At 40.7% G+C, this 72,089-nt stretch overlaps 1 protein-coding gene across 1 annotated transcript; it reads left to right on the top strand.

Annotated features, from left to right (window-relative positions):
• Positions 1 to 28,090: 28,090 nt before the first annotated feature.
• On the top strand, positions 28,091 to 64,898 carry KCNK5 (potassium two pore domain channel subfamily K member 5). The gene is made up of 5 exons (XM_037405384.1): positions 28,091 to 28,463; positions 55,794 to 55,905; positions 57,332 to 57,498; positions 58,623 to 58,791; positions 59,643 to 64,898. The coding sequence occupies exons 1-5, from the start codon at positions 28,278 to 28,280 to the stop codon at positions 60,461 to 60,463; spliced, it is 1,455 nt and encodes a 484-aa protein (XP_037261281.1). The 5' UTR covers positions 28,091 to 28,277; the 3' UTR covers positions 60,464 to 64,898.
• The last annotated feature ends 7,191 nt before the right edge of the window (positions 64,899 to 72,089 follow it).

Below are 72,089 nucleotides of genomic sequence, written 5' to 3'. Positions count from 1 at the left end.
CAATTATGATTTCCTATCTCTTTTCAAATATTAGTAATTTGTTTGGCTGGCATAGACGTGATGTGAATATGAGTTGGTGTAAGTGTGAAATGAGAATGCCATTGGGCAGGATAAAAAAGTGAACACATGGCACAGGATGCTCTGTTGGTAGTCAACCTGTGAAAAAACTTGGGCATCTGTATTCAAGACCACATACTTTGAGGCCTAGTCCATACACATGTTTCCTGGAAACTTTGCCAAATGTTTACAAATAAAATCAGCCTTGGTTATAATGACACCTCAGATAGACATATAGACACTAGTGAAGCAAAAGCAGTTTCTTTTTCTTTTCACAATACCTTTTTCTGTTCTGTGATACTGTCATAGTCAGCATAGCCACTTAGAAGTGCTTATTAGAAAAAGGGAATGATTAAAAAAAACGGTATGAATGCAACTAGGGTTCTTAATCCTTATTTAGTCACTAAGTTCTGCTTCTTGGAACTAGTGAAATCTCATACCTGAAGATGTCCTGGACATTTAACTTACTTGGTGTCTAACTATGAGTTTAGGCATCCATTTTTAAAAGCAGGTGAAGCTTTTCTTTATATTTGTGTCCAGCTTGAATGCCTGTTGCATAGCGTGCAGGTGAAAGGGTGGCGATAGCGAGGTGAAGGCACTGGCTCAGGTATCAGGAGATCTGGATTCTGTGCCTGGCTCTGCCAAGCCTTCTTTCAACGAGTTGCATCATCTTTGTGCTTCATTCTTTCCCATCTGCAGAACAAGGAAAACAAATCCCAATTTACATTGGCATTGAGAGCATTAATTCATTACCGTCTGTAAAGGAGATCAATCCTCTGATAAAAGGTGTTAGAGGAATGCAAAGTGGTTCTATAATATAAATACAAAAGGGGGACACTGTCAAGGTCTGCCTTGGCTAAGTGCCTTGGCTAAGGCTCCAGTACCAACTGCAGTCCCTTTAAGAACTGAAAACTAGCTGGTCTTTGGGTATGTGGCAGGATTTATGAAATCTGATGAGGGCAGGAATAATATTTAGTGCTAGTGAAGATTTTCTTTAAAAGTAAAGTTGCTGTTTCTCAGTGACACAGAGCACTTTACTGTCCAGCTTGTTATGGTTGTGTGATGCAGAGAATGTGCCTCATCTCTGCTAGATATTGCTGCTGGCTTCTGTCAGTGGAAAGTACACCAAGGTACTCAAGTGATCCATCACAGTTCAATGGCCCCTTTTACTTCTGACTATTCGAGTCCCATAAAGTTCTAGTGACAACCATTAAGTTTTTATGACACATTATGGAAGCATCATAAAAGAAACATTTAAGAAGAGAGGTGTGAGGCAAATGAGATTTCTATTCAATACCCACCTCAAGTGAGGGTCAACCTAGGATACACAAGTGCGCAAGCCAAGTATGACTAATAATAAAGGGGTTGTTTTATAAAAATAGGATTTTTGGGCTGTGGCTGGAGTCAGCTATACCTCAAACATATGTGATTCTTGGTGTACTCTTGTTACATATTAAACATAACCTTTATGAAGTTTGCAAATATTAGCAAATGCTTTTTTTCGCCTGTATTTGCAAGAATGCAAATTTAGAGGCAAAATTTCTCAAGTGTTTTAGTCCCATGAGTAAAAACAGCTAGTAATGAGAATATGAAGAACAGTAACTCCTTATTCAGTGGAGTATCATTAGCAGGGTAGGTTTCTGTACATTGTCCATGTCTAGCCTTTGAGTCCTACCACCCTCTACCTCACCAGTTAGCCCTTCAACATCACAGACCGTATTTCCAGTGTGTACCTCCCATTTGGCAGCAATATTTTGTAATGATTCCAGGCCTCAGGCAACAGAGACTGTTTAAGCACCACAGACAGAATTGCTTCTTGACCTGGTCACAATTTTTCCACCAAAACACATTTTCCAGAAAATAACTCTTTTTCACTGGTAACTTCTTAACTTTTTTTAATTACTTGTTTTGTTTTGTTTTGTTTTCTGGAGACACAATGGCACTTTGAAAGCTTTTGGCAGAAGCCAGGCAAGTTGGCTGCTTGGCTAAAGGTGTGACTGCTTGATGGGCTCACAATCTGGCTAGCTTCTTAGGGAACCAGCCAACTTGCTTGCTTGTAGCTGAGCAGGTATTTTGGCTGGCTGGTGGACTGAGTTGTTCCTATTTGCTGGAATCTTGACCACTGGTGTTTTGTCCTAAGTACAATGTTAGCAGCCTGGAGTTTAACACAAAGCAGAAGCTGGTTTGGCTGGGATTGTTCTTCCTGCCACCACTAGTCACTAGGAATACACAACACTGAGTTATGCCCCATTTATAAGCTGTTGCATCCAAGTACAAACATCTTGGTATGACTTTTGACCAAGGTTTGTGACCTTTGTCTAAGGATGGTGGCAGTAGACTGCAGTCATTTCTGGTGTGGTCTAAAATATGATTTATTTTCATCAACTGATTGATTTTTACAGAAGTAAAAAAGATGAAAGCCACTCCGTGCCATGCTTTTTCCTCCTCATCTTGTGATCTATCAATGTATTTCAAAAAGTCTCCTGGCTTAGATTCTTAACATTAAGAAAATAGTAGAATTTTTCCTCATTCCCGCTACATGTGAATGCATGTGATGATCTCGTCTATTTTTGTCTGTCTAATGAAACATCAGTGCCCCAAAGGCATTGGTCATTCATCTACTTATGCCAGCATTCTTGACACTGTCTTAGCTTCTTCCAGGCGTTGTTTTTTTTTTTTTTGTACACCAGCAGCAACACATGAGACAGCATGCCTTCTTAGATCTTTTTCAGGTGACCCCTTAAATATGTCTTCTATTTGTCTTCTCTACACAGTTTCTTGAATTTAAATGTCACTAACTGACAACCATTTTGATAAGGAGTACAGATGTCATATTTTAGAGGCTAGGATCACTATACTTCCATTGAATTTGTGTGTAAAATATTTTTTTCAGGAGGCATGACCCTGTACATCTGAAGTGTAAAACTGTTTAATGGCAATCAGTTTAATACACATGTTGCATTCAATTTTCTTGCCCAGCCCAGGAATGTATTTTATATCTAATTAATGTAACTCATATATTCATGCAGACTATTACATACTGCACACATTCAATGTAATTGCAACTAAAACTTTTTGACCACAATCCACCTCCTTTGATCCTCTGACCTTTCCCATGTCAAACAATATATATAACATGCACTCCTTCCTCAGGAGCTTGCAAAGAAATTACTGGAGCTAGGCAAACTTTCAGCAAAGTGTATTTGGATTATTTATCCTAATGTTATTTACAAATTCAGTTTGAATTCCTTAGATATCTTTGACTAGAACCTGGTCCTCCTCCTCTTTTACTGCAAAGATAAAGGAGGATGTGACAGATACTGGATTTATCTGACAGCCTGGGAGTGCTTACCTGGGCTGTGAGAAACCTGGGCACCACAAGTCCACTTTGCATAAAATGTTTAAATATTACAAAAGAAAGACCACAGAAAAGTGTCCGGAAATGAGCCTCCACCTGATGTGTGATAAACTCCCTGATAGGCTGGAGCTGCAAATGCTTATCCAAAGTGAAAATGTATCAGCAGATAACTGAAGAACAGGTCTTTAACCACATGTGATGATTATGCCAGTTTTCTGGGAGGTGAGCAATGGCGACAGAGGATGGAGTTGAATTAGATAGCTCGTGTCCTGTGTAAGTGCTACAGCCCCTGAGATACCAAATAAAGGGGCAACCATCTCCCCAGCAGCCGTTCTGAGAACCACTCCCTCTATATATTTATATTTCTGCTTCTGTGAAAATTCTTCAAATGAAATATTTCATGTTAGCTAGAACATGACATGTCAAATTAATTCAATTTCTATTTTTTGTTTGGCAAGGAGATTCAAATTCTGAATTTTCCCCCAAATTTGTATTTGACTGTCAAGCCACAAAATCAATTATTTGGACCATCTGGTAGATGTGTCTGATGAAGTTGCTCAGAACAAATTTTACTGAAATTTCACACTTTTTCTGTGTTTATGTAAATAGAAAACCTTATTGACAAACAAACATTTTTAGCTATTTACCTTTCTTTTGGTTCCCACATTTCTGTAAAGTCTCAAGGACAACCAAAATATCCAAACATAGCTTGTCCTTTTCTGCTGGGATTTCCATGCTCAATGTGGTACCCTCACAAGACCTGGACAACATCTGTTTTTCCATGGATGTTTTTGAAATACATGTGTATTTTCTCATTATGTTGCATGCACCACTGAGGAGCCAGATACGTGTTATCACTTTCTTGTTTAAACACAGAAAATGTGACATAGGTAGGTAGATTGTCGCTTGACTCTACTCAGGCAGAGCCTGCAGAAGTAATAAGTGTGTAGAGTCAGATGTTCTCATATCTTTGGTAAATGTAAGAAGTTAGCACTCAGAGGCTAGTTTCATCCCACTTCAGCTAAGATACAGTAACCAATCACAGCCATAGTAACCGTCATAGCAGTGCAAACTAAGAAGACAAGTCCTCTAGAAGGGGTCTGATGCTGTTCACATTCAAATAGTTGTGCTTTTTCAGCTGTATGAGCTACCCCAGTGCTAGTTGTGGGGTGATAGTTGGAAACTGAGCAATGAAACTACTGTATAAATGCATATATGCTAATGTTTGGTCCCGGATGCTAGACCTTACTAGCAGCATGAAGTAATATGGTTTATGTTACCAGAAGCAATGCCTGGGAACTGATGCAAGAGCTTTAACGATCCAATAACTGCAAGAAAAGTGGGTAATTCAAGCTTATATTGGAATTATATCTGCTTCCTTAAGCCTGTAGTGCTCCACCTGCATTGCAATGCTGACCATCAGTCCAATGCCTTTGTTTAAAAGACCTGACCTCAGGAGTTGTTTCAGATAGTTATACAGATTACCTGAGCAGATGGTTTTAAATAAACATCCACCCAGCAGAGCTAATAGTCTGAGTATCTTTTCTCATCCAGAGTGGCCAGAAGTCTGTTCCTCTGTGGTGCAACTTCTGCAGTTCCCAAAACAGGTACCAACATAAACTCTGGTTTAACAAGGCATTTAAACATATGTTTCAGTATAACTGCTGCAATCATATTTGAACCTTGAATGAAAAGTCTTGTTCAATTAGAATACAGGAATTTCCATGAGAAATCTGAATATCCAGCTAGTCCAAACCCACCTGAGACTGGTTAGACCAAAGGTTTACAAGGCAGGCAGAAGAAGCCTGCAACAGGCAGATGGAAATCCATCGGCTCCGGAGCGGTTTAAGTACTGAGCTATAAGATCAAAGATACTCTCCTGTTCTCAGTCTCCCTTTTCCAGACCACTTGTCATACTATATACTTTTCTCATGTAGCTCTTACTTGCCTCCGTTCTATGAAAATATCAGTCTCTCTTCCTGCGAGAGGTTTTGATCATTTATCATACTTTCCCATTCTCCATTCTGGATTCACAGCAGCCTTTGCAATGTGGCTTGCCATGGCCCTATGGCAGTCCCTGGGCATCCTGCCTGGTGCCTGGCACAGCAGGGTGCCGCTCCACTTTGATTCCCACTGGTAAGCAGATGGGTCAGGGAGAGGGATGGATTCCTGCACCTTTCTATCACCATGTGTGTCTTATGGCTGCAGCTTTGATCCTGAAACCATAAGGGATTTTGAGTAAAGTGTTGCATTAACGATAGATGTAATTTGAAGGGAACTGGGACCCTGGGAAATAAATGAGGTTTGACTTCTCTGATATAACTATTAAATTGCAGATAGCTCAGCTTAATAAGCACATACAGTTCAGTTCATTTGTATTGGTCTCAAAGCAAATGCATGTGAGACCTTGAAAGCATATGCTGAAACTCTGAGGTAGGGTTCCAGGCACCCTGAGCTGATTTAAGTTTGGGTAGCCTTAGTCTTAACTTCTCCATTCTTTCCTTTCCAGCCTCATATTCCTTCTCTTCCTTGTGCTAGAAACTAATATTCGCATGTCTGCAATATGAACTGGTTTGTGAGATGATCTGGTTTAAAGAAAAACTTTTTTATGTTATTTTTTTGGAAATTGCCAAGGCGATTTGCCAGGCCTATGGACCATTTACATCTTTTTTCCAATGGTAAATGGGATGTAAAAGCTTTGTAGGCTTTGAATTCACCAGCCACAGAAGGACACGTCATCCATGTCTTCCACTCAGGTGGGAAGATTTAACCTTCTAAAATTCCCTCTTCTACCTAGTGGTATGTCTAATTAATTTTCTGTTAATATTTGGATCTGCACTGCATAGGCGAGCACTGTATCTGCAGAGCAAACTCTTAAAGCCAGATTCAGACCATACTTTTGGCTAGAGGCCACTAAGAGCCAGAGAAGCAACTAACCTATTTATAATAGGCATTTTGTCCATCAGAAGAATGTCAACAGACAAATTACCGTAACCTGCCTGAACCAGCTCAGCTCTCCTGCAAATGAAAGCCCGGATTGTATTGGGAGTGTTTGTTTTGTCATTTTTTAAATAAATGAAGAAATCAGTGGTGTATTCACAGCAGCCAGTAGAGCAAGTAGTCATTTTAGATGGACAGCCCCAGAACCCTTACTGCTGCCACTAAGTGACTGCAGTTCTGGCTGGTATCAGCATTAATCCTACCTGGGTAAACACAGATTTGCCCGAGTCACAAATTTAAGCTGTATCAGCTGCCATGCTTTCATCTACTAGTTTCAGGAATGTGGTTTCTGCACTGGATCCATCTGGAAATTACCCCCCCAAGACAGATTGCTTGTCAGTATCTCCTTAGGGCTTGTCTTCAGTGCTAAATGCTTCTTTTTCTATCTTTTTTTTTCTTTTTCTTTTTTTTTTTTAACCTTGAGGGAACAGTTGCAGTGGGACGGGGGAGAGATGCTGGCTATGGAGTAGAGTGTCAATACAGTATGATTTTGTAATCATAAGGACATCTGGAAACTGTCTACCATGTCATCTCATTCATGCTGGCACAAGTGCTGGGCAAATGAGATTGGGGGTAAAGGCTGTACAGTGTTCACAAGAAACAGAATTTTTTTTCATCATCATTTTAGAGGCCTGACTTTTTCATTCTGAACTGAAAAAACCCATCAGTTATGTACTTCTCACACTGATTCACACTCAGATTAGTCTTTGTTTTCAACTACATTAAGGCCCTTCTGTACCTTCATCTCGGTCATTTTATTGTATTATAGCCCTTTCAATTGACAGGGAAGTATCTTGTTGCTATTAATATTTTCAAGGCAGTGCACTGGAGGGGAACATTGACTGGAACAGCATTGCTCAGCTGTCCCAGAGCCTCAAACAGAATCCTGAAACTTCATGGTGCAAATATAAAAGGCTGGCATGGTCAGGCCACCAGGTCTGTCATTTGGCCATGTTCCACCAGCAAGACACAGAAAAAGGATATCCTATGAGTCTCTTATGTAGGTATTTTGATATTTTTCTGTTTAAATCACCTTTCCTCCTGATGGAAAATACTTGCCTTCAGAAAGCTAAGATTAATGTTAAAATTGTTGTTACTCACATTACAAGGTGAGGTCTTTAAGTTTAGTCAAGAATATATGAAGATGACGTACCTTTTTGTCTCAGATTTTGAATTGATACCACCATGTCCAAGGGAGGCAGAAGATGAAAGTTGGTTATATTAAATTAATCAAATTAAAGTATAAGGCAGGGAAGAAAAATTAATTTAATGAAGCTGTCTTGAGCCATGCTAACATTTTGCTTTCTTAGTATATTGACACTGCCAGAAGACATGCCCCATTCCTAACTTTTCCTGAGTCTCCCTATTATAGGATAGCTTAGCAGCTGGCTTTTCAGCCTGCGTGTTTGCAGATCTCTCTTTGACTTCAGTTTCACTTTGCATGCCATGCTTCCCACTTCCACGCCCTGCTCTTTCCCCTCAACACGAGATGCAAATACCAGATAACTGACAGTTTAAGAACTTGTGATCACCACTGGCTTTCATGGTTGGAGATGGTTATTAAATGAGACGTGAGAAATCCCCAGGTATGGAAAATGTGTAGTTAGCTTGGAGTTCAGGAGTCTTTACAGATCTTGTGCCTGGAGATCTGAGATTGCTTAAATGTTGAAGCTCCTGTCGCTTCTGACTGTGAAGGTGACCTCGAAGTGGTCACTGCTCCTAACCTGCAGCCAGGCAAGTTTAAACATTCCTAGTCAGATTCGTGGAGTTCTCCTTTGATCTCTCTGAACTGTTAGTTGTTTATCCTCAATTAAATATTTACTCTGGACTTGTTTTCTAATCTAGGGCTTTATGCTGCACAACACAGTGCAGGCTCTTGCCATTTTAAGACCGCCAATATTATTTTCAAGATAAGCTTAAGTTTTAGTGTCTTGCAAAAAGACTGAGGCTCCTAGACATGCAAGTAATTTCTAAAAGGAGTCTTAGGCTTTTAAATCACTGAAGTGCATTTGAAGACTTAACCTTTTTACAGGAAAGAAAACTATAATGATTAGACAGAATACACCTTGATATATAGGAAGTTATGAGTGGCTTTAAGGATTTAGCTTAAGCCAGTAGGCAATTAACTGAAGCTAAATCAACACAGAGAATGCTGTGTCCACTCAGATTACATCAGTTAATATCAGTTTCTGTACAAATATAAGACTTACTTGCCTAACACCACCTTTATAGCAGTGTGAGTGTAACTTTACATAAGGAACTGCTCTGAGAAACGTGAACACCTCTTTTGGTGACATCAGGCCCTAGATCATCATTGCTGAAATGTCACACTGCACCCTAAATTCAATAACTCCTTAGTATTGCATACATTTAGAATGAGAATACGGTTGTGGCATATGATCACCCACCACCTCGGGGAGTCCTGAAGTTCTTTCCAGCTGAGAGAGACCTCATTTTACATAGACTCCCACATTCCCAGCACGGGCACTCAGAGACAGCCCTTGAGCAGAGCTGGCTGTCAATACTTACAGTGCTTGACCTGGAAGACAGGAAGCAAGGAAACTTAGACCACTGGTTTTGAAGCAACCTATATGGCCAGGCAGGGCTGATAGCAGGGGAGCTGGGAGCCTTGGAGGCTAAATCTGAGCCACCAAATCAGCATCGTGGCACTGACAGAGCTATGGACCTGGAAGCTCAAGTTCTTGGTTACTTTCCAGACCTATTGGCTGGGCTCTGAGCAAGCTGCATGTTGTCAGTGGATGCAGCCTGCATTTCATCAGAAATTCACTGAAAATACTTCTGCAAAATATTTTGGGGTTTGTAAGTACATATTTTCTAATAAAATCCTTTTACACAGTGAATTCCTCACTACTCTCAACAGTTAAATTTTCACAATCACCTTTTGTCATATCTACACAGTCTGTCCCAACATATTCGATTCATTTGGCTCTGCTAGTGCTTGTAGATCACCCAAAAAGTCATTTTCAAGGAAGAAGGACAATAGAAAAATAAAGATAGCCTTCACAAAGATTTTCATCTTTCTCTGCCTTTGAGGTCTGAGTAGATAAAATTATCTTATATATGTTAATGACACTCTTTTCTTCAGCATCACATCACCTCCCAAAGATTTTAAGGTTAATCCATATATACTATTTCCCTCCCCAAAATTCTAATTAAGTTTTCTATCTGTCTTTACACCATTGCCTTCCCAGAAAAAGCGTACTCTTTTTCTGAATTCTGTCCATCTAGCATATTGTGGGGGATACTATATTAACAGCATAAAATATCATTAATATAATAAATGGTTTAAAACAGGTGCTGTTTTATGTGTATGGTATCATTTAACATCTTTCCTGGTAAAAAACAACTATAATAATTATTGCGCTGAATCATCAGTAGTTCCTGAGCCTGTGAATGTGTAATCTAAAACCTAAAAGAACTTAAAAAAAGCATGTAGATATTCATTTACCCACTGGGTTCTGATTCAGCTGAACTCTTAAGCACTTACCTAAATTCCTGTGCAGCAAAGCACTTAATCTTAGATTAAGTCAAGGTTTAAAATACATTTATTTTCAAGAAAACACTTAAAGTAAATACATCTGTAACCAAACCAAATTACAATTCCACATTGACCATGATAGCCAACTGGGTTTAAAAGGAATGAAAGTCATTTGGGCCGTGCTTCCACCCAGAAATTGTACTGCTCCAAGCACCTTCTAAAGTGTGGATGAAGATATATCAACAGTGAAGTGTTTATATCAGAGCAGTTCACTACCATATGAAAAGCAGAAAATTCTATCTGTTTTTTTCAGCTGCATTTTTCCTATAGGTTTCAGCTATTTAGTTGTGCTGGCAGAAGTCATGCCTCAGACTAAAATATTATACTAATACTAAATAGTCCATACTGGAAATGAAAGAGAAACAGATAACCTCATCTGTCAAAGACATCATGAGGTTGTGAAGATAGAGCTGGATGGAAAAACACTTGTTGTGCCTGAAAAAAATGTTCCTACTTCTTAGTTAACCAAAGGCTTCCCAAATGATTGGCCTTTTTCTGGGTAAACACAAATGCGGTCTATCACTGTAACAAAATAAAATAAATATGAGGATAGTAAAGACAGAAGTAGGGGACTAAAAGAAGATACAGAGTAATAGCTTTATCTATATTGTCAATGTCTTTCATCCCTGGTTTCTGTTTCCATTCATATACTGCAAATGACATAAACATTAGACAGTAACTGAAGAAATGAAGCAGGAGCACACCAGTAGGAAGCAGCACTATAACACAGCAACCTCATATGATAAAGCTATATTCCAGCAGTAGGTAAAAACAAGGGCAGCTAGCAGCAGCCAAAAACCAGCAAAGGACAGAGAGTACCCGTAACAGCACGTCTTCTGCAATAATCAGTGGACAGGATTAATATTCTTTTTGACACTTTCTTTTTTAAGGGTTGAAATTTTCAAGTAGACTAACATACCCTGACCTTAAAGTGATTTACAAAGGGAAAATAATAGTTTTTCTAGTTCTTGTGAGTTCTGGAACTGAGATGAATTGTCAGTGCTGGTTTTTTAGGACTGGTTTGGCTACAGGACTTTCTGGGGATCTTGGATGTTTTACAGTGAACCCTTTGGTTTTGTTTATTTGCATTACTGGCATCAGTCTCTGATTAAATAATGTGAGAGAATAGGAAGGAAGGAAACATAAAGTTTTTAGCAAAGACTTTTTTGCCTTCTAACTCTTTTTAGGGCATTAGAATTGGAAATTTGCAAACTAGAAACTAAGTTTTAAGCATGCAGAAAAGAGTCTACATCACCTTATTTAATTAGCATTCATTTTTCTAGTTGGCTAATGCCTTATATCAGTGTCTGCTCACTGGTATAATACTTTTTCTAAATTTTATCATTCTTAAAATAGCTATTATTATTTTTTCCTAAAAAATAAACCAAGAAGGTAGAGAATATATGAATTCAGAGGTATCATTTTGCTCTTTTTTCTAAAAGGAAAAAGTACTGAAATATTATTTTTTTTATGACTGAAGAAAAGAGGGTTTTTTATGACTGAAGAAGAAAATATGCTGGGAATCTTTGAGATTAAGATTTTAAAGGCCATGTGGTAACAGAATTTGAGGTAAATACATTTCATTTAATCCAAAAACAGCTCAGTATGAGGGAGATGCCCCTGGAGAATTAGTCAAGTGGTTTGATCAATTCCTAACATCTTACATTGATTAATGTTCTTTTATTTGACAGGGTATATTCAAATATATAAAACTATAAGCCCATAATATAAACCTATGCCTATAGGCATATAGGCAAAGCCACATTCATGGCTCCTAATAGTAACTCTGTGGTTCCTAAGAGGAATTTGAAAAGCCTAGTAGTGCCATTACTGATTCCCAAATTTTAATCTGATCACTAAACATGAAACGTAGGATGACTTCTAAAATGGCCTTTATTGGAGTTCTCAACCATATAGAAACTGAAAATCATAAAGGGAAACTGTTTTATAAACATACGAGTGAGAGTTGTTATATTTTTGATTTATGATATCTGGAAGATATTTCTGTTTCCATGAGAAATCGCTGAGAGTTGAATTCTCTAAGGTTAGGTGAAGTATCACTCATTGCAACCATCCAATTTTATCCTGGACTGATCATGCAAAAATACTTTCACTTTTTATTATACTATAGAAAATGTCAGAGAGTTGACAGACTCAAACCTTAAGCCACTCTATTTTCCTACACTCATCTGCGAAGCTTAGAACTGTGTGTTTGTTCTCTAAAGAAAAAAGTATTTCAAAAGATCAGTTCCAGAAACCCAGCACAGGCAATCCTTTGCTAACAACGCGGTGCCAATAAGTGGCCAGTGGGACTGGTGACACACTTCCTTTCTGAGCACTGACAATACAGAATTTGAATAGTGCATTGCATAACCTGAATATTTGCGTTCCAAAAAACAGATAAGTTGCAGTGATGTGCAATCTGAAATCCAAACACCCAGAGTACCAAACCAGCCATTCTCATAGGCCACTACAGTTTGAAAAAATCACCAGTCTTGCTGTCCCACTCACATTCTGAAAAGGAGACAAGCAAAGACTATCTTGTGCAGAGCTTCACTGTCCCATTCTCAATTGGTTAAGCACTGTTACAGCTTCAGAAGTAAAGGGGACACAGCCAGGTATGTTCTGTGCATCTTTATATCTCTCTCTCTATATATATATATACAAATACAGGGTTATAATTCAATGTGATAAAATTCCATTATGGGAAATGAATGCTACAGAACAGTTTTCAGATTCCCCTCTTAACTATCCATAGTACACATATGAATCCATCTGTGAATGCACAATTCATTTACACATGCAAATCGCATAACTGATTGAACAGTTACCAGACTTGTGTGCCCAGGTGGGGGATTGTTTTAAAATCTACCTCAAATTGTGTGGATGCAGTGTAGGCGTTCTGCTGAGTTTATGACTAATAACCCTCAGGGGAGACCTAGGAAAGGGAGAAAATAATCTGTCAAGAACACACTTAACTTGATTAGTTTGAGCCTAAACATTTGAGTAGCCTTTGAACCTGAGCCGAGATGGTTCCAGGAACCTTCTCTAAGACAAGCACCTCTGACTACTGGTTCAGGATTGGCATCTCTTCCTTATTAAAGGAACATGTTGTACAAGTAAAAGGCTATTATGCTGAATCTGGGAAATATTTTACAAGTGTATGTTTAAATACTACATGTACTACTTTCAGACAGTGAGGTGTATTTAGGGCATGACCCTGGCTCAGGAGGCTACATATGGCAGGGTTTGTTTGTCTTTCAGTTCCATTGCTTTGTATGTTTCTAATCACCACTATCATGTCTAATTGTTCCTCTTGCTTTACACATCCACTGACTGCATGCTTCTGAGACAGTGTACAGATCATCTCTATGCAAAGAAGGGACAAATAGCTGTTGGGCTTTTTTTTAATAAAAGAGTTGTTTCTCCTCATATGCTGGACCTTGAGAGGGGAATGTACCTTCAGAAGTGACCAGCGCCCTTCAAATTCTTATCTAAAGGAATCCCACAGGAAACCTTGGAGCTCTTACAAAAATTTGGACTGTCTGTTATTTATCAGCTTTACAAGGACACTAGTCTTTGGCTATCAAGCTGTCTTGAAGCCACCAACTGTTCTCTCACTTTCTCCTTGCTTTTAAACAGTAAACATTGACTTAAGTTTGCTTCATGCTATCGATCTGTGGTACAAACTGGTTAACTGTAAATGCTGGCAAGATCTTAGCTCAGTATTAGCCATGAAGCCCTGACATCAGTGCCTGGTTACGTCAAGTTACAGGCTCTCTAGTAACTGACAACAAACATTTGGACCCAGCCTTTACTGGGTGCGGTAACTGTAAGAGCATCTTTCTCACAGCGACCAGTGGTCTGCTGTCATTTCCCTGATTTGTTAGTCAGAGTCTTTAATGGATGCACATTTCTCCACATCTTCTTAGTTACAAAGTTCCCAGTATTAATTTTTCTCCCATTTGAAAAAGACCCATACATTTCCTATATGGCTGGTTCTTGTGACAAGCCGGAAATGGAAGTAACCTCTCTTGAGTAATAACCCAAAGGCTTATTATAAAACGACTTTTAAAGACTATTTCAATTGTGTCACTGTAATTGTATGCATGTAAAGCACTGCACACACATCCAATGCTTGGGAAGGATAAAACAGATGGCTTGACAAATACAGCTTATTCTATATCTAAGGAGGAACTGAGTTCAGAAACTATTCCTAAAGTATGATAACACAGTTTAGGCTTCTCTGAGGGGAGACATTAGTATCCCTCCCTGAGTGAACCTGGTAAGCATTCAAAAAGAAGATAAATAAAAAAAAAATCTTAAAACTAACATTATATAGAGCTATGTTGGTTGGATAAATTAGTGAGAATGGTGGTGACAGAGAATATTTTCCAGCAGGAATAGGAGGCAAAATTCTCATGTTCCAGTCCCACTTGATTCCCTGGCCCTGTTCTTCCAGTCCTTTTCTTGCTTCCCTTTACCTACCTGCTTTTGTTTTATGGTTCTTTTTTCTTTTTTTTTTTTTTTTTCCCAGTTTTGTGACCTAGGGTAATTCACACAACCTTATCAGAATTGCCTGTGAAAACACATTCCCACAACTCAAAGCTGTAGTTAATGCTAAATAAAGTTTATACGTTGATTTGGGAACATTAGATAAAAGGTATAAGACCACCATATCTATTATTACATTAATTCAAAGAATTTCTGATGCTATATTTTTGGGCCAAATCCTGCTCTGTTTACAACTCAGAGCACAGTAAAAGCCCTTTCAGCCCATGATTATTTTGTACTACTTCCAACTTGATGAAATATGTTCTGTCCACAGATGAAGAGTTCCTAATGAATCCAGCCTGTTTCAACCTAAAAGTGCTTGAGTTTATGATGTGGTTGTCTGTAAAAATGTGCAGATCTACATGGTTAAAGTTCACTGTTTTAAACAGTATATCTTAACACGTACTTGTCCCTAGCTTTCATAAGCATATTACTTAAAGCATTTTAAACAATCAAATTGTTACAGTCACTGCACTTACAACTCATTTTTCTACATTTTTACCTTGAGTGATATCTTGCGGATACTATTCTGTAATAATGAATCCATGACAACAGTTAAGTGAGTTGACAACAAAGATGAGTCTGCCCCAAAACTCCAGTTCTAAATGTAACTGAATCTCAGCAAGTTCAAAGGAAAGTGCAGAGCAATGAAACTCAGCCCTTTTTCAGGTCCTTTTTTCCCTGACTTCAGGGGTTCCTTTTTTTTTTATGTGATACAAATTAGTCGTCACCTGGGGCATTTGCAATTGCTTCTCTGAAATACAAATTTAAATTGAAGCTGGGGCTGGGAGGAGCATTTTGCTAACACAGAAAATAAAGTTGGTGGTTCAGAAACAGAGCTGGTGGTTCCTCTTTTTCTTGCTGGTTGAAGGGGCACTGTTCATCTCACTGCCTCCACTTCCTTCAGCTGGCGCCATGAGATTTCCTCTCCTCTTCCACAGTTCTGCAATTGCTGACACTTCTGAGAGCACAGAGAGCTGCAGTTTCTGAGTTGGAATAGAAGTGCTTTTCAGTACTTTGGCTTTGAAACACAGGAACCCAAAGAACGTGTATATTTTCTGACCTCCTTGCTAGAATTTTTTTTTTAATTCTTTAACATATGCTAATCCCTTGACAATTTCAATGTTTTTCTAGGGAAAAGGGAACAATATTTGTTTTGTAAGGAAGCTACAAGGAGCTTAGTAAACTGTGGTAACAGATTCTCATGAAAAGAGCCTCTTTAGCCTAGCATGAACAAACTAATCCTTCAGCAATAAGATACAAGACACAGCACTTTTAGGAGCTTAGAGAAGGCCTTGGGCTGATCTGGTAAAAAGAAACTGAAGGTTGACAGGTTACAGCCATTTGGCAAGTTAAATAACATCCCAGAAATATGTAGTTCACTGTATGAAATTTCTCCATTTTTAAAAGGAAAAGTCAACCTTGGTCATTATTTCTGCAGTTGGGAAGGCAGTGACATGATCTATTGGTAGATGCCAATAGGAGCCCTGCTAAGCCTGCAGCATTTTGAGAGATTCACCCCACTGCCGCTCCTCTGCTGCACCCATCCCTCCCGGCAGCACCTCCTAAGGCAAGAGCTGTTGCCAGCAGTGCAGCTGCAGAGACGAGGCGCTCAGGCCTGGAGCTGGAGCAGGTGGAGGAGACCCCGCAGGGGCCCACATTGAAAGCAACCTTGTTAAACAGCACACGTCTGCTGGCAGTGGCAGGCCCTCTGCATCTCCTCCATGCATGATCTGACGTGCCCAGTGTCAGATCACGTACAGGAGCTGAGACGTGGGCATGAATTCTCAAATGATGATTCCCTCCGACCTCCTCCCCTCTCACATGATGCAATTAACCCAGGAGCCTTGCTGTGCCAGACTTTTGACAGTTCAGAGGTCTGCAAAGGGTTGAGCCAGACTCATTTGGTATTAAGGATAAAATACATTTGGGAAGACAGTTAGAATAAGGCCTGTCTGTCTATAGGACCTAGAGGGTTTTAGAGGTATGGAAGGCTTGTATCCATCCCCTGCATAAACAGAATTTTCTTTTGATAGATGAAACAGGTTCCTGTCTGGACCAACAGGAGAAGAAAAATCTGAAAGAATGGGCTGTTTGTTTTTCAATGAGATGCTTGTTCGTTTTTGTTTGAGCTATTCTGAGCCACTATTTTTGGAGAAACACATTTCCTTCAGCAAGTGCACTTGGGAACCTTGACCCATGTCATCACAGCCACTGTACTCAGCTGAGCCCTTTTGCAGCAGGTTGGAAAGGCAGACCAATGCTCCCTGCCGGGCACTGTATATGACACAACATTCTGTTAACTATCACTGCATGCAGCAGACACTCAAGCGGGAACATTTCTGAATAGAAACTGCACTGTCCAAGGATTAACAATGTATGGAGGTGGACCACTCAAATGGGACAGAGTGTAATGTAAAAGCTTTCCCTGCCATAGTAGTTGCAACCCTTATTCTTTGTCTCCATAGTTCAGCAGACACGAGGGCTTCGGAGTTCTTTTCCAGATTGAGAGGAAGAAGAAAAAATAAAGAACCCCACTCCTCCCAAGTAATCTTTAGCTCTCTTTAATTAAAATTCTCCCATGTTCAGAAGTGTAACACAAGAGTTATATATCCCACTTACAGGCAACTTGAAGATTAAATAGAAATCAGGTGCTATATAAACTGTATCCTGGCCTTGCACACAGGGCTGAAATTCACCCAGCACTGTGTGCAGCACAGTGCTTCAGTGAGAAAGTCAATATAAGGAGGAAATAATATACCAGTATTACCATTCTTAGACTATGTATATATCTAGTTCCACTGTCTTCCCTGTTGGGCCAACAAGTGTTGATATTATAGCAGACACAACTTATCCAGCTAGAAGAAGAGCTGGCTGCAGGACTGGCTACAGAGAAGATACTGTGAGAAGAAACAGAATATGAGAAACTGTCAGAGCTCAATGGGAGTAAGTTGTGTGCCTAAAACTCCCCCCTCAGAAGAACAATAAATCTTTGTAGTTTGGAGGACTTTTCAGTATAGAGGATGTTACAGCTCAGCTTTGTGAATGTGACTGTTTCAGCTGAGGGCTTTCCATGTAGCAGGTGGCCTCTGTCGGTTTCAGTGGTTTTTCACAGGTGCCTAAAAAGGATTGTGAGTTCTCATATATATTGCTTGGAAGTGGCCTCCCATATGTGAGATAATATTTAATAAGAGGAAGATATGACTTTTTGTGTCCTGCATTCCAGTTCATGTGCAGCCTTCTACTCGCTTTTTTACCTACTTTACCAACATATCATTTGGAAACTTTTAAGAAATATAAATTCCCAGGGAGCAGGGAATGTTCCATTGACTTTTTCCTTTACAGATGTGTAATATCTACCTTTCTGTGGAGCTGAGTTTAAAAGTTGGATCAGGTGTGCTGAAATCTCTTCTTCTCCCCAGTCTGTTTAAACCCAGGCATAAATGATGGAAAGAGACTGACCAAAAAAGGCAGAGAACTGGATATCTTTATAGTTAGTTCAGGAGAGTATCAGTCATTCTTTCCATTGTTATTTGGATGCCCTCATTAGTGCAAAGTACGGTGTATTCTTTGGAAAAGGAGTGCATATGGGAGAACAGATTGGACATATATCAGATCCCCAGATATATGTCCTGGTATAGTTAGGGGTTGTCTATTCTTATGTTCTCTGCCTTCCCTCAACTCTGATTGCTGCCAGGACTCTCCCACACCTCATTGCCGGCACCATCGTGAGTCTGAACTGAGTTACCAGGACTTCTCCAGGAGCTCCCAAAGGAGAGCGGCAACATGGGCAATTTGAATCTGCTTCCATTCACTCGATGTTTCCTCAGTTTCCCCAGACTTTGCTTCAATGCTGAGACCAACGGGCCATTGGACAGAATGAAGAACAGAGCACCACTGAGGTGCTACACAATACAAAGAAAACCCCCAGCGTCTGACTTGCTTTACCACCTCAGTCATGGCTTATCTTGCAATTGACCGTGACGCTCTCCACAGACATCCCTGAAAAGCCATTGAGAGCCACGAGCATGGTGCTCACCGCAAGAACAGGACAAGTGTAAGGTATAACTGGCAGGCAGCTTTAACGCTTACAGCAGTGACAACAGCTTAGCTGTTGACCAAAGCACCAGACCAGGTGGATTTTTTTTCCTGATGTCCTAACTCAGTCATTTTTGTGCCAAGTTGCCTCCCTGGAGTCACATCTGCTAGTGACCTGGATTTGCTTGCTACTTCTACACCAGGTTTTGGCATGTGGGAGGCACCACTGGAAGGCACTAAACACTGATATCCCAGTTCCCTCCAAGCCCTCTTAACCCCTCTCCTCATAATGGTCTAGGAGGGTACAAACCATAAGTTATAAGCCACTGGTGGCTTGCAAGCACTTCACTTGCAGCACAGCTGTGGGTGTTATGGCTCTGCCTTTGCTGTCTTCTTTCCCAATACCACACAAGATGGAGGAGGGACCACAACGGACCACGTGACAGATGAAGGGGCTGTGGAGGTAGACTATGCCAGGAACTCTTGTCTTCTTACAAAACTCCTTTAATTCTAGAAGGAAGAGGTACAGTTCTACTTTACCCTGTACAACTAATGTCTGCCTTTCTGTGGAGCTGAGTTTAAAAGTTGGATCGGGTGTGCTGAAATCTCTTCTTCTCCCCAGTCTGTTTAAACCCAGGCATAAATGGTGGAAAGAGACTGACCAAAAAAGGCAGAGAACTGGATATGCAACTTTGAAGTTAGCTCAGGAGAATATCAGAGTCATTCTTTCCATTGTTATTTGAATGCCCTCATTAGTGCAAAGTACGGTGTATTCTTTGGAAAAGGAGTGCATATGGGGGAACAGATTGGACAGTGTTACAGTCTAAAGTTATTTTCTATTCGCTCTGCAAGGTACAACTGAAAACATAATTCACTGTAGTGAGTAACCGAAAGGTGCGTACTGCTTCTGTATGCATTGGCAAACAGACAAGCTGCTAGTGTGAGCCCTTCCTTACCCCTGCACCCTGGTCCTGATGTGGGGCACTCAACTGTTGTGAAAAGTCTGTGTGGAACTGCAAAAATCACACATGGAAAAGACTGAGAGGTTATTTGATCCACCATCCTTAGCAGTGCCAGATTGCACCTTTTATATTATTCAAGGCATTTTTATTCTCCCTTTTTTTCTCTCTGACACTGTTTGAAGGTATTAAATCCTCCTATCCACACAGGACTGAACTCAGGCTTTCTGTCTAAACCATGATCAAAGTAACAATACTACATTTCTGATATGGAAAACTGCCAGACTCCGAGGCATTCTCCACAAAGTGGAGACCAGACAGAAAGAAAAGGTTCAGATTTGAACTGGAAGTTAAAACTTGGGATCTCTGTTCAGAAACAGATAGGAGTTTTCATAAGGGTTAAATGGACAAAAGACATTTTAGCTTAGTTACTCCAGATACAAAAGCCAAACTTTTTCTGGAAAATAAAAATGATAGCTGTAGTATCTGTTCATCGTGTGGCCCTGTTGCCTACAAGGCATTCAGTGAAGGCCTCCAATGGCCACTCCTGAAGGCTCCAGTGCCACCCTTTCTTACAGCACCCAACTTACTGCAGTAGCAGCCTCCCCACAGTGTCTTGTCAGTGAAGGACCACACCAGCTTTTCCTGCTCTTCTGTACTAGTGACATTAGGTATCAAAATCCCTTCTGCGCTTTACCTATGAGCCCCAGTAATGTCCTTCCCACACTGCTCTGTTAACGGGTGCCAGATTTCCACACATTGTCATGATAATGGATATTCCAATTGTAATCTTTCCACATCGCTCTCCAAGCAGATTTAGATGCCAGCATTGCAGCATGCCCGACAAGCAGTCCAACTACAAAGAAAGGCAAAGGAATTTAATCTGTCTAGATTTCATACAAGGTATCCAAACACACCAATAGAGATGCAAAATAATTCACTTCCCACTGCTGAGAATAATTATTTGTTAGTTAATGTATAATTGTGTAACTAGGGCCTTTCCCGGCATTAGAAGGAAATTTGAGAGGTAGGCCTTCAGCTGATACATGCAGGTTTAATGATCTTGTCCTAAGTGCTTGTAAAAGACTGGTGTTGAGACAAGCCCAGAACTAAATGAGGCCTTGTTTATTAAGCAAGGCTGCTGTATTTGCACTAGACAGCACAGCAGAAGAAAGACATTTCTGACAGTTCTTTTATTCAGCTGGCTTAGACATTGCTTGTTCGTCATATTGTAATAGCTGTGTGTCAATTACCAGTTCCTTTAGTCAAAATGAAAGTTGCATTGTAATTTGTTTATAATAGACACACATTGAAATAACATACAACACAGTTAACGTCAGCTGGCAGGTTCTGGACACTTCTCTTTAGCGAAAGCAGTAGTTTCTTCAACCCAGATAAGGAAAATGATGTTTTTGGTAGGGCAGAGGCAGGTGTCGTGTGGTCTGTTGTAGATGCAGTACAATAACTTCAGGAAGGCAGCCCCAGCCTGTCCATGTGCTTGTGACACAGTGGCAGTAATGCAAGACTGTAAATGCTAGACTACTTTTAGACTTATCTTGGAAGTGAGGGATGGAAGGGTCATGGGGTACAGTTTCTGCAGGACACATCTCTGCACTCAAATATGGGCTGCGGTAATCAGATCTCTTATGAAAATTAAGGGCTTCAGGCTTCTTGGTTTATTGCCAGGGCAACCTTAACTTGGGCAAAATGCTTCTGCTCCTCCTTCCCCTGTGAAAATTTCATCACAAAAGATGATGATGCAAATTGCTTTATAGGATCACAGACACACCTTTTATTAACTCTGATTGTCACTGAATTGCAAAAGATCAGGGGTGAGAGTAGGGAGTGAAGCAAGGGCAGAAGATGAGGCAGACCTAAAAGCCAGGCTCCCCGGCCTGGGGAATCTTTATTGTTACAAGTATCCCCAGTCAGTGAGAGCTCTTGAGCAAAGGCTGCCGACCAGAGCAGGAGTGTGCAGATTGGTCCCATTATTTGCATATGGCTTCCTTGTTCCAAAGAAACCTTAAACACATGCAAGTACTAAATTTGCTGTCCTGACTGAAGCAATGCCATCTGCAGAGTTCGTCCATCTCCTTACTGACTCAATCTTTTAAAATAAATTAACTACCCCATGTAGTTTTTATTTCCTCCTCCTCCCTTGTTCTCCTTTTCTCTTTGGCAAAAGAAATTACTAATATCCAAAGGAAATGAGTTGTGAAACCTCTAACAGCCTGCTAACCATTAGTTCCTATAACCCATGTTGACAATTCAGTATTCACTGGGGATCTCTGGCTGGCTCAGGATGGTCCTCTTGAGTGAAAGGAGCAGCCAGGAATGGTTACCTCTGTTTGGATGCCCTTAGAGAGTACCACTTCATCTTCATGGGGTCAGTGTTCCCTTCCGTGCCCCTTTTCTCTCCCTCTCCCCACCAACTGCTCCACAGACTTTTGCAGGTATACCAGATACCCAGGTATAGTTAGGGGTTGTCTATTCTTATGTTCTCTGCCTTCCCTCAACTCTGATTGCTGCCAGGACTCTCCCACACCTCATTGCCGGCACCATCGTGAGTCTGAACTGAGTTACCAGGACTTCTCCAGGAGCTCCCAAAGGAGAGCGGCAACATGGGCAATTTGAATCTGCTTCCATTCACTCGATGTTTCCTCAGTTTCCCCAGACTTTGCTTCAATGCTGAGACCAACGGGCCATTGGACAGAATGAAGAACAGAGCACCACTGAGGTGCTACACAATACAAAGAAAACCCCCAGCGTCTGACTTGCTTTACCACCTCAGTCATGGCTTATCTTGCAATTGACCGTGACGCTCTCCACAGACATCCCTGAAAAGCCATTGAGAGCCACGAGCATGGTGCTCACCGCAAGAACAGGACAAGTGTAAGGTATAACTGGCAGGCAGCTTTAACGCTTACAGCAGTGACAACAGCTTAGCTGTTGACCAAAGCACCAGACCAGGTGGATTTTTTTTCCTGATGTCCTAACTCAGTCATTTTTGTGCCAAGTTGCCTCCCTGGAGTCACATCTGCTAGTGACCTGGATTTGCTTGCTACTTCTACACCAGGTTTTGGCATGTGGGAGGCACCACTGGAAGGCACTAAACACTGATATCCCAGTTCCCTCCAAGCCCTCTTAACCCCTCTCCTCATAATGGTCTAGGAGGGTACAAACCATAAGTTATAAGCCACTGGTGGCTTGCAAGCACTTCACTTGCAGCACAGCTGTGGGTGTTATGGCTCTGCCTTTGCTGTCTTCTTTCCCAATACCACACAAGATGGAGGAGGGACCACAACGGACCACGTGACAGATGAAGGGGCTGTGGAGGTAGACTATGCCAGGAACTCTTGTCTTCTTACAAAACTCCTTTAATTCTAGAAGGAAGAGGCACATGCATGGGGGTAGCATGGGCCATGACCCTTATTTCATTCCAGGACACCAGGCACAAAAGCAACTAGTGTCCATAGAAAACAATTCCTAAATATTCATACTCCGTGAACTGTATGTAGCCCAATTCTCTTGATTGCTTACTCTTTTTCCTCCAGATAAAATCCAACGTAACCTTACAGGCTATTGCTACAGCATTTGGAGCAAGAGAATAGATGGTAACACTATGATCCTTTTCAATGTGTTTAGGGTGTACAGCTGTCCTCATTTGTTATCCGCAAGACTCTATTCACCCAAGTGGGGAAAAAAAAAAAGCCATCAACCTTCCCTCTGCTTTTCCTCTGCCAAAATTAATGTTGTGACTTTGTTTCTATAAAGGGAAGAGGTAGGTGGGAACACCTCTTCAGGCATGTTGACTAACAAAATGTGAGCATTACATGCCAGGCACAGAAGGGAGACTGATGTCTATGTAGGAACTGTGCAGTCATACACAAGCCCCTCTGCTGCACAGCCTGGCACACAGACATGCAGCTGTGCAACCCAACTGGGAGACAGGGGATTCCAACAGTTCCTTGAATTCCCCCCTGTAATATGCCCCTGTCACATTCAGGCCGTTGTCGTAACACTGGACAAGACTTTTGCACTGTGTGACATGAGATTGATGAAAGCTAAACTGGTTTGGGAAACAAGTCTCAGAGCAGTGTGCAGACATTCATCCATATTACTGTTCACCAATAGAATTTAACTCCTTCTTAATGACACAAAAATAGGACTCGACAGTTATGTTTTACATAACAAAATAACAGATTGTTGCATTATTCACTGGCTCTGTTACCATGGTGCTCATCTAGCCTTGAGCATACTATCTAGAATAGTAATGTGCTCCAGGTATCATGATGGTAAACCCAGTACAGGACTGAAATTGTCTGAGTTGGGGTTTTTTTGTACAGCTGTATGCTGAACTGTCTAGATTACTGACATGAATGTTAGGGTGAAGGACTATCATAAGCGTTGGGTACTGTCAGTGCTTCTCTGCAGGACTGAGGCCATGGTGAAACAGGAAGAGGCGGCCAGAGCCTTTCTTTGTAAAATATTTTGAAGGAAACCAGGTTTCACCATCCAGTTCTGAAGATCCAGTGACTGCTGTGGATGGCTGAGGAACAAGGCAGTCAAGGAAATACACACAGAAAAAATGTTGAAATATCCGGACTTCCTGATGAAGACACTTCTCTTGTACACTGTAGGTATCTCAGTGAAAAACAGGTGATCCAAATGCATATTTTTCCTTGAACAAATTACAGCCATTCCATACATGTACTCATCACCAGTTATTCATTAAGCAGCATGACTAACATCTGTCATGTGGTGTTTGTTCACTCATTATCTGTCCATGGGTGAAGAACTCTGTTGCAGTGGTATGCAGGTTGTTTTGGTAAAGGTTTTTATTCTTCATTACTCTTTAGTATGTGCTACTGTACATTCAGGGCACAAAACATGCTATGTGTAAATACTTAGGCCAAGAGGTGTGAACAATACCATGGAGAATTTCTGAACTTTCTACAAATGTCTTATATAAAATTCCGCGCCATCTGCAGACCAACCTTAACCTTTCTGCATGTACCAGACTGTACCAAAAAAGCCAAACTGCTTGTCATGATAGTACACCCCTCAACTTACTTAAAACCATACACACCTAGGTGTATAACACCTGGAAGCAATGTTGGAGGTCTCTAAATTTCAATGGATAAAGGAAAGTGAAAGATGTAGAGTGGACAGGCATCATCGAGAACAGAGCAATCAACCAGACAAAAATAGACTTCCGAGTGAAAAATGGCAGAGGCTTGAAAAGAGATTCATTGTTCATACTCAGTACAACATGCAGTCTTTGCCACTACATGACAGGTTTCCTTTGCCCAAATAATGTCTTTTATTTGCTCTGTCTAAAACATTTTCTGACATTTATTCATTCATTTCAGGCTGTTCTAGGAAACATCTGTACAGCAAATGTGTCTTAGACGTACAGCTTGGATGAAAGAGATTTCCTTTTGGACTGGACAGCCAGAAATAATGACCTACGCAAATAATACAAATGATTGATACTTGTGGTATTGCTCACCACAGTGCTATCTGCTTTTTCTCCTCTGATTTTTTAATGAGATTTAAAAGCCTTTGAGTGAATAACCCCAGACTTTTCATTAACTCAGCTAGCATGAAAAGCTGTGGGGCCTATGTGGCAGGTGCTATGGGTTAACAATAGGGGTACTGTTTAATCCAAGGGAAACAGAGAGTAGAAAAGGGCCATGAATAAAAGGATATGGGATCTTTTATGAGGTCAGGAGAGGCATTTTAGATCAAGAGGTGCAAAGAGAGGCCAGTTACACAAAACATTCCTCCTTGCCACACTCACTTGGACACCAGCATGAAATTATGCCTTGTAATTTGTTCTGCAAAAGACAAAGGAGTCAAAGTGAAATATCTAAATGCAAGTTTGTTGATTCTCAGAGGATCACCTCTACTTGTAGGAGTAGTTGGCTATGGTTCCCTGGGGAATCAACTATTCTTCTGGATGGTGTCCCTTACCAGGCTCGCCTCTTTGAAACACAAGGAGACAGTCTAACAAGTGCAATAGCATTACAACACAGGGAAAAATGGTATGTGACTTACAGGTTTGTTTGTTTTTAAACACTGACTCAGTTACTGAAAGCAGTTAATTATGCAATCACTGATTGGGAGTTTAGAGTGGAAAGGAGAAATTTTGAATCAAAATTGCAAACAAACATTCTATGAAATGCCTGAAATTATTTTGGTCGCATCTGCACTTTATAATTGCAGTAGGTTCAGGGTCATTCCTTGTGCCTTTAAGATAGTGTTTCAGTGGTATAAATGGGCCTTTAGAGACTTAAAGACAGATGGAGAAGAGTACAGTTTCAAAATTTAATCAAATACCTTCCCGTTACGAAGCACAGATGTTCAGGGTCAGGAACATACAAGTGTAATATTGCTATAACGTGTCAGGCTACTGATGCTGCTGTTGGAATAACCTAACCATTTGCAGGTGACTCAGAAGAAGGTGTGAGAGCACCAAAAGGAAAATTATATCACAGTTTGCCTATGGGAAGAGTTCTTCCTCAATATTTTCAGTCACTTGCCATAAATATTTACATACCTTGCAGTTTTTAACTTTAAGTTTAAATAATTAAGTGAAGCAATGCTGGATACTCACGTTATTATGTGGCCAATGGCTTTTCAAGTTTTGCAAAGGTCTTGGGCGAAGCGATAACAACTGGGAACAATTTTCAAGGGCTAATTATGCACCATGAAATTCTTCTTTTCCTTTTCATTGAAAGTTTGTTCTTACAACTTCATGAAACACACCCCATTTTTGCCTTAATAAAAAGGTTTTGTAGTTTCTCTGTAAGCCATTATTTTTAAAATATTTATTATGCCTTCTACTTGATTTCTCCTCTAAATGCCCTTTTTTCCTTTTTTTTGTGTGTGTTTTTTTTGTTTGTTTGTTTTACTACTGCTTTGGCAATCCTTTTCTATTCTTAACGTTTCCTTTACATAACTGGGGAATCCCATGCAAAGACAGCGATGCTGATCACGTAACATGCTTGTGGATTTTGTGGTTTCTCCAGTCCTGCTTTTAGGCTGCCAGGAACCTCTTGCAGATGTATTTTCACCGAGCCCTACGCACGTTAGTAGGAGGGACTGCTTAAGGGCCATGCAATTTTCTGTGGGCAATCTCAAAAGAGCATCCATCGGGCATGATTTGAAGTTTTATAGATAGGTGTCTCTGGATACCTAACCAAGGCACATTCCTTTGCCTTGCACACGCTCTCCTTTTAGTTTTCTCATACTCTGTTGCGTACTTTCTTCTTGTTCCCTTCCTTTCTGCCATTCTCCTCCATTCTCACTCCTCCTGTTTCAACTATGTCAGCATGAGACATTTCAGCCGGCTTATCTCAGCCTTTTTGCGTGTGGACTCCAGCTGATTTACCTTTACATCCCAAAATCCTTAGTGTTGATGATGCAGTTGTTATGGACAACTCTTGTGGTTTGGAGTGTTTTCTTCCTGGGGGGTGGGGCTAAAGGCAGCAGAAAATAAGTTAGCTCCACAAAAAGAGTGTTTATACAACGAACCATGTCCACACCAGAAGCACTTTCCCGGGTGCGTAACACATCAGGATCTCCTCTCACTGACTTACTCTTTCCCTGACCCATTTAACCCCCTTTCCAGCTTCAAAAGTTGGGTTGCCTTCCTTCGACCTTCAAGTGTGAATGCAGAGGAGCATGCTCTTGTGCGTGGCTGTGAGCAGCTCCTGGGAAAGGCTTCACGAGCAGGGTGAGCTTCAAGACAGATTCAGCCCAGATGGAGTTTTGAGCATCTCATGGAAAATCACTAGCCAGGGTCTGTCCCTCACTCCTGAACTCACAGATACGCGGGCACCCATAGGAACATTTACTGAACGTAGAAAACGCACAAAGAAAGTGAGATGCAATTCGTGCCCTGAGGGATGGGCACCATTTCAGGAAAGGGGGGAAACCTGCCGACAGCCCCCCTTCTTTTCTCCTCAGAGCTCCTGCTAGCCTGCACCCCGCACTTCGCTGGAGCCAGGCAAGCCACAGTTCTCGTTCCACAGCCTTCCAGCGTCGGCAACGAGGAGCTCTGCTGAACCCGGCAACGCGAGGGGAAAAGTACAATAGAATTGAGGGACGCTACCCCTTCTTCCCTTGACTCAAGAAAAATAGAGCGAGGAAAACGCGGCGCCGGGGCCGCCCTGCGCAGGGGGAAGGCGCCCGGGGCCGGGCTCACCTCAGCGGCCCCCACACCCGCTCCCAACGGCCGCGCGGGCAGGGCGGGAAGGGGGGAGCTCGCGGCCCCGCTCCCCCCGCCCCAGGCGGCCCCGCGCGGTGGCGGTGGCCAGACCCAACCGCGGCCCCGCCGCCCCCCGGCGACCGCCCGCCCCTCACCGGGGCGGTGAGACCCGGAGCACCCGGGGGCGCCCCCGCCGGCTTTTCCCCCGGCGGCAGCCCCGCATGCGCGGGCGGCTGGGGGGAGGAAGCGGGAGGGCACCAAATTCAAATCGCTGCTGAGGAGGGAGGGGAGAAAACTGGGGGAAGGAGGCAGCCGCGGGGAGTGGAGCAGAGGAGGGAGGAAAGGAGGGAGGAGGAGGGAGTGGGAGGGGAGCGTGGAAGACTCTAAGGGAACGCGGCAGAGGCCGGGAGAGGAGGCACGGCGCGGAAGGCAGAGCTGTCAGGGGAAGGACAGGGCGGCTTCGGGCACCCACGGCCGCAGCGCGGGGCAGCCGCCCCGGCCCGCCCGCCGCGCTCCACCCGCCTTCCCGCCGGCACCATGGTGGACAGGGGCCCCTTGCTGACCTCGGCCATCATCTTCTACCTGTCCATCGGGGCGGCGATCTTCGAGGTGCTGGAGGAGCCGCACTGGCGCTCGGCTACCGAGGACTACAAGCGGCAGAAGACGGAGCTGCTCAAGCAGTTCCCTTGCCTGGGCCAAGAGGGGCTGGACAAGATCCTGCAGGTACGACGGGCGCCGCCGAGCCGGGGGTGCCGGGCGGTGGCAGCGGCAGGTGCTGCGGGGCCCGCGGAGCGGGAAGCACCGCGGCTCTGGGCGGGCGGGCGGGCCGGCGGGGACGTGCTGCCGCCGGGCCGGAGGGCCAGCCGGCTCCCCGGGAATACTGACCCCAGGTGCGTCCTCACAATGCCCGATGCCTAAAAACTGCCCCTCGAGCGGGAGCGTGGGTATGCCTCTCAACCCGGGCAGGCTGTACCTAATGATAGAGCGGTTAAATGGGGCCGCGCTCCCTCCTCCCCGGCCGCCTCGGTGATGAAGGGGCAGGGGGCTGGCGCGGGTTTTGGCCGGCCGGTCCGGGGGGCTGGCGGGGCTGGCGCCCGCGGTGCGCTCCGCACGGCCGGCGGTTCCCGAACCCCGCAGCCCTGAATGCAGCTCTTGTAGCTCCCGCGGTGGCTTCTTCTGCCTCGATGGATGTTGTGTTATGAGGAAGGCAAGGTGAAATCAAGCGCCTTGGTCATCTTCTGTTTCGTCCGATTTCCCTCCTCTTATTTTTCTTTCTATTTTTTTCATACTAAATACTGAAAATGCCCCTGGGGGTCCGGGTGCGGGTCCCGGAGGTCAGGCGGGGTGACAGGGGGAAAGGCTGAGTGGCTCGACAGAGGGATGTTTGCAACTCTTGTGCTGTTATTTTTACTCTAGGAGAATGACTTTTTTCCAAGCCATAAGGAGTTGATAATCGTCCTATCTTGTTCATCTGCCAGGATGCCTCTTCAAAAGTAATTATTAATCAATAGTATGTATTAAATCGTAGAGCAGTGTAAGCTTGGTTAGTGCCATTTTATGGACGTGGTATCCATTAAAACGTGGTGGCAAGCAATGGCGAACCATGAAAAACCAGGCTGCCCAGATATGTGGGGCTCCAGTGGTAAGAATTAATCATTTGGGAGTTTATTTCAGAGATGTTTATATTGACTGGATCTTCTGGTCATAGTGTTTTGGATTTCTTGTTATTATTTTATTTTTAAATCCACTAAAAGTACTAATATTTCAAAAGACAGAAGACGGGGAAAATGGCTCATTAGTTGTGTAATTGGTGTAATTGATACTGTGCAAGCTTAGAAGACGATATAGTTCTCCATCCTAAGTTTGTGGTTTAAATCGCCTTTCTTCTGTTGGTGGCTGCTTTCTGTCTGCTTCAGATAGCAGAGCTTTCTGGTGGCAGTGTCCTTATAGTTAGCATCTTAGTTTCCTGTTAAATGTGTTTTTGTGGTACACAGTGGAATGGGTGGATGGAGGCTTGAAACTATAAAGGGATGTTGGAAAAAGAAAGACATGCCATCTTTTTTGAGTATGCGTTTACTGTTCCGTAATCTTGCTGAAATCTTACTCTAGGTTATATCCCAAACCTGTTCTAACATCCTTAAGAAAAAAAACTTATTTGGATTGGGATGTGTGTTAAGCCTGGCATACTTAACTTTTTGCAGACATAATGCAGAATCTAGGTTCTGCTCAATTTAGGACAAAATTCATGTTGGTATGAAGGAATTGTTGAGTTTTTGCCCCATGATCCTTATCACAATTAATCCTGAAGTGGCAGAAATATTTTTCTTAAAGTACAAAAGGATAATGAAAAAATATTGGGCAGTTCATTAGAATGGATTGTACAATAGAGTACACAGTAGAATGTGCAATAGGTGCAGAGCCAGTGAGAAGGAAAAAAAAGTAGTAGAAGGCAAACTATGGCCAGATCAAAACGTTTGATTTGAGTATCTCTCTACAGCACAATGTGGAGAGCCTTCCCTCTTCAGTGCATGTTAGCTTCTGGTAATATTCTCATATTCATGTGATTTTTCACCTGATATTTCAGTTTTGCCTCTGCTGCTTCCAATCATACCTTACTTTCCATGTCCAGTCTTGCTGGTCTGATTATCCCTCATATATATTCTGTTGTCATCTTAGGCTCATGTTAGCTAAAATGTAAGTCTTACCTTCCTCTTATTTTGCTCTTGCTGGTAAGTGGAAACTTCACAGCCAGCTTTCTTCCAGACTTGCACTTTTGTTTCTGTTCTTAGTCAACTTCTACGTGAGAAGTGACGGGAAGAAGGCTTACAGAGGAGGATGGCAGGGTGAAATCTAGCCTAGCTGAAGCTAAATGGAGTGGGGGGAATCGTGTAAGGACATAAAGACTTACACTTTACAGCTTACTATGGAATTATCAGAAACAGGCTTTGTAGCTGTCCTTTTGCAGCCACTATCCATGCTGCTTCTGTTGGGTTCTGCTGAATCTTTAAAACATTACTAACATCTGTTGTCTTTCGGCAATTCCTGATCATCCTGTTCTCATATTAAACCTCCAAATTTATTCTCTTACAATCCAGAATATTGTTGACTTGAAAAACGTGCATTCCCCACCCACCCCCAACCCCTGTTTTGTTCCTCTGACCTTCCGTGTCTGGCCTCTTCCATGGACTCTCTGAACTTGTTCTTGAGATTTTGCATGATTTGACTAATTTCTCTGCTCTTCTCCTTTTTTTTTTTTTTTTTTTTCCAAAATGGCCTTCAGTCTTCATCTTGGAGCCTTTTCTCTCACTCTGCCTGCAGTCTCCACTGATGCTCATGTGACTCTACTGAGCCACACTGAGCTTTGCTATTAGTTCACTGGTACTTTTTAATATTCCCATTTAAAACACACTGGATAAAGTTCTTCAAGAAATATCACCAACTGTAGAATTTTAAATGGTTGTTAGTAATATGCAAGAATGCCAAGAAATGTTCAAGTTGTACTAACAATACCAATTTTGTTTCCAGAAGCAGCCTGGAAGGTGACAAGGACTGAGTTATTCAGAGACCGATCTCTCTGCTGCCCTTGTTCCCCACCCAGGTTAGCTCGTGTGTTCATCTGAGCCTAAAGTTAGCTGTAAGCATGATGGAAACTCTGTGTGGAATGGCTACACAGTTAGATCTGTAGCGTGATCTTAAGCACTTAAAAAGACAAGTAGGTTATCAGCACAGATTCTCAATTCACATACAGACTAGTATCTCTGTACCAACAGTTTAAGTGATTATTAAGTGGGCTGTATTAGGTCAAATACTGTCTAAAGTTTATATTCTGTAATAAAGATTTCACAATGTGTTACTAGAAATACACTGCAATAAATGTTTATCTAAATGTGTTTAACATACTTTCAGAAAACTCACAAGCTGAGTATTGTAGGATATGCTAAAGAGTGAAAGCCTTTTTCCCCAGTTCTGAGAAATACCTAAAATAAAGTTGTTTAAAAACAGCTTTTAGAAATCTCTTATGTGAAGAATCTATTTGTTTTTTATTATTGTAAGTACCCTATTACTGATCATAACTATAAGAGGTAAAGAAAGTGCTTAAACTCTTTGTGGAGTAATACTACGTAGACCCTGATTTTAAAAGTGACTCACTCTGGACAGTGTATGGGCTGGTTGCTGCCTGCCCATGCTCTTCTGGGTAAAGCTGATTGCTCAAATAAAAATGTTGCAGAGATGCTTCACGTGACAATTTATGTAGGCCTCCAAAGACTCTCAACCACAACCATGTATTGACACAAGGAACCGTGTAATCTCTCATCACTGCATACAATTACCTTGGAATAGAAATGTCTTGTAACACTGTAGACTATCTGCAAACATAAACACTTAATCGTTATGTAATTGTGCCATATTTATCAGCATTGTAGAATCTTAAAAGTAGTGTAACACATCTGTCTGTTGATAAAATTCTATGGCTTGTCCTTGCTACTTGCTGCTGTGGCTCAAAGTCCTGGGCTCCTTTAGGAAGGGGCAGCAGGCATAGATCTACAGTGATGACACCTTTGCCTACCCTGCTGTAGGAATGAGTTTTGGAGACTGAAGCCAAATATAAAGCAATTCAGTAATTTCTCTCTTCTGCAGTTCCTTACTTTTACTCTTTATTGCTCCATCCTGATTGTGAAACATCAGCTTAATGATAAAGGAGCTATTCATGCAAGGAGGAGTCCTTTTGACCCTCGTGTCACTATTCACATGAGCAAAGGTTTGCCAACACTATGCCACATCTTAGTTCCTGGGAAATCTCTTTTACTGGCCCACTGCAGTCATAAAAAAATTAAATGCTTCCCATTGATAAACATCAAGGCTGGTCAAAAGAAAGGGGAGGATGTGAAAATTAGTTAAAATGGTTACTTTGAAAACAGCAATAAAATGAGAAGAGAAACTACTGGCTCTGTTCAGGAGAAGCAGACAAACATACTGGGTATGAGAAAAAATAATTGAGGTCTTTATTTGAAAAGGGTGCAAGACTCTTAACAGGCCTGAGAGACAACTTAAGAAACCTAAACGTTTAGACCTAAAGCCCAGTGCTGTGAACAAACATTTAGAAGACTTCTAAGGAGAGCTTCTGCCGGGATATACATGGCATGCAGGAGGTTTATGCTAAAGGAAGTGAGTCAAGTGGCTTAATAGCAGTTTCTCCCCTCAGTTTTTCGAAGTCAGGGTGTCTACTCACAAACACTGGCAGGTGCATTTACAGGATTTTGGGTTGTGTTTGAGGATGCTGAAGTTTGCTTCTACATTTGTTGATTCTTGGAATTTTTAAAGTTACATTATAAAACTGACAAATATTCTCTGAGCGCTGTTCCCTATAATGCTTTACTTCCAAGCTACTACCTCAAGGTTTAATTCTGCAGTACTCTTGAGTATGCAGATTATAGTTTTCTGAAACACTTGAGCTAGGTTTTAAATGCTTTTAATTAGTTCAACATTTAATAAAGAGATTATGGCTTTTACTTATGTTTTGTAGAGTGATTTGTTTTCCAACCTAAAGTTAATAGGGGCATATTTTTCGTAATCTTTCCTTTCCCTTGTGTTCTACTTTAGGAGTTGTGTAAATGAGGTTCTAGACTACTAGGGGTTGGTTGGTTGGCCTTTAACTTCCTGATTTAATGTGGGGGAGACAAAGAGGAGACCAAATTCCTTAGCTGGAATGCCAGATGAGCTGTCTCTTTCAAGACTAAGACTTTTGCATGGGCTGAACCAAGTAAAGCTGAGCAGCTATTGGACAAGGACAAGTGGCTGCCAATAGAAAATCTTTAACTGTAAAGTTGTCAAGTACATGCAATACCACTCATATAAAAACTTGACAGCACAAATTAAAGCTTATGCCTGAGAAATAGGCATTGCTAGATTTGTCAGATGTGTATCTCCAATTATGCACTCTCTAAATTCAGCAGGGATGAACTGAGATGAAAAGGTAGGACTGCTGGCCACAGTTCTCTGTGACATCTCAGACTATGAATTATGGATATTGCTACTGTAAGCATTAGGAGAAAAAAAAATTGAGCTCAGGCAGTAATACGTTACTCCACAGCTTTTTTCTGTGTGTTTCTACATGCAAAATCAAATGTAAGCAGGCTGTTGTGTTGTGGTTTCCTCCCCCCTTTTCCCCTGTTTAACCATTACATTGTTTAAACTTTCTTGGAACATAGTTAAACAAAGCTGTTAGTGCATACACTGCAACTCTCTGCTGATGGAGCAATAGCAATCGATCAGAAGTTTTACTTTTCCTGCTATGGCTTTTCCTTTTTCCTGCTATGGGCTTAATCCTTGAGTGCTTGTGGTATGTTTTGCTTCTGTTACTTTAGGACAGAATGTTTGTATTGCCTGACATGTTACCTTTTGCTGCTAGGTGTGTTTTCTGGCAAGCTCTGCTCTAGATATCATGGTATTCAAGAAAATCTGCAGGTTATCAGCAGCTTGTCCTAAAAGATATTGGAACCCCTGTTTTGGTTCATACTATATATATGGCAAGATGTTTTCTGTAGCGTAATGATGACTTTGTACAGATTTCCTTTTTTTAAAAAATTTTTTTGCTATTAATACTGATTAAACAAAATGAGTTGTTTAGCTTTTTCTCTGAATGCTGTTGACCTTCAGAGCAATCACATTTCATACTGGTACTGCAAGTAGACGTCAACATAGTAACATACAATCAGAAACAAGCTGGATTGCAAGTGGCAGTCAATAGTCTGATTAGAAGGGGAGCAAGTGAGAATGGTTTTGCTCTTTGGTGCTATAGACTTGCTGATGACAGTGCCTGTACTTGTAGGGATTTTATTTTTTGCTGACTATTGTATGATCCCATGGATTGATTGCCTATAAGCAAGTAGTTAAATTTCTTCATGGAGTATGTCTCTAGGTTTTTTTCAGTCTTAAATGAGTACAGCTCATAAACCCTGAGTCTGCTCTGTAGTATGAAACAAAACACGGTAACAGGACAACTGGAAGAGTTGTACTCTTCATCTAAATTAAAATCCCACTGTGATCACACCTGAAGCTCTCTACAGTGCTACAGATGTCCTCTGGAGACCCACACTTAGAGGCATATTGAATCCTTAAAATATAGCATGCAGTATGCACTTTGCATTTTTACTAGCTCTCTTTATTGAAGGGTTGGCTTAGGCTTGAAGGTGTAGCTTACCTTCCTTTATTTCCTGTCTTCGTTCTGATTCAGCAGCACTGGTAGTTCTTGTGTTACTAGATTTTTTCTTTAAAACACCAAGTTATCTAGCAGGCAACTTCAGACTGGCAGTTTGTTTTCTGTGTCAACACATCTTATTTTATTATGTCTTTATATTAGAGTTCTTAGATATTACTGTGTTAGTTATATACTTATCAACATTTTAATTGTAGGCAAGAGAGACCCCTCCTAGGCATGCCTTGCCCTAGCATCTCTATTTATATCAAATCAGTAAAGGAGTTATAATTTCTTTCCTTCCTTCCTCTCTCCTTCTTTCTTTCCTCCTTTTGCATTGTTTTGGGTGAACTCTTGTGGATCACAGGCACTGTTAGGTGCAAAGTAGCTTCTGGAATGTTTTAAACTCAAACAGTGTTTAAAGCTGTTTTCTTAAGAGGACTAAGTGATGAAAAGGGAGTAGGAAACTAGTAATAGGCCGTATATCGTAGCCTCTGTTGAATCTGAAATAGAGTTCCTTTTCTAACAATATGCATCTCTGTAGTGTTTCTTGTGATTTAACCCCTGTTGTGGGATGAATTGCTACAGATCAGCCCATCTGTAGGACTATAGTTCTGCCTTAATGAAAAAGTAGATGCAGATCATGAATGAGTCAACTGGCAAATACTAAATTGACTGTTTTGTGCCGGCATCTTACAGATATTGTGTATGCAGGTTCCAACTGCTGAGAAACAAAAACCATACCTGTGTGTCTCTTTTGAGGTTGCAACAGGTGCAAAAAAGTCTAGTTGGACCTATCGCAGGTCTCTGAACTCTGATTCTTCTTAACAACAAAGCTGTCAGTTATTTAACATTAGTTTGGACTTGAAAGTAAGTCATAAGATTGTCAGATAATGGCAGCTAATGAGTGGTAGCTAATGGAACTTGAAGATAATTCTGCAAAGGGTTGTGATAGTCCTAAGGTGGAAAGCATACTCAGATATGATACAATATTTTTGGTGGCTTGGCTAAAATATAAAATTAATTAGTGATGACTTGTGTGTGTGATCTCCAAACGCTCATACTTCTGTTCCTTTTTTCTACTCCCAACTTACTCCAAGGGAGTAAAAAAGCTTTGAAGGAAAGTTGCTCAAGAAGCACGTGTGGTCCCATGCTAGAGAAACAGCAGCTGTATGTTTGTTCTGGCCTATGAGTGAAGTGAGGCAGCTGAGTCTCCTCCAGGCACCAAAGAAACAGGGGAGGTGTTTGGAGCCAAGCAGCTGTATAAAGAGAGGGGGTCTAATCAAGCTCACTGGAGGTAACCAACTTCTCCCTTGGCTTGTGTTGAATAAGTCTGGCTGGAGCCCTCAACTTACTGCATGCTCAGCTGTTACAGTTGCTGCTAACCAGCTTCACAGACTGTAATGCAAATATGTTAAAATCAAGTTAGATAGCTGAACTATGATAACTTGCCAGTGAAGTTAGAATTTCAACCTTCAGGTATGTGTAAGTGGTATGTATGTGACCAGAATATCAGAGGGCAGTTCTGTAGTCAACGCTTGCCTTGTTGGCACAAGCGTTTTTGAAGGGCACTGGGGTTTATGCTTAGAAAGTCATTCACTCTTACTCGTATTAGTGCACTCTGAAGGCTTTCCACCTGTGCCCTATCAATTTGCCTTTTAAAAATAATAGTTGTATGTTTCCGACAATTTTATTTTCAACTTTTGGGGTGGAGGGCAATAGAAAGGAGAGAAAGAATAAAAAACTTCGAAGTTGCTTCTGTTGTAGCAGCAAAGCTCGTAGCTAACTTTATTGTGTCTCTATGTGATTCGTTACAGTAATACTAGATTTTCAAGGTAGTATCTTAGCTGGATGTGACTATAAGATAACTGTGCTTTTTCATGAAATTGCTATGTAGTCTTTGCAAGATCCTAAAGCTGTCAACTTGATTAATGAAATGAACATAGATGTCTTTATCTTACATTTAAAAGAAGTAAAATATAGTTCACACTCTGACAGTGCCTTGCTTTTATTTGCATGTGTTTTAAGAATGCTTGCTTAGTTCTGCTACAATGAGGCAGTTGGTTATTTGGACAGATGTCCCCACAGCTGGCTGCTTGTTGTTTTGTAGTGGAGGAACTCTGCAATAAAATAGTTTCACACCAGGCATTGACCTAGGTGCTTTCAGCTGAATTCTGTGCACCTTTCTTAGGAAAACAGTCTCGCTTATTTGAGGTAACTGCTGCTTTTCTGTGGTTTTGATGACTATCTTGTATGCCGAGCAGCTTTAAAGCATGAGGGTTCTCTACTTAGCAATGTGCAAGTGCTTCCTCTGTCTCAGCTTGTAAGATAATAGATGCCTGCTGAGTGGTTAGAGGTGGCAGTTGCAGGAAATCCAGGCTAGGAAGGAAAAGATGTAACAAATGTGAGGCAGTAGCTACAGTGCTTCTGTCAGCTGATCCTTCTTCCCTTCAATGTAGTAGCAAGAAGATAGCAAAGTGGTTTGGCTTTCTACATCGTCAGGGATGGGACAGTTGAGAAGTGGCAAACAGGGCACAGGGTGTGTTAATTACCTGCCGCGTGTCAATGTTGTACATTACTCTTTGCCTTCAACTTGTCTGGTGTTACATGCTTAGGAGTGACCTGCAAATACACGGGAAACTATGAATCTGTAAGTGTGCATGGTTTGATAGTCTTAAATTTGAAATATTTTTCAGTTGACTACACTTGCTTTTTCACTTATTCAAAACACTTTCTACAGGATACATGCAATGACTTGTTTAGCATTGGTTCTTGCCCAGGAACTAAATGTGATATGGGACTGAAGAGATTACTGAAGAATTACTGAAGCAGTATGTGCTTTGGTTTTTATCAATGTTACTGATTGGAAGCTGTCTTGGGAAGAAAGCCCCTTCTGTGTACTTCGTGGTATAGTGTTGAACATAGTAGAATAGCGGAAGATTGTGTTCCCGTGTACATGTTGTGTGTGTGGTTTTTAATGTTATACTTATTCCAGCAAAAATGGGGTCTGTGCCTATACTGACACAACTGTGTTTTAAGAAATATTCTTATGCATAGGCAGCTCTTACCAGCAAACTGATGCTATTGCCAGTCTAGCTCACTCACCTAGCAGAAGAAACAAGATAGACTAGGCAAGTTATGCTGTTACAGGTCTGAGAGTGTCTAGATCAGACTTTTTCCCAGTGTGCTTATCTCTGTTACTGATTGCGCTTCTTTCTATCCTGCCATAACTGTGCTCACAGATCTCTGCATCTATATTTGAAAAGATTTTTCCAGAGCAGCCTCTTCTCCTTCCCCAGTCCTCCTTAAAGATCAGTCTTGAGCTAATATAGTGTTGAAGGGATTTGTAGTAACATTAAAAAAAAAAAAAAGTTTCAGGTTAAGCCCTTGATAAAGCAAAATACATAGTAGCCAAAATTTCAAAGCAAATATAGTGTCTGTGGCAGGTTTTCCCCCCTTATTATTCCTCTTAACATAAACCCATCACCTCAAACCCATCACCATTCATACCAAGCATCCTGTCCATGTTGACATTGGAAGCATGCCTTGCTTTGCCTCCTCCTCCTGCTATGTGATGGACTGATACAGGGAGAGAGACTAGTGTGGTTGAGGTTATGTAAAGTTTTTGGTTGACCCTGGAAACTTTTGTTGTTTTTAGCTTAACAAGGTGAGTGTAGTTAACAGAGAGTTAATAGCCAGCAGCATGACTCTTACTCGCTCCTGTTCTGTGGTTCAAAAGTCTACTTGATTAACAATGTTGTTATGCTTAGTACTTTGCTCCACCCAAGTCTGATCACTCTCAGTTTTGTTTCATTGATTTGATGCTGTTGGGACAGATCAGAATTTTATTCTAGCATGTCTAAGTTCAGTGAACTGTCAGACAAGTAGAAATTGTTTTACCAGGACCTGCTTGCCTTCTCTGTTTTTCTGTTTGCTTCTTGGGGTTCTTTTAATTCTTTCTCCTTAAAATAGGTTGTTAAATAGGAAATGAGATGTGTGATGGCTTCAGAGGAGCAATACTTTTAATATTTATTGAAATTTGGGGGTGAAATAAAAAAATGCTTGTGAAACCAAAAGCCTATATAATAACATTTTGGTCCTAGCTACTAAGAAACAAACTCCAAGCAGTTTTTAGGGTGTTCTAACCAAGTGACTTTCTGGAAATGTTATAATCTGAAGCATGTTTTTCGGCATGGCTATAAATGGGAGAAAGCATAATGTGCTGCTTCATGCAACGTTACTTTATGCTGCAATTCATTCACCGAGTTGAAAAGCTTATTTAGGCCTCTGTAAGCAGAGTTGTCAGGCTTGGGTCACTGGTGTTTTGACTTGTCCTAATGAACTATTCTTACACGCTGAAAACATGGGGGGCAGGGGGGAAGCTTCTTTTTAAACTCGGCTTCCTCTTTTACTTTTCTTGTGTAGTATCAAGGCTTCTCTGTCCATATATTCCAGTTTATACCATTTTATGGATGGGTGAGAATCTGCAAAGATAAAATAGATTGCTGGGTTGCTGCTCAGATCTTGAGGCCTTGTTTGAATAAGTGGGGGGAAAAAAATTGCAACACTTCAAAGATACAGTCCAACCCCTCCCCATCTAGGAAATCAATCTCAGTAAACTATTTTTATTGACACTAGGATTGTTTTGGTTCAATTTAAATCTACTTAAATCAATTGCAGCTAAACTGAAATGTATTATTTTGGAAACTGCTACATGGGTTAGCATATGCTTATGCAATAGGTACCAACTCTGTTGCAATAGTCTCATGTAAACACTGGTTCTAACCCTGCCTAACATAGGTCACCAACTGGTGTGAGGGCTTGATTAAATTCTTGACTCTTCTGCTTCCACTTTCTTATCTCTAAAATGGGGACAACAGCATTTTCCAAAGCCCTTTTAAAGGGGAGTTGGCTACATTAGTCACCATGTATGTATTCAGATAGGAAGGAAGCCTAATCTGCTATTATAGATTATTTCAACTACTTAATTTCAGCTGATGCAATGTAAAAGTTGAAATACTTTTTTTTAATTTTTTTTTAACAATCAAGGAAAAGTGTGTTATTAGCATATTGGCACAGAAGCCCTCAAATTTAAGCTGTATTAATGAAAGCTATGAAGTCTGATAGGTTTTATTTCTGAATGAGAGTAATCTGAGGCCAAAAAGAAGTTGGGACACTCAGCATCTGCAGAACAGCTGCAGTTCTCATGCAGCAGTAACCTTTAGTTAATTTGTCTTCAAAACATGTCTATGTGGAACTTGGGAAAGTGAAAAGGAAACGGTTCTATAATTGCATTAATCACAAGAGCAAGGGAATGCTGGTAAAGCACTGAATATGCTTTTCATCAAAATAGTTTATTAGCTAGTTCATTAAACTGGAATCTAGTCCTAAAATTAATAGGGGAAAAAATCCATATCAGCTGTTAAATTCTGTGGCAATGATCTGTCAAAGAAGCCAACTGCCTCTTCAAAACTGTTGCTGTTTACATCCATTGCGCATAAATGGAAAGGAGAAATAAAGTTAAGCAGCATTAGTTCATTCAAACACAGGATCTTTATGTATCACAGATAGGTAAGCTTCAGTGTTCAATTTTGCAATGACAAAATAGTTCCAGTTAACTAATTTGCTGAATTATGAGTTTCGCATTATTTTACTCTGCAGAAAGCCACAAAAAGGAAATAACCTTGTTGATCTCTTTCCATTAATACCCCTCACATTGTTTGTCCTATGAGTTATGACTTATAGGAAAATTAACTGTCCATGCTATACATCATACACAAGCAAGTCTTAAACAGTGCATGCTGTAAAAATATTGACATGCCTCCAAGAGGTTAATATCCCTACAAGTTAGAACTTTTTTTCCAGAGGAAACAGTAACATCTATTTGTACTGCAGAATGGAAGTAGACCTCCATGTGTTCAAATGATTTTTTACAAAAAAAAAATTATTGGGCTCATACCACCAGTGTCTCTCTTGACTGCACATTTCATCCTAAAATAGAATCTATCCCAAAACTTGGGGATTTATTGCAGAATTAATTCATTCTTGCATTACACTAGTTTAGCCTTGGTCATCTTTTTCACACGTTTGGGCTGGGAGGTCACTAATAAAGCATGCTGTTAGCTAGTTATTATGACGAAGAGAAGGTTAGCAGCAGGACAGCAAGGGTAGTTAGGTATCAAGGGGAAACTTAATCATTCAACTGTAATGGTTACTTTGCCAAAACCCCTCAAAATTCACCATGTAGCAGCTTACAACTTGATTTCTGATCACACGGTGGCTTTTAAGTTCTGTGCTTTCTCTTAGGGGCTTGATTTAATTTCTAAGAATGAAGACTACTGATGTAGACACATCATTATTACACACTAAAGTACAGAAACAGCAATAAATATTTCCAAAGACCTGACTACTCAACAGTTTTTCTGTCAAGTCACGTGAGCAATGCTGGCTTGGTCTCAATTTGCCTTGGTAAGGAAGAAGGGACATGTGCTTAGGTCCAACTTTGTTCAGGCTGAACATCCTTCTGTGGCCTTATTCTTGAATTTACTGCTTGAAAACTGAAGCCTCAGACTTGGGGCATTCCTTTCAGTAGAGGCAGTTTGGGAAAGCAATGCGGAGTTTCCATGAGAATGGAGGAAAAGGCAAGACACAGAACTTGTTGCAGACTGTGAAATCAATAAGCATTATCCAAAGCCCAGGTGGGCAGAGTACAACAGGTTTCCATAAACACACAGGTACACAATGTGAGGACTTTTTAGAAAACGCTTAATGTGTGTTTTGACTGAAAATTTCTCAAACTGCCTATTTTTAACACTGTTTTGTAAAATAGAAGTTCATGATGGAAAGGTGCGAGGGTAAATGTAACTTCTGCTTAGCTTTTTACAAAATGAAAGAACAAAGGCCCTACCCTTCTTTGTGGCTTCCCGCCCCACCCCAAGTTGTGTAGTGTTTCTGCTGCAACCCTTGATTAGTTTCTATTATCAGCTGTAATATTTTCATGCAAAATTTGCTTAATTTGAAGAAAATTACTTTTGTATTATGTCTGTATCTGTAGACTTAACAGCCATCTGTAAACCTTTAGTAGAACAGCACTTTGTACAAGTAACGACTGCAGATTATCATTACAAAATCACTAATGTTGACTTGTACTTCTCTTAAATGTGGCCTTAAGATAAGGCTTCATAAAATCAGTAGGGCAATGTGTAGGCTTTGTAGAACCACTAGTGTACTCAGTAAAGGAAATGACGTATATTTTTTGATGCTGGAGCCATATTTTAGGATCTTTTGACACTCTCGTTAGAAGTCTAACAGGAAAACATATAAATCGAGCTGGTGCTGCAAAAGTTTTCAGTGTTCTATTTATCAGTACAGTTGTTTCTGTTTTACTCTTCAGCATTTATCTCTCACCTACTCTGCATCATGTCAGTCCTTGAGGAAGAACTTCATGCCTTTGGATGGTGCCACAGAAAATGCTGAAATTGTTTCTGGTTTCTCACTTCTGTCTGAAAAACTCCTCTCTAGTAAGGGGATTTTCCTGTAGAACAATAATATGCTCCCCAATGCATTATAATTGTAATATATATTTTGGATCCAAAATACTACCTGTAACGCCACACTGTAGAAATATTTACATTAAGCTAAATCAATCACTTAAGTTGGGTCTTGGTTTAGACAGTGAGGTTCATCTACGCTACCATGCTGAATGCTTTGATTAAAAACTATTGCATAGGTTAAGAACCTTTTTTAATTTACAGTTTAATTTTACTCATGCTCAGGTTTTTTTTGTTTTGTTCTTATACCAACACTGTGTTTTGATTTAAATGGCTTTTGTTTGTGGTCTTGCATTGTAGTTTCTGATGCAATACAAAAGAAAGCAATGCTGTTCCATGTCAGCCTTTATTTTTGCAGAAACTGTAGAAAACGTGCCAGCTGAGTTTCACCAGTGCTTTGCAGAATGACAGCAAGATGTCAGGAAAGGGGTTCCAAGCATATAGCTGTTCCTTTAAGTTCTCCTTTCCTTTTCATTAATGTGCTTCTGTTGTTGAGATGCCTAAACTGTATGACTGGACTGATCAGACGTAATGGAAAAAATGTATTCCCCTTCCATTACTGCTGTAGGGTATAATACCACTTCTATGTCAAGAGGATAGGAAAGGAGAGGCAGAATAAGTTGCAGTGGGTGTCTAGGACATCTTAAAGCTGACTTTAAAACCACCCAGTTTTTGAAACATGGTTCTTCATTAAGATATGTTATCCTTGCAACTACAGCAGTAATGATTTAGTGTACAATTGGCCAGGACTGTTTGCAGGCCTCTCAAATCAGCTAAGCAATACATGTTTGAAAAAGGTGTTTATATGTTGAAGGCATGTCAAGGTCTGTAATATCACAAGATTTACAGGGTGCCCAAGTACATAGGTAATATGAATGAAAAGCCTGGTGCCGTCCTTGCTAATTGAAGTGATGCCAGTAAATTGCTCTACAAGATACAGCCAGTGTGCCCACTGATTGCTGTTCTAAGCTCACAGCACTGCTAGGGCTTATCACTAACCATGTGCTACCTGTACAAGACCTTATCTTTTCTAAATAATATTGATGACAAAACCTATATTGCTTTCAAGGGCAAGAAGGTCCGCTTCCAAGATACAGAAGTTCTGGAACTCTCCTCTTAACTTCAGGCTAATTGAAGGAGAGATTCAGTTCATAGCATAGGCTGAAGGAGGAAATTATGAAAACTAGATAAATATTAAGCTGTATTTTGCTAGCCTGTTATTTCTTGTGGAAGTATATAATTCAGGTAAATCACATGGGTTTACAGTGGTTCATTTTTACAGACAGGCATTGTCTGTTGTTAAATCAAGACCCTTCCCTGGAACTACTGTTTTTCTATTAATTTTCAGATAATACAGAAGTTGGGAAGCTAGGAGGGTTAAGTGGTACATTTGTTCCCTTCCCACTTGTTTGTCTCTCAGGAGGTAATTCTCTTGTCCTGTCAATGTTGATTACTTCCCAGGATATTTTCCCTTAACTTTTAAACCCTCAGCCATTGTTCTCCATGCCAAGGGACAAAAAAAAACCCACCCAAAACCACCCACCCAACCAAAAAAAAACCCAAACCCCCTCCTGCCACCAAACAAAACAACAAAAAAAAACAATAAAAAGCAAATTTAAAAAAAAACCCAAACACCAAAAAACCAAAACCCAAAACCAAACCAAACAAACAAAAAAACCAAAAAAGAGTGTACTTGCATCTTGGGAAGCATCATGTCCTCAGGCAAGCTCTCTCAATTAGGTTTATTACTCAGCTGTAACTTTCCATGTAAACCTCAAAAATACCAATACATTTTGTGAAGTTTGTGTTCACCCTGGTGGGAATGAAGAGGTGATGGTGCTAGTTACCGGTGCCAATTGAGCAGGTAACCTGCTCAATTATAGCAATACTAAGGCTCTGTTTCTGCAAGTAGAAGCAGCCCTGAAGATTTGCTGTAGCTAGAGTAGAATTCATTACAGTGGTCAGCATTTACATCTATATGAACTACTAAAATAGTCAGAACATGAACGTCTGGCTTTAACTGGGGAGAGGGGGAAGCAGGGGAAAGGAGGAGAGAAGAATATTCAATATATCTAATGTTAGCACTGCAGAAGTGCCCAAGATACTTATTCTCACTTCTGAATCCTGTTTCATCCTGCTCATGCTTTGACTAATTCTGATCATCTTTCCAAGCAGGGAATAGCTGGCACAATTATTTACCTTTTCTATTTCCAAAGAATAATGTGGAAGTAATTTGACTGTAGACTCACAAATTGTTTCCACTGGACTGTGTCCTGAGGGCTCCAGACTCATAAATATTAGCCACAATTAAATTTTTATGAGTCTTTCAGGTTCAAGTAAGTACAAAGTTGGTTCTTAACATCTCCTCTAAATTCAATATTTATTGCATGGGCTTCAGATAACAAGCTAAAACCAGGGCATAGCATGTATCTTCTAATTCTACACGTAAAAACCCTCATTCCCCTTTTTGTCTCTGACTGATTAGAGCTATTCCTGGTTAATAAACTAAGACTGTGCTTGAAGAGCATGATTTGTTCTGCCCAATATGGGTTAATTAACAGATTGCCTTTCTAAAGGATCACTTAGTCTGGTTAAACTGTAATTGAAAAACAAGAAAACAAATGGACAAAAAAGACTGAAATAACAAGTGTTCCTATTTGTGACAATTGTGCATTCTCTACCCTCGTTCTTTAAAAGAACACAGTGGCAAGAAGAGATGCTTGTGCCTGTAGTACTGTCTTCAGGGAGAATGCTGTTTGCAGGTTAAACAAGCTATTTCCTCTCTTCACTGGATTGTCAGTGTCAGCAGTTATGGATTAAGAAAGCTTTATGCTTGGTCCCTGTTACAAATTTATCATTTTAATATTGCTCCCACACTCACATTGCACTTGCAAAATGATAAAGCAAAACCCAGGAGAGAAAAACCGAAATGCCCAGACTTCTTTAGATTTTCACTTTGTTCTTTTTGAGACTCAGTCCACTGATGAGCTCCCTGCATTAACATGCATAATTGGTGATGTGTTAAAATAATGATGGCAGAGCAGGGAAAAACGTGCTGTCATCAGTGCTTGGGAGAAGAGGCGGAGAAACTCCTTTCCACTTAGCAGAATAGATAGAATGTCCCTTCTGCGGGGTTAGGATGGATTTTTAGGCCAGTAACTTAATAAAGGTAGGGACTTGTGATGGTATTATCTCTTCAGTTTTATTTATAATGGCACTGCATCCAAATGGAAGTGCTTTTGAATCACAACATTTTCTGAAGTCCTGGAATCTGTATGCAGTAGTACATTAACATATAGCAAGGATGCTCTTATTTAAATCCTCTTTGTATATACAGGTTATTCTGCGATTTGGTAGTGTGAATTTTAAAAAGAACACCTAATGTGATATACGTTAAGGTGTGAATTCATTGGTTTATCCAACAAATTGTCTCTTGCACAGAGGTATCTTAGAGCTCACTGTTGATGAGCTGTTGCAGCTTGCTTTGGGATATTTCTGTGTTCTTCCTCAGTTCTGAGCACCTAAATAAGCCTCAGATGAAGCTTCCTCAGAGCTACACTAAATAGGGAATATTTTCCAGCATAAAAGTATGTGTGTAGGGTTAAGATATGAATGCTTTCTAGTCTCTCTTCAAGCTCAGTCATGTTCTTTGAAGGACACACACAGGTTTTCTTTACAGCAGAGTTACACAGTTATTTAGTCGACGGCGTTTTCCTTCTGCTGAAGACCACTTCCGTGTTTGGTAGTATCTTGTATGCCTGACAGTGTTTAGTGCTGTGATCTTCAGGTATTTTAACTAAACAGCCTGTTCTACTTCCCTGGCTAATCAGTAAATGCAAACGAATCTGCAGCTCTAATCCGTGGCTTTCTTCATAGCATGTATTTAATTACTTTCATTAGAATCTGGCTTCAAAGTCCAGTACAAGACAATGTATCCCACTCTGTGCTTTTACCAGCTAACAAAACTAGCAAGGCTGCTTTAAAAGCAAAAGTGCTAGGAAAATGAATTCTAGGAACAGAAGTTTTGCCAATACTAAAAAAAATAATAATTAAAAAAATCAATAAAAAATTGTGACAATATGGCCTAATGAAGAAATCAAGACCACAATGTGTGTAAAAAGCCCTCTGGGTGTGCTAAATTAACAGACACAAACGATGTCTGGTTTGCTGTCCTGTTACATAACAAAACTATGCAAAGTGAAAACCAGGCATGTATTTACGTGCATTCTTTATATATCAGGCTTAGATGTAGGGACAGCTCTGTATAAGTGGCATGTGCTGGAGGCTCTATTAGGTAAGAAAAGGTATGCTTAGATGGAGGTCCAAGTTGCTGACAGACCAAAGTTAAGTGTAATGAAGGGAAAGCAATAGAGTGTCTTGGCTCTTTAGTTCATTTATGCATTGAGAAGCACTGTTGCATGAATAGAATGAAACACTGAGAAGTTGCTTGGGTAAATGAAGAATCAACAAGTTTAGCTAACCTTTCTCTGCAGAGCAAGTTCAGACTTGTTCTATAACCTTTTGGATAAAATGTGGTATCTACAGTGCATGTGACCTATACATATACTTTTCTATTTTGTATGCTAAGGTACTGGTGGATCATTTAAAGTCACTTTTAGCAAATTTAAATAAGTTTTTTGTAATTGCCTTATTAAGAAAAAAAACAACCACTGCACAACAAAAAAAAACCAAAAAAGCCCACTGACATGTTGAAGCAGTTAAAAGGAATTGTTTAGGAGAACTTAAAGCTTGTCCTTTCTCTGAAGACTGTGGAAAACTGACAAGATAACATTCTGTCAGCTGTATCGGTAGGAGTGTGAAAATACCATCTCATTCTGGATTAAATCTTGCTGTTGTTGGAAAGAAAACCCTCCCCTAAAGTATGTAAACCCATATTTTGCCAAGATTTTTTTTCCCAAGTGGGAATTTTCAAAAGTTTGTGCTTTGATAGGAACTATATTTTAAGACTAAAACGTTGATTGAAAATGCAAAATATGTTTTTACTTGCAATAACCCTTACAATGCACTTTATAAAATGGTTGATCATGACAGCAAGGTGGAAAAATTCCCATGTGATATGTATTTGATCTATGTAGGAATGTAAACACTGGGATTAACGCTTGCTTTCCAGGGTTTGATTTTTGTCCCAGTTCAATTCATAGGTAAGGGGGAAGGAAACCTGCATACACATATTGATATCTCTAGCTTTTCAGGTAATGTTCATGTATGCTTTTGGTTAGGTTTATTATTTACAACAGTCAACACCAAGCATGAGGCTTGTGGGGTTTTTATTCTTTTAGAAGTGAAAATTAACATTATTGCCTCAATGACCACTTCCTATTTTTTGCCTCAGTTTCAACTTTGGCCTTGTGGTAGGTGGCCACTGGATATAACCCCATTGTGGTCTTGGAAACAAGCTATTTCTGCCTCGGATTTTATGTTAGTTAAAATAGACTATACAAGTTCTAGGATTAGTGAAAGTCTTGGAGAACCTAGCTACTCTTAGTATAAGGCTGGCTGGGAAGAAATGCTGTGCACAGCAGTTGAATTAACTGCAGATTCACTCCTATATGCTCAGTTGATCCAGAATCGGACTCATGTAGTCAACTGACATCCTCTTTAATAAATGCGGACTTTACTAAATCCCACCATCCTTCTCTAATGCAGGTGCTGCTGACTCATATCCTGCACCTCTTGCCCCAACCACCTTCCAACTCAACCCTCTGCATAGGTCAGTAAAGGACAGTAAAACTTTCACAGGTTAGCAAGACACAAGGGTGTTGCCTGTTAGACCGAGACAATGTGGTTCACTTGTCTTATTTTTCTTTCTACAAAAAAGGTCGCAAACCATTCCCCACAGAAGTGAAGTAGGAAATCCAGGACTGAGCTGAAAGACTTCTTTTTACATCTGGCATGGTTCTTGTCCTGACAAACATGAAATTCGTATTGCAAACACAGATAATGCTGGGAGGGAAATGAAAGGTCAGCTATCCTAAGTCCCGCTGGTTAGCGTAGGCCTGCAGAGACTGTCAAGTGGCTAAGGCAGCCTGAAAGGCTTGTTCGTTTGGCCCTGTGCACTGGCCCTGGTCATATGCCAGCATGTTTCAGTCAGCTGGGAACTCTTGAGTCAAGTGAGCAATCAGGATAAGCCTGTCATTACGCTGGAGATGGAGGTGAAAAAAAGGATGGCAGGAACCACAAGCATATGCTTTTCTGGTGACTTCGAGCTGCTCTGGAGAGGTAGTTACTACCATCCTTCCTGAGAATTCTTGCCTTGAGCCAATTGCATACTAAATGTGCCAGGTGCCAAGTGGCTGCCAGAAATATGCATGTCCAAATGGGGTGCCACTGTTTTGTATTCTAGGCTGGTTTTTTTGTATTCTAATAAAAGGATTTCTTTTGGGGCTTTTTTCTCTCCGAGAAGCCATGAGCTTAGATTTCTCTGTGCACAGACATGTGTATAGCAGCCCTCCTAAAGATGACATTAGAATAGCTGCTCTTTCTGCTGCCTGAATGAAATCATTTAACCTTCTGTGTATTCTGTCATCTTTCTGCAGCTCTGCCACATTGTGTCTCTGGTTACCAAAGTGAGCATCGTGGCATAGCAAGATTTTCTTAGCAGTGGTGCAGCTGTCTTTGGAAGCAGAAGAAGGCTGGGAAGAGAGGTGAAACATCTTAGTCTCAGCAATGTATAGGTTAATATGAAGGTTTTGGAGAACTCAAACAGAAAATTTTAATAAATCATTACATGTATACACCTCGTATATCTAGACATGAAAAGTAATTTGGGGGAAAAAAGTTTCTTACTCATTGGTAAAACCATCAGTTGCACAGTTGGCTTCTCTTTCGCTTTCCTTACCCAAACCACAAGCTGCCAAGATACGCTAGTGACGAAAATATTTTCTTTGAAGGGCAGTATCCTCCATTCAGTCAGGACACATCAGGGCTGTGGGTGGAAGGCAGTTGGCTTTGAATCTCTCTCTCTTTTTCTTTCTTTCTTTTCTCTTTCTCCAACTACAATAACGTAAAGCAATAGATTATGGCATTTATTAGTATATTCAATATATATTTATTGCTTAACAACGAAACACACAAACATATTCAATAGATGAGCTGTGACAGCTGTCATCCAAGATTAATGTATTCCTAGTTTGACTGAATCTACTACTTTTGATATAGCTATAAAGTACTTACATATTCAGACTGTGCCTGTGAAATAGCTTCTGCTGCTTTTAATGTGCAAGCAGATGTAAAAGTGCAATATGCCAACCAACAGGGCAGGAGATTTCTGGCCGTGGCCACTGTGTTGCGGGTCTGCATGATGAGTCTGAGGAAGTTGTTCTGTCAGTCTAGCTGTGACCACCCACAGACCTTTTTTCTTTCAAAAGAGATACTGAGCGGGTTTCTTTTCTCTTTATTTACATGTAATCCTGAGACAATAGTACCTAGGTTAGCAGAACTTTGGAATGTATAACTGATCTGGGAGTCTTAAAACCCGATTCAGTTTCTTTTTATTGGAAAGATAAGCACTAACAATTAATTATGTTTTGATTACATTTGAAAATCTGATCATTATGAACAACTGACTGCTCCTGTAACTTCATAGCTGAAGCCAGAAAAACCTAGGTAACTGCAGAAACCAGGAGGGACAGGTAGAGGGGTGTGCAATTTGCATGGCATGGATTTTATTTAATTATTTTTAAAGTAACTTAGGAGTTACTTTAAGCCTTTTCTTGAAATTAAAAGCCATGGAAAGAGTCCATACAGCTTCTTTTACCACTTCACCTATTTATTTTGCTCTGCTGCTGGAATTTGATTAAAATTAAAATCTGCTTAAAGATGAACAGCAGTATAGAGTTCCATCTGATATTATAAATTTAAACCTTATTACTCTGGCCAATTTTATTATGATGGCTAAATTGTCAGTATTGTATGTACCCGTGATTAGATAACTACTGCACAGTTTTCTGGTTTCTCCAAATTGTATAAAAGATTTGGATGTGTAAAGAGATTGCTGTTGAAGTTTTATTCTTTGTAGGAAGGTCCCTACAGTACTTGGTACGTTTGTAATTCTCAGTAGTTTTCTGTGCATTAAACCTTTACATCCTTCGTAAAAGACCTTGAGAAAGAAGCAAAAAATACCTCATGTTCCTTCAGTGTCAGAAGTGGGGACAAAGCCTAGGAGTCCTGAATGGACTGCTTATGGATGCAACAGCCAGCTGTGATTGTCCTGTATGTACACGGTAATACTCTCGAGAGTAGAATGAAAGCCACTGGTTCTGATTTCAGGCTTAGTAGTTCAATTACATCTCCTTTCTTATGGAGAAACACTTAACATTTGCAAAAGTGAATTGTTCATACCACTGGAAGAAGCTTAAAACTACCATTAGACTTGTCAGATCTCCAGGGAATGGTTTGAATAACAAGGGAGGCTTCAGCCTCTTCAAAGGAGACCTGGCACTGATCAATATCTGGCTGTTCTTGTATGCAATTGGGTGCCTGCAGGGCAGGATTTGTTGCTGTAGTTTATATAGCCTGTTTATTGTCTTGTGTCTTTCTTCTAGCCTGTCTCTCTATCTGGCCATTTGTACCCCAGAAATCCTTTTTTTTCCCTATTGCTCATTGTTATCAGACCCAATTAATCCTTGTTAAAGTGTCTAGGATTTCATGCCAAATAGGAAATTATTCCTACTTGATATGCAAAACCTGTATCACAACTTTCCTGCAGTCCTTAACTCTTGGAATAAAATCACTAACCACATGTGGATCCATGTACCTGTATGTGCTAGGGGCCACGCAGCTGGAAAGCAGCTTTGTAGAAAAGGACCTGGAGTCCTGGTGGACATCAACTTGAACATGAGCCAACAATTGTGCCCTTGCAGCAAAGGTGGCTAAACGTATCCTGGGCTGCTTTAGGCAAAGCATTGCCAGCAGGTCAAGGGAGGTGGTCTTTCCCCTCTACTTTGTACTGGTGGGGCCACACCTGGAGTGCTGTGTCGGATTCTGGGCTCCCCGATATAAGAGAGATATGGGATGTGCTGGAGAGAGTCCAGCAGAGTCATCAAGGTGATCAAGGGACTGAAGAGTGCTCCAGAGGAAAGGCTGAGGGAGCAGAGACTGTTCAGCCTGGAGAATAAAAGGCTCGGGGGGATCTCATCAGTGTATATAAATACCTAAAAGGAGTGTGTAAAATAATATTTTTTCTTAGGAAGAAAACAAAGCCTTGTGCACTTGTTCATGCCAGAGGCAGAAGGTGATAATTCTGTCCCATTTTTCCTTCTTCTGAAAGCCAAGAAGCTAAAATAAAATGGCATATTCCACATACCTAGTTATGACAAAGCTCACTTGGAGGCAATCTCTATTGTGCTTGTTCTCCTAGTTTTGTATCCTTGTATTACTTCTACTGGTACTAAATGTCATTTTGTTGTGAACCATTTTACCTTGCAGTGGTGTTGGTCAAACTTCACCTTCCCTCCTGCTAATACAAAGAAAGACAAGGACAGCCAAGATGGGTCTGCTGACTATTGCAAGCTTTTAAATCACCATAGAGACGTGCCCTAGCAAAGCTTGACAGGCCAGTAGGGAAAAAAAATAATGTTAATAAATACACGTAGCTTCCCAGTTTGGGAAAACCTTGCTGCTGTTCTTGGCTTGCCCCCAGCAGGAAATGGAGAAGTAGAATAGAGGTGGGAATGTGTCCATAATACCTATATGGGTCAAGGTTCTCCTTGCTGTTTTCAGCTGTGTTTTGAGAACTTTTCAGCCCTAGTGTTACTCATGCAGAGGGGATGCAAGTGGGATATGCCCAAAGCATCAGAGAGAAACTCATCTCCTTTGCACAAGATAGAGGAGGTTTAACAAAAATCTGGTAAATCTTGAGAGAACCTGGTCATCAGAGGGTTAATAAAAATGTCACCAAGCCCAGGAAACACAAGGGTGTATTGGAGTAGTGGGGGGTGGGTCTGTTGGTGGGGAAGCACCTGCAAATGGAACAAATTGTCTGCTTGATAATGTCATCAGAAGATGTAACTAGTTTTATGTGTGTCTTAAATCTCCCTCTGCAATTGCAAGTTTCTTTACGTTAAGCAATAGCTTCAGGGACTCCAGATCTTCTTTCCCTTTTCTCTTTGCCAAAGTGCAGAGTTGGAGTGATGGGGAGTGAGGGAGAACAAGGGGTTGGATTCCTCTGAGGCAAAAGTCGTTTAACTGCCTTCATCGGTAGAAACTCATGAGATGGGGTCTAAGGTGATGTGTAAATCCAGATGAGTTAACTATTGTCAGCTTTTGAATTTGGGCATACTTGAAAAAGTGTTTTCTAAATGACGTCTTTCAAGATATTAAGAACTCTTGCACCATCTACCTTCGTCCTCTCCTTCCTTGACCCCTATTTTCCCATCCAAAGACTTTTTAGAGCAAATTTTCTGTGATTTAAGAAATACAGCACAGGCAACTTGGGACATTCTGTATGCTAGCATATGAAAATAAAAGCATCTCTGACATCACCTAACAGATTTACCAAGAAAAAATAAAGAAAAAGAAGGAAAAAACCAAAACCATATTTGCTGTTCAGTTGTATAGTGTCCACTCACATTGTTTGTTGAAGCCAAAATATTTAATTATTTCAGTATGGGCAAAAGTTATGCTGCTTGGAAAGCAGCTACATATTTCCCACTGCACCAAAGCTATCTAAGCATGTTTTGTGATCATCTTCGTTCCTGCAGCTGGGATGCATATAGCGCATTCAGGCTTATTGCAGGCATAAAGTAACTTAAAAGACTAGACTGTAAATTGTAGATAGTTGTGTGTTAATAGCAGATAGCTGTGTGCAAATAGGGACAGGACAAGGGTGGCAGCTTTGGCTGGAGAGTGTGATTCCCTGTGTAAGGTGTTCGTGTACAATGCAGAGCTGGCCATGTCCCCCAAACTGTTAGTTGCCTGGGTGTGAAGGGCAGCTGTGTACTACTCAGCTCAGCGGCTTCTTCCCCTTGGGTCTGGGCCCCCTTCACACCTCCAGACCTCAAATGCAGGCAGATCTTAGCAGAACTGTGAACCTGAGCTTGTTAGCTCAGGCTGAAGGTGGAGTAACGAGATGAGATAATGGCCCAGTGACAATGGAAACAGATACTTCAGCGCCTCTCACGAGATCAGTTGCTCTGTGAGGAAATAACAATAAAAAAAGAATATCCAAGTGCGCTTATAGCATAGAAAATGGCTGTAGAACTGGTGTTTGATATGACATTTTGTGCAGTGTTGCTGAGCAGTGGAGGAAGTCCAGCATCTTCTTGGGGACAATAGATCACAGAACGTACCTATCGGGTACTTTGGATGTGCTTTGGAACTTTTAGTAAGTTCATCTGCAGACCATAGCAGAAATGAACCAAGTTACTTTGATTGGTCCCTACTCAGATGAGCTCTTGTGATCCATTGTAGCTGCCTCAAAGGTATTTTTTTGTTTGGTTGGTCAGGTTTTGCGGGTTTTTTTTGGAAGAGGATGGCATTACATGTTTACTTGCCCGCTCTCGACCTGCCTGTTTTAGGGGCTACTCCTCATTTCAATGCTACTTTCTTATGACAAATGACTGCCTTAGTGAGAACTCTCTGCTTTTCTACCCAGAGCCTGTAGGCTATGGAAAGACACTGCATGCAGTTTTGCACACATATTGCATCTACCAGGGGAAAAATCTAGTTCTGTACCTTCATTCACTTTCAATGCTTCTCCTTTTATCTACTATAATAGCTTGTGTGTTGAAAGTGCTTTTTTAATTAAATTGTTTGCATCTCGTATATGCACAATACATTCACTTTGAGGGCATTTTTATTACAGTAGGAGGGTGGTGATATGTAATAAGTTTCAAGAATAATTAAAACCTGTGTTAACTTGTGTATGTTTTCAGTAGCGATTGAACTTTGTGTTGAGTCTCTGCTGGGTCCAAGATCAGACCTTAATCGAGTAGGAAGGAAGGAAGGGGTGATGAGGGAAGGAAGAGCTGGTTGTTGGTACTTCTATAAGTTCTTACCAGTTTAAGATAAACCTCACCTGTCATGTTTATGTAAAAAAAATATTTTATATATATATATATATACACACACTGCCTCCAAGTTTAGGTATTTAGCTCAAGATAGTTTTGGGCTCAACACTTACTGAGAGAGAAACACAGCAAGTGCTATAATGTTATGCATCAACTTCACCTCTCCTGTATATGGATGTAGCCTCAGAGTTTTGTTCAGACAACCTTCGTTTACACTGAAGGAAAAAAAAGCAGAGTAACCTGACAAGGCTTTAACTGCATCATGATGTGACAGAGCAAAGATTTAAATAACTAGGGATTTCTAGGAGATAATATGATAAATCTTTTTTCTTTTTTACTTTGGATAGGTAGAAATACATGTCAGAATTGGCAATATGCACGATTTTGATTTGAAACTTTGACTTTCTGCACTGAATAGTTATTAGGATTTTTTTTTATTGATGCATTTTCTGCAGTCTAGTTTTGGAAGGGCAGGGGAGGCTGGGTCTTTCAAGTCGCTTTCTGCAGAAGGTGAAGATGGTTAAGAATTCTTGAGTACCTGAGCAGATGTTAAGAAATTGACTTGTGATTCTGTGGAAATGCCAGTAACTACATGCGCTTCCCTGAAATACTGTAAACAAGTGCTTTGCATTCATCATGGCATACTAGATTCAAAGATGGAATAAGAAAGGGGCCTGATCCAAGGACAATTATTGGAGTCCTGTGGCATGAAATACTTCAGAAAAGTGTTAATTTGTCTGTCTTTGCTGAAAAGTACAGTTTTACATTGGCTTGTAGATGGTTTGGCTTTGCCAGGGGCAGCAATTAACATTAATCACAGTAGCTTTGCCAAGGATTCTGTGACATCCTCATACCCAAGTCAATGGGCCATGTAACTGTTTTGAAATGGATAGTAGTGCTGAAGATGTCCCTTCTAAACCAAATTCAAGAACTGCACTGGACGTTAAATGCTAGTTCAGTCTGGAGGAGTGTGTTTAGTCTCTGGAAGAGATCCATTTTGGTTAAACTGGTAAATAAGTAAAAGCTTATCTAATTAACCCCCTTCCCTATTTAAATGTCAGAGCACCTGCACTACTTTTTCTTAGGTGAAGCAAGTATTTAATATTTCATAAAATAGTTAGTAACTATAGTTAGTAACTATACTAGGCTAGCCTTCACAAAAAACTTGAGTTGTCATTTTGAAAGTATGAACAAAGGGGCAGAACCTGACAGGGACAGACCCATTTCTTTTTCAGGCTGCCAGGTTTTCCAAGAATGACTGAAAACTGTTTTCTTACAGGTTGTGTCAAATGCTGCTGGACAGGGGGTTGCCATCACTGGGAACAATACTTTCAACAACTGGAATTGGCCTAATGCTGTGATCTTTGCTGCTACTGTGATCACTACAATTGGTAAGTGTATATTATGTCAACTTCCTTAACTGTAGTTCTGTGTATGCTCCAGTATGTTTGTACTCTTCCATTTATGTGTCAAGCTGGCCACTGAATGAAGGCCCCATGGCTGGAGTTGCCTAGTGTATGTGTTCAGCTGCAGGTTCATTGAGGAAAAAACTCAGCTTTTTGGGACTCTCTCCATGGGTATACAGAAGAGAAATGTGTGTCTTTCCAATATGTAATGGATTCAAAGTGCTTGCGGGGATGACTGTTGCCATTCCAGTTCCATTAATTCGTGCACTTAAATTTCCAAATCATAAAAATCCTGAAACAAAAGTGTTACAAAGCATTCTATTAAACTAGTATTTAAAGCATGTGCGTATGAGGGTTTTGTATAGCTGTCCTGTTACTCATGTGCATCCTCTTAAGCTATTGAATTATCAGTGTTTCTGGCTTGCAGAACAATCTTATCTCTTAAAGAAGGCAAAGTAGAACAACTGCTGTCTTCTAAATCTCACTCCTGATTTGTGCTTGTGAAACCCTTTGCACTGAAAGACTACTTCTTCCTTTGATATATAAATTTCCAGAGCTCAACAACATCTGCCTTCTGCTTTTACAGAAAAATCTTTGCTACATGGTATTGCTACACCCTTGCTACAACTACAGTGCCAAAAAACAGGAATGCAAAATAACCAGAGAAGGCTGGACATGTACAGAAATGAAAGTCTTGCTGTGAAACCAAATGCAGTACTGTGTTTTTCTTTATTGTTTGAAACTCGCAATACCCAGCTTATAATATAACTCACAACACAAAATGTTGAAGTTGGGAATACACCGAAATAAGAAAGCTGTGGCAGAATATAGGATGCTGATTTTGGAGCCTGAGCTTGTAATGCCCTGTTGGGTTCTGTGACCAGCAAAGAACTAAATTCAGTTTAAATACCTTGCTATGTCACAAGTCACCTTGCACTTAACTCACAAACCTCTTACTCTGGAAAGGTACCAGGTCCCAAGTTAAATGTGTGTAGTGAATCTTTCATGTGGAAGCTAGCTTCAGGATGAATTTTGAGCTTTTTTTCTATAAAGTGGAATCAGTCACATTGTTAACAGTTGCTGCTTAAGCCTGGGGAATCATCAGAAGTTTTGAGATGGGCTTTATTTCATATTTATCTCATCACGTCAAGAAAAAGATGCACAAAATCTAGGCAGCCCTTAAAATGTAGTAATCCTCTCACTTGCATTAATGGAATACGTGTTTGCTATAGTAGAACTGGAATCATCCAGATTCAGAAGATCAGCAGCTGGGGTAGGCTAAAGTCCTTAGAGATGGTGAAGCAAGAAGCATGTGATACAGGAGAAGCCCACACAACATTCTGTGCATAGGTAGAATTGCCTTGAATTCTCTGCAGCAAGAGCCAACTGTGCGCATACTTATCTCTTTTAGGTTACGGAAATGTTTCTCCAAAGACACCCTCTGGGCGTCTCTTCTGCATATTTTATGGGCTCTTTGGAGTTCCTCTCTGCTTGACATGGATCAGTGCTCTGGGGAAGTTCTTTGGAGGACGTGCCAAGAGGCTGGGCCAGTTTCTGACGAAAAGAGGAGTAAGCCTGGTAAGGCCCTTGCTTGTTTACCCTTGTGCTGTGTATTTTTGATGCATGAATTAAGCGTCCCTGCTAATCTTGTAGTAAATGAAAATTTGTGCAAATATGATTTCACAAATGGCATTGCATAGAAATAACTGTAAAGGGGGATTCAGCCTGATAAGTTTGTTTTGCAAGAAGTTTTAGCAAAATGAGATCTTGTAGAAACTTTTGATTGTAAATATAGATCTTGCAGCTTCTAAGGAGACATGTATCTCCTTACATTAGAAACCTGTAGGACAAATGTAGGTGAGGCTGCATTTCACAGACATTCTGTGCAAGCTCCCCTGGCACAGGAATAAGCTGTCCTGCTTTGTTCCAACCTGCTTCTACGCTAGCATGAGTACTTCCTGCTGTGCAGTGAACCAACTGGAAAGTAATGTTTTGTTCTGAGTTACTGACTTGTGGTGGTTTTGTTTGTGGCTTTTTGTTGGGTTTTTGGTGGTGGTCAGTTGTCCCCCCCTTGAATGAGTTCTGTCTCAGTTCTAACTCTGCACAGAGATGGGAGGCAATGCAGGGCCATAGTGCCTGGAGCTGGAGGACAGTGGGACTGGTTTAGGTCCTGGGGTCAGAAACAGAGCAAGAACTTTCTTGGTTCAACACCTGAGAAGAAAGTACAGAAAATGATGGTGAAATGCGTGTGTGTGTGCAACTTCGGGCAGAGGTTGCGTGAGTAGCAAAAGGTTGGAAACATAAATAGGAAAGAAGCATCTTAAACACTTCTGATCCTCTCCACTCCAATAAAAGGAAAATCAGAGGTGCTGACTGCTTTTTAGACTAGAGTGCTATGTCTGCATCCTATTGATATCATTATTTATAAAGTATCAGGAACTCCTTAAACTTTTTAAGAATGTGAAAGAAAACTATGAGGAAATAATCTTGTTTGAGCAAGTAGATGTAAAAATAGTGAGTTTTGCATAAAGAAAAAGGTGTGTGTTTATTTAAGTCAGTGACTTTTAGTTATGGTTGGTAAACTGTTAGCACAAAACGATGAAATGTCTGATACTGTCAGATGGTGCTTCGTGTCATGGGTGGGAAAAGAAAATTTGGAGATCTTTTCCTGACTTTTTTTTTTTTCCTTTTTTCCTTTACAGAGGAAAGCACAAATAACATGCACAGCTATTTTCATTGTTTGGGGTGTCTTGGTCCATCTGGTTATTCCTCCCTTTGTTTTTATGGTGACTGAAGGATGGGATTACATTGAAGGCCTCTATTTCTCGTTCATCACTATCACTACCATAGGATTTGGAGATTTTGTTGCTGGTCAGTAATTGTGTTTTATATATTATTTCACTACACGCATAGTGTGGCAATTCTGTTTCCAAACTGTAATTTGAAAAGGTGCTCTCTTAGTTTTTCCAAGACATTTTGCTGAATAGAAGATTCAGTTAAAGCTTGGTACTGATCCAATGGACCAGATCTGGCTCTTCACTCTTGGTTTGGATATTTAGACCTTCATTGCGCTAACTCTGGAGCCAAGTTCTGGAGTTCATAACCCTTTCAGATGTCCCAGGTCCTTATTTCAGGCAAGGAGCTATCCTATCCGCCATGATAGTCTGCACCTTTGAATGGGATCCAGTATACTAAGCAGGATGCACAAGTTCTGGGCAGTGCTCTCTGTGCAGCTGTCTAGAGCTGGTCAACAGGAAATGCTGAGTGTACAGGTGTCTCCCTCCTAAATCTCGTGTTTATATAAAATCCTCTTCCTTGTTCAGGGCTTTGGAGATGGTCCTTGAAAGGGGAATTCTGAATCCTTTTCTCAAGGAAGGTACCATACCTTCCTTGAGGTACTATATCCATATCTCAGTGTCAGGGAGAAGCTTTATAATTTTCTAACAGGAAAAAAGTTCACTTCTACAGCTAACAAGGAGAGTATAAATATGCTGCCATTTTATGTTGTAGTCCAGTGGTCGCAATACATGCAGCCAAGAAGTAGAAGACCTGGGATGAACTTTGTCTTTCAGATGGGTTTCAGATCTCCCCTTCCCACCTCTCAGTGTTCAAACAGCTAGGCTGTTAGTGTGGAAGGGGAGTAGTTCTCAGGTTCATAACTTCAAAAGTTTATCAGCTGTGAGTCCTCTTTCAGTAACATTCTTGGTTTTATTTCTTTCTAGGTGTAAATCCAGATGCAAACTATCATGCCCTTTACAGATACTTTGTGGAGTTATGGATCTATCTGGGACTAGCTTGGCTTTCACTCTTTGTTAACTGGAAGGTCAGTATGTTTGTGGAAGTCCACAAAGCAATCAAGAAACGGAGGAAAAAAAGAAAAGAGTCATTTGACAACCATCCTCGGTCTAAAAAACCCCTTCAAATGGGTACCTCAAAGGATGTCAACATTTTCAGTTTCCTTTCAAAGAAGGAAGAGACCTACAATGATCTTATTAAGCAAATTGGGAAGAAGGCCCTGAAGACAAACAATGACAAAATGATTAAAGTAGAAAATGCCAAACAAAATATGCAGAATCCTAGTATAGATGCCCAGGTGACTTACACAAAGACAGAGTCATTTGACTATGATGAGGCTTCCCTGGACATTCAAAATGGTCATGTACTGAGACCTCTGCATGATAAACACATTGGAGACAGCCCTCTAGAAGGAACCATGTTCGTAAACCAGCTGGACAGGATTAGTGAAGAAGAAGGCGAAGTATGGGATTCCAGAGACTATCGACCCTTAATATTTGAGAATGCCAATATAACATTTGTAAATGAAGATGATGATGAAGAGGAAGATATCTCAGATGATGAGGAAACATCAAAATCCTCCATGGATGATAATCTTGCAGAGGAATCTGAAACTGCAAAAAAACTGGTAAAGTTCCCATCCTCTGATGAATCTACCTTTACCAATAACGAGCTAGAACTTTCTGTGCCTTACGAACAACTGATGAATGAGTATAATACAGTAAGCAATGTGAAAGCAGCAACGTGAACATGTTTGACAATGGTTTTCTGAAATTGTCAGTGCATATTGAACAAGTTAATAGAGCAAGGAGAAAAGCATGTTTTTGCAGGTTCTCCTGTCTCTTTGAAAATGAAAGCAAGTCCCAAACTAATAAATTCCAGTGTCTTTTCCCCATCCTAAGTTGGTTTCTGAGCCCATCAGCTTTGCTTATCTGAAAAACTTGTAAAATAACAATTGAATCTGGAGTTCTGCTCCTTCTTTGGATTTCATGGTTCTTGAACGAAGTAGAAAAGAAAAGACTAGTTAATACACTGGACCTGCTCTGCGTTTATGCATTTCATTGAGGAATTAGTTTGGGAGTGTAACTATACTGTTGCAAAGAGACTGTTTTGGGCATCAAATGTGTTCGGTTACTCCATTAGCCTTTCACCTCTGAAAACCTGGATTTGAATCCTGCTTTGATCAGAAATGAAAGCAAGGGGTTTGCTTTTTTTTTTTTTTTTTTCAAGTTGCCCATTGTTAAGTTGTTACCACAAAAAAAAAAAAACAATGGTGCAACCACTAGTTGTGCTTAATGAGAAGCTTTAGATGGAATACCAGGACCCACAGGTCTGAGCTGAGGTGCGCTGGCAGACTGAGGAGGAAGCTTCTGAAACATCTGTCTAGAATATGTCAGTGCTTGTCGAATTATAGTGAATTGTAATTTCATAAATAAAATATTAAAATTAAGAATTCCAAAGGAATGGCTTGAGAAGGAGCCCTCTAACAAGGACGAATCATCTGGGATGAAGCTCACCAGTTGGACTGCTTAACTGCACGTCAGCCCCAGAACTGTTAAAAGAGTAAAATGACTGGAAGACCTATTGATCAAAGGATGTATGAGCACAAGCAGGATGCAATGAACTTTTTAATGTTGAAAGTGTCCTTCCACTGTCCATTTCCTAGAGGAAATACTTGAATGAACCTTATACAGTATCTATGTACAGGTGAAGTTTTATTGACACTGTTCTTCTGAGGAAAAAATCACCTTGGGAGGCACAGATATTCTCCAAATGCCCTAATGCCTGTCAGAAGGGACCTGTAGCACTGCTGCTGATCTGCGCAGTGTGTTAGTCAGTATTGTTGTTTGATGTTCCCCTCTGCCTTGGTACTTCAGACTAGACTTGAACGAGAGATGATTTTTGAAACAGTTGATTACACTTTGCTTATTCGTTTTGTTTTGAAGTTTGACCTATGTGCATACGATGGTTATTCTATCCCACTTTAAAGAAGGTTGAGCAATGTCAAATCTTGGGCAAACTGAGATGTGATCAAGTGACTTAAAGCCATAAGGCACATTTTAAAGAGGGAACTTTGGCTCTAAGCTCCTGAAAGTACTATCTTTTGGCTTGGAGATGGGCTTCTCATTGAGAAGGAAGTATGTCTTTTCACAACATTTATGCCCAAATTATTTTGGCTACAAAGAAAATCATACCATGGTTTTATTTTTCTTGCTTTTTCAATGTCTGTGCATTAACCCTGACAACTCTTTCAAATGAGGCTCTTGATTACGTGTTGGCAAAAGGTACTGACTTCAGTTGTATCCAATTTGCTTGGAACAGAAAATAGCCAAGACCTTTGAACCTTAACATGTCAAGTTCTGTTGTTCTGTTTAGTTTTACAGTATTTAAGTCATTCCAGTATGTCCAAATGTTCCAAAGTTCAGTGAACATTTAAAAGTTGTCTTGTTTTCATTTTTGGTGTAATGCTGGCAGACTTACTAGCTCTTTAAGAGGAGCTTATGGAATCTTGCAATGCTAATCTTGAATTACTAGCTATTTCTAATAACTGCAGATATTGGCTGCAGCTTCAGCTGCTGGCCTCTTCCACAGAAGAAGGAGGACATATGGGAAACTGGCACTCTGGTTGGATAGCGTCTTGATGGGAAGTTTTGAAGTCATCTACTGTGAAACAAGTGACTGACTTTACTGGTCTTTTTTTTTTTTTTTTGTCTTTTCAGAATTTTCCACTTATATGACATTTTTTCAAATAGAAAGGGAACACAAGGTTAGGGCCAATTGTTTACTAGCAAAAATGCGGAATTGGCATCATGGGATTTGGTGGTTAATCTATATTTTATGATACTATCACTGAAGAGATTCTAATTTGAAATCAAATTTTATTATATTACAGCTATTTGGGGAAGGGGTGGCTGGATGAATTCGACTTATATCTGACAAGAAAGAGGGAGAGGCCATATCGAGATGTTGTAATAGACACCTCCACCCGAATCGTTTTAAAATTACTCCAAGCCCTTTCAGTATTTCTATGTATCTGAAGGGTTGTGGTTGACAGATATACTTTGTAACTGTAAGAAATGATAGGTAAGACTACATGCATGATACACAAGATGCCTGTGTAGCAAGTCTAGCCTTCTGTTTTTCTTTGTTTTGTCTAAAAAAGTGCACATTAACTTAAAATGAGAAAGCACTCCATATAACTTTTGTTGTCCTCCAACTTGTCTTCCATTATTGATGCAAACATCAAAGTTTCAGTGACGGTTAGGTGCAGGACAGTGAGGAGAGAAAAGGCTTGCTGAAAGTGCATGAAATGGGAAAGCATAGTCCAGTCTTCATTTTAAAGAAAAAAAAATTTCTCTAATACAGAAATAATACAACCCAGACACTTGGCTGGGCTGCTTTGATTGGGAGGGGATGTTGCACACTGGAACCCAGACTCTCCGTTCTCCATAGTGAAGTACACTTGTATGCCAGAGCTGAGAATGGATGGGATCTGTTTCATATTATCAAGTTAGATGTGGCTCTCTGGCCTTTCCCAGTGTAGAGTCAGTGTAGACTATAAGTCTGCATAATAAGTATCATGGGATTTAAAGTAATAGTTTAAATTTATTAAAACAAAGTACAATATTCCCGCTTTTTTGGGAAACATGATCGCACCTCACAAAACTGTTCTCAAGACATCCCACCATGTGCCTTAACATAATTCTAACACTGGGAAAAAATTCCTTTTTACACAGGGGCCAACACAATTGGTCTCCTTAAGCCCTACTTGTTTTCAGTGTTTTGGAGGGGGGTTAGTTAGCGCATAGCTTTCATACTGGCTCTCTCCAAAAAGCTGAACCATTTCCCAGGGTTTTTGAAATTATGGTGCCATCTTGGAACTGCTGAAGTGCTAAGCAAGACAGCTTTTTGCCTGTCTGTCTTCCATGTCTTGAGAAAAGCATCTGCCTGAGGGATCTAAATTAATGTCTTTCTGCCTTCAGATTTACATATAGTAAGTTAGAGGGGTGTTCAGGCTGAATTTTGGCCTGTTCAGCCCCAAAAGTGCCTCTGAGTGAATCCCCAGTGCTACCTGGTAAAGTCTTGTAGTTATTTCAATTATCTGGTCAACCTGGAAACATTTTCTTTGGATGCCATGTAAGATTTCATTTAGCTAATCAATTGTGTTAATAGCTTCCTTAATTATATGGAATTGGTTTTATAGGTGAGACAGATCTCTTCCTGGAAACAGAGGAAAGGGTATTTTTAAAAAAGGAGAAGAAGGAAAAAAATTTGAAAGCACGTATAAGGAAGGGATGGAATAGAAGTGGAAACTTCTTTTTAGCTATTGCATACAAGTAGATTGTATTTCCAGTCACATCATGTGAAGCATGGGTCCACTTTCACAATATGAACTTAATAATTTTGCCAAGATGAGCCAGTACTTTTGGAAAAAAAAAAAAATTAAGAATCCTGAAATGTGACAACAGAAGTCTGTTCCTACAAAAGCCCTTTTAAGTGCTATAGACTATGTGACCCCATCCTTGACATCGTTGTGACACTTCTTGGTTTTGTCTTGTGCTATTAAATCCTGGTTTTACCAGAAGGGCATCATTTTCAGATACATATCTCACAGCAGGCAAACACATGTGATACACTGGTACGAAATCACTGAGGAAATACAGAAAGTCGTGTGTTACTTTTTTCTGAACTAATGATTTGTGAATCTGTTGCTGGCAATGGACATCACAAAACGTGTAGAAATAAAACCAGGCTGATAACAGATCCATGGTGACACAGTTGTATATGTTGAGAATTTTTTTTTTTCTCCAGTTGATCTGGGAGAGTATGTGTAGAGACAGACAAGCGTCACTGATGAAGAGAGCAAAAAGCAATATACAAGTCTGTTGACCTAAACAAAACGAAACAAAAAACCAAACCAAGGACTCTTGTTGTAGACTTGTAATTTTTGTGCCTCGTGGGATTCATTCCATTTGTGATGGATTTTCCTTTTAAAAAATTAGCTTGTCTTTCATATGACTTTTGATGTTTGTACAGTTTTGACTCTTATCACTCCATAATATGCCTGTCTGTCTGTTCTTTGTTGCTGATCGTCACTGGAATCACACTGTATGTAAATATTTGCTAAGTCTTTGTAAAATGTAATTTATTTTAATATTTTGCAATAAAAAATTTACAATTTATCCTCTCTGTCATGATGTGAATAGCAATCAAGGAATTAGATATCTTTTTACAACTACCTACACTTGTAATGCACCTCACAGATGACAGATGAGACTGGTCCTGGTCCATGGAGCTCAAACCTAAGGAGCTGATAAAGCAAGTTTTATGCAAGCAGATGCCTGAATTTGTATGGGTTTGATGACTTCAGTTCAAGGGCACCTAGTCTTCAATTAGATAACAGCATAGCAAAGTGTTATTCGGTGAGGGTTTTGGACAGCTGTTGAAAGAGAAACTGAAGTTTATTCTAGGGTTTGTGTTTTTTCAGGGAGCTGTTTTTCAAGACGATGCACTGAGACAGGAGGTGTTAGAATTGATCAGTACTCCAGGAAAATAAAATGGGCATCTGACTGCTATCTGAATCTTATGCCAGAGCTATTAAAATATCTGAGTAGCTGTTTATGAATTTTCACAAGATTTCTAGCAGTAGTGCTCACCATTTTGCAACCTAGAAGCATTTGCAGTCCTTCAACTCCAGTAATTTCCTTAAAACACCTTGGAAAATGGATAATACCTACCTTAATGGGTAGCAAAACGTGACTTGGTGATACCGGTGACAGAGATGGAGCCATCTGCACAAGCGGAGACAGCCTCAGCCTGAGGGCAAGTAGACTGAACCTTGGCTTTTAGGCAACTGAGTGGAATTGCTGAGGCATGAGCTAGGAAAGTAGGGAGATGCGTAGGCACAGGAGGGCAGGGTGGATTCTATCATGATTTCAGTAATGTAGAGATTGGCTACCCTTATCTTTTAGCCCCACAACAGATGAGTAGTAGAGGAGGAAGAGGTGCCTGACAGGTGACTGATGCCAAAAACAGCCAAAGAGGGAGGTGGGGTCCCCTCATGGAGCTGAGGGCAGGACATAACATCGAGTCTGGTATGTACCTGATAACATTTCTATCAGCTCCCAGCAGGTTGGAGCCCACAGACTATTGTTCACCTTCTGCCCTCAGTATTTTAGTAGAGTGTTTGTAATTTATAGGGGGTAGGGTAGCAAGAAGTAGGAAAACAGGATAAACCTGTATCTGTTAAGTGGCTGTTCTTAAGGTCCATGCCTGGCTGCGGGTTCCTCTGAACACAATAGCTTAATAGATAAAATCGCAGACCAGGTGACACAAGTGAAAAGATTTCAGGTTGGGTTTTTTTTTTTTTTAATCATAGGTCTTTACAATGCATGGTGCAACATGATACCCACAGTTCATGGAAATGAAGAAAAACTGTTAATTCTGGGAGATGAAGACAGTGACATAGCAGGTAGAGTTGCGGTTCAGGACTGTTTTACACAGGAAAATGCTATTTCACTCAGGGCAATTTTCTATAGCTGGTCTTAAGTCCTGAAGCACCCAAAAAATACCTCTTTCAACTCTTCTGCAAGGACCTGCGGGGAGGTGGGGGAGGTCTGCTGCCCTGTAGTTCAAGCGGGAAGAGTTTTTAAATTCATGACATCTACCTTGTGCCTTTCAGCAAAGGTTGGGTGGGTTTTGTTGGGTTTTTTAAAAACTTTTTTTCTTTTTTTTTTTGAAGGCTCAACCTCCCTGTGGTAAGATAACGAATACTGTAATATCTAGGAATAAAAGGTTGGGCTGAGCACAGCACCCGTTCAATTTTGGCTGCTTCTTGTTCCAGAAAGCTCTCAGAGAGCCCCCCTGACCTGCACACAGACTGGGCTTCCTCCAGGGACTGCCTGGCTTCCCAGTACATGACTGCAGGCTGTGGCTTTATGTCGGCTCCGCACCTTAGCCCTGCCAGGGGCCCAGGGCCGTGCATCTCACAGAGAGCAAACCCGTGACAGTGCCTTTCCCTGGCAGACCCGTAGCTCTCCATGAAAAACGAGTTCATCACCTACAGGACTCGCACAGCCTGGGTACTTGAAGAGCTTGCTAAAGGATTGCTTTTCACTTGCATGTTGGCAGATACCTTCTGGATTGCAGCTAATGTGACTCCTGCTGATGTGGCATGTGGGCAAGTTCTGGGGGAAAAGCGGTGCACTCCCGACCTTCACTTACTGCCTTGATTTCCATTCCAGCTCCCAAGAAAACCAGACTCATAAGAGGTAGTGGTTTGGGTTTTTTTGGGGGGGTGATGTTTTGTGGAAAAACAGATAGGTGTCCAAGCAGGTGTTTTGTGTCTTGGGATGAAAACAAATTCAAGCAGTGGTTATCTTGGACTACACAGACACCCTAGCACGGGGAGTAGCACTACAACTGATAGCACAGAGACTCAAAACAAAACACCCACAAAGATTCAGCTTGCTGATCAAGGAAATTTGCTATTTCACATCGTAAAGGCTTATCTGGAAAGGGACATTGAGGTGGACTGGGATGCTGGAGGCTTTATCCTGCACAGAGGCTCCCTGAAAGCCAGGTAGCACACTTTATTTAGGAGGGCTTCCTCTGATGGCCAAGTTTCCAAGTACAGCCTGTAGGAGAACTCCTTCTGGTTAATACAGATAGATTTTATATTTTTGTATATATAAGCCCAATGTATTTTATATGTATAACAAATATTATATATATATTGACATGAGAAATATTCTGATGGAAATATTTTAATAAGTGCTTTGAATTTCACAAGTTGAACTGAAACAACTGTGAATTAAGAGTTCGTTTTCTATTTTTAGAATATTTTTTTCTTGGGGTACCAGAAGTTTTCTCCCTTTTGTTGCTCCTTGCTGCCCATAGGAAAGAGTAGAATGGAGATGGTGACAATCTCTGCTCATATTTTATATGGTTGTGTTGTTTTCTGCATGGAGGAAGTTATGGAAAATGCCCCCTGCCCGACTTTTCTCCTTGCTAGGGTGGGGCTGTGACTGACAGAGAAAGCAGAACAAAAAACCTGAAAGTATGAGTTCTGAGATTGGGGTGAGGAGGTTAAAACACAAAATACCTAAAGTAAAAGTTAACATTTTTCCCCATCGACATTCTTTGAGATTTCCCATGCTAACCTTTAATAAAATTCTTTTGGATCCTTTCCTAAATATGCCAAACAAAAGTACTTGTGTTTTCAAATTAGATCTATGTATTATTTATTCAGGAAAAAAGCAAGCACTTTGACATGCTTCTAATCTTATTTGAATATAAAAGCAGAGTGTGGCACCATGATATGCTTTTTAATTGTACGGAGAATGAATACACTCTGTATGAATGACCGTAGTCCCACACTGAGTGCAAAAATCCTGTTCAAGGGCTGTCAACAGCTTTGCCCTGTTCTGTGGACTTACAGTTTTGGGCACTCGATCACATTTTTGTTTATCTAGTTAAGTTTCTGGGTGTATAAGGAAGTATCTTAATCCCTAATGCCGGTAAGATCAGAGACAAAAAACTGTGCTCACTTGTGGGTTGGGCCCTACCCCTACTAATCAAAATAAACTGAGTGCAGAGGAGCACTCGTTCCTACATACTCCTAGTTGCTGGGCAGAACTGAAAAATATGTGCATGCGAATGCAAAATAAATCCATGTTCATGTTGAAATAGATGTCACAAGCTTCTGAAGCTAGAGGATAAGCGTTTATTCATAAAGCTGTGTTGTCTTTCTCTGGCAACCTTCATATCTGCTGTTTGTCGGTTGTACATTGGCAGTTAGCACAAAGTAAAGGAACAAATCAAGACCTGAGACACAGAAAATATCAAAAGACATTGTCTATTCCTCTTAGCCTGGGAGTTTTGCCAACTCCATCTCTGGCACGGCTGGAAAGGAAGGAAAAATAGTAAGCTAATTGGTCTGCTTTTTAATTGCTGATTAGAATGGGAAATGAATACAAGAGCAGGGGTAAGCAACATGCCTTGGACATCTGAGGGGGACACTGCCTTCTTTGGCTGCTTTTGTGTCTGTCAGTTTTTAATAAATGATACGAAACCGGTGGCTTAAAGTGAAAAAGGCTTGCCAGAGAAAGGCTTTCTTTCATTTAAGGAAGAAGGTCCAGGTTTAAAGATTTTTCTTCTGTGCTGCATTTCTTCAGACAGTGAAGCTCTTAAAATTAATCTAAATTATCATACTAATCTCTGAGACATACAATAGGCATGAGATGAAGGCAAGAAGGTAAAGCAAATACCTATTTTTAAACTTCAGCCTCCAAGTTCTCTATCCTTTAGAGCTGCTTAAACTGAGGAGAGCACCTGACATTTAGTCCCCACTCTGGTAACACCAACATGTCAAAGAAAAAAGTTAAAGGGATGTGGTGTTGAATTGAGAACAATTTTTTTAGGGTAAGAGACACAATTTGTATCAAGTACAGGAAGAAATCAGAGGCCTAGAGCTATAGTAGCTGAGGAATCTGTTATTTGTGGGGAGATTTGCTCTAAAACACTAGGAAATAAGTTTTCTGGCAAATAATTTCAAGTGGTTTTCTGAAGATGTTGTCTGGTCAAGTGATATTGACTTCTCCAAGGCAGTTTAATTCTGTGATGTTTATCAGGAGCTGAAGAGTATAATCTTATGGGGGCATAATAGCTGAAAGCTGCAAAATCTGCAGGAAAGAACTGCCAGCCTGTTAAAATGTGTAGGCTTGAGACAGGCTTTTTCTTTCAGAGAGTGCAATAAAAGTAGAAAATAAGGTGGAAATGGATTGAAGCTCTAACTGGCTTTTATTTAAAAGTTTCTGACCCTATATGTTATTGTGCCTTCAAATGGTATGTGGTTTTGGAAATGCTTGGGATAAACTTAGCTTCCTCTGGCACAGAGAGGGAGGAAAAGGCTTTGGGGTTATCACAGTTTATTTACTGTAAAATGACCACTCTTTAAAACAACAACAGCAAGATTCAGGATGGGGAGAGCAGAGACTGGTTTCAAACAATATTCTACTCAGGTCTACGCAGTAACGACCCAACTCATTTTTCACAGAAGGGTAACACTTCCACCCCTTTTGTCTGTCTCTTCTGGCTCCCACCGCTTTCCTGGCTTATATGTCTTAATTTTCCCTTTCCTCTACTGTGTGACATCTGTCCCATTACAGTTCCTGTGGCCCTTAGGAACCTCGTGGTTGCCTTCAGGCAGGACACAACAGCCACTTGGCATTTCAGGCTGACAGCCAGAAGATAGATTTGGCTTCTCCCACTCAAAGAGTGACAGCCTGAACTGCTTCAGCTAAGGGAGACTTAAAGGAGGCTGCTTCAGCTAAAGGAGGTTCAACAACCAAGGCACCCAGCTGAGTGGGCATGGCTTCCTTCAGTGAAAAGTTCAAGGTTTTGCACATTCTCAGCCATGCTATCTATATCTGCTGTCGATTTAGATTTGCAGGGGTGTGGTTTGGTAAAGGCAAGGGTAGAGCTTCACTATGTGGCCATGAAGTGGACTAGGCAAGTCCATCTAAATACTCGCAGAGACATGTTAGTGAGGCTGGGGTTCAAAACAGTTTTTGAAAGAGGCTGTGGCTATTTGTGAGCTGTAGTTACACCCCTTTCATTTCCATATTCCTCCTTCCCTTCTTCCCACTCCATTAACCTTACCACCACTCCTACACTCCCCAATCCCACTTTATGACCACAGTTCTCCCTACTGCTTGACCCCCTCCCTGAACTGGGAGGATAAAGCTTAGCTCTTTTTAGTCTGGAGCTCTCCAGAAGGCTTCCAAAGCCTTAGAAACACTTCAGCTTGCTGCTGTGTGTTCAGACTGCTTGACATGACTCCATTTATCATGTGGATGTGACCTAAAACTATGTTCCACTTGCACCAAGTAAGCAGCAAAGTTATCACCTGTTTAAATAAGGCTTTGGCTCCTAATCAACAATTCAACAGAAGAAAAGGAATTGAATAGAACAAAATATGTTTGATTATTTACTAAAGGCATAATGGCCTGGAGACTAAAAACAAAGAGTGGGACTGAGAGCCAGATGGCAACCAATGTAACCTAGACAGCCTACATGACGAGTCTTTAGGGTACAGAAAACTCCCACGGCACAATTTTTTTAAGCACTAGAGAAATCCATATGTGCTACTTTTCCAGTTACAGTTATTCCAAATAAATGCCAAAACTGTGACTTTAAAAATATCATAGATTGATGTCGGGAACCATTTGAGTATTGCATAACACTTGAATGTAAGCGGCCCCGGAGCACCAGTGAGAGGGCAGGAGCAGGAATGGGGTCTCACACCACAGCCACGCAGAAGCCCTCTTTGAGAGATTTGCCATCTGTGTTATCAAAAAGTCTACAGAAAGCTAGTCATGCATGACAGCACAAGTTCATAGCATGGATATAGCTGTTACCATGTGACATAGTTGAATTCTAGTGTATTACGGTGCCAGGGACCATAAAGGGAACATCTTAGACAGGGACAATCAGCTGATTACAGACACAGAAGAACAGATGATGAACAGGAGGTGCCAGTGGTCCCGGCAGAATTGCTGGTGGCATTCATATAGATTGCATACCTCCTGGCTGGCTAGTCAAGAACTGAGGTAGAGGAGTTGTCTTCAAGTACCAGGGATAGCTAGCACCATCAAAATAATTGTATTTGTACACAAAAATGTAACCCTGGGAGTGAGAAACATGGCTAATGGGGACAGTCATCACCTAAAGCTCTGGGAAAGGAGGAGGACAATGCAGTGACCCTCACTCCAGAGCATCTGCATACAGTAGGTACCCTACATGAGGGGGAATAAGAAGCCTTGTTCACTATGGATGAAGAAGATTCTTCTACTTAGCCATGTCCTGCTAAACAGATCTTGTCTTTGGCTTATGTTTAGGCCTGGCTGGTATTTGAAGTGGGAAGGGTAAGAACATGAGTTTGGGCAAATGCAACACTTTCAGGACGCTTTCACCTGTTGGAGCTGAAGGCCCCTCTCTTCAAGTACCCCTGTGGCACGTTCCCTTAACAGAAGTCCACCAAAGGGGAAGGTAGAGCATGAGCTGCCATATGCCATCTGCTGGGAAAGGTGTTGGGGGAAGAAAAAATTAGCATCTACTCCCAAGGAGCAACAGTAGAGAGAGGTCTTTCCTCTCTTCCACTGAATCAGCACAGTGATCTTCAAGGGTTAAAAGGAGCTAAGCCTACATCTTCATTCAGAAGGTCTCCATTATATGAAATGTAAACAAAACCTCATGTGCATATGCTTCACAAGAAGCATACAATCTTCTCCTGTGGAGAAGACTCTTCAGGAGGGCAGCTGACAATTGTGCAGGAGATAACCTTGTTGCCTGTTGCTCCAAACTATGAGGCG

Source organism: Falco rusticolus, chromosome 12 (assembly GCF_015220075.1).
Source record: "Falco rusticolus isolate bFalRus1 chromosome 12, bFalRus1.pri, whole genome shotgun sequence".
Taxonomy (NCBI): Eukaryota; Metazoa; Chordata; class Aves; order Falconiformes; family Falconidae; genus Falco; species Falco rusticolus.
This window is presented reverse-complemented; position numbering and strand designations above follow the sequence as displayed.

What these genes read in the sequence shown, in the direction of transcription:
- KCNK5 (XM_037405384.1), top strand. Translation starts at nt 28,278, where the DNA reads ATGGTGGACAGGGGCCCCTTGCTGACCTCGGCCATCATCTTCTACCTG. An exon ending in GGCTGGACAAGATCCTGCAG is followed by an intron (nt 28,464 to 55,793) that starts GTACGACGGGCG and finishes GTTTTCTTACAG; the next exon opens with GTTGTGTCAAATGCTGCTGG. An exon ending in TACTGTGATCACTACAATTG is followed by an intron (nt 55,906 to 57,331) that starts GTAAGTGTATAT and finishes TATCTCTTTTAG; the next exon opens with GTTACGGAAATGTTTCTCCA.